The sequence below is a fragment of the Podarcis filfolensis genome (genome assembly GCF_964270895.1).
Source record: "Podarcis filfolensis genome assembly, chromosome: 3".
In the NCBI taxonomy this organism is placed as follows: Eukaryota; Metazoa; Chordata; class Lepidosauria; order Squamata; family Lacertidae; genus Podarcis; species Podarcis filfolensis.
In genome coordinates, this window is record NC_139606.1 from 68285333 (window position 1) to 68357421 (window position 72089).

A 72089-nucleotide genomic window follows, 5' to 3' on the forward strand; every position below is an offset into this window, starting at 1 on the left:
GCAGTTACAGTCCATCAAGCAGATATAATATTCTGCCTTGGCAACCCTGTTGAACTCAAGAAAGTGACACATCAGTAGGGAAGGGAGAGGAAAACTTAGTCATTACGGTTTGAACTATTTATTATTAAGGAGTATCACTGTCTTGTTCTTTAGCCAGGAGGCAGGTTTCTATTGTATCACATGCTTCATAGTTATTGAAATACTTAAAACCAAAGTTAAGATGTGTTGTTTGGTGAAAAAATTGGAGTGGATCAAAATGAATGCAATTCTTTAGGACATAACTGCTGGGTGCAAACATGAAATGTCTCTGTTAGTCTGTTTTTCCGCTTGTTTTCTTTTTTTGTCTACTTCTTGTTCCCAGCAAATGGATCAATACAGCCTATATTTAGCTGACAAAAAATGTGTTTTTCAGTCATTTATTTGGTTCAGAGTAGTTGTAACCATTGAAGTTCTTCTTTTCTTTTCTTGCACTAGCCCTGGGGACCTCTTGGTGTTACCTTTGCCAACAGGCATCTGAAAACCCATAACGTTATGTCAACATCATGTGTCTTGACAATAATGAAGCTATGAGTTTACATCATCATTGTCACAAAGCACATTCACAAACTAGGTGGCTGAAATGTGGGTTTCAGTAGTAAAATGGATATGTGTCTATTATTTCACCATCTTGGACAATCTTGCCTGGAAGACCTTCTCCCTGCTTTTTCCCACCTGACTGTTTCGAGCTACAAATTCTGAGGCTGCTGAGCAGACACTTGGGCTGGGATATTGTTGGGTGTGTGTATGTTGTTGTTATTGATATATGTTATTGATTTTTGCATCTTTCTTTTAAATCTTACTATGATTTATGTGGAGATTGTTTCAGTTTGGTTGTGTACTCTTTGATGTTTTAGTTATTGCTTATGACTACTTTTGTTAGGTTTGTAATTATATAATCTTCTCCGCGTTGTAAGCTGCTTTGAGCATGGTTTTAACCAGCTCTTTTTTCTGGGGGACACAGGGGTGCGCGTACCCCTAAACATTTTGTGAATCTAACGAGAGAAGAAACTAAAATAAAATAAAAAATTAGTTTCTTCTCTAGCACGGTGAATTGTCAGTTCCGTTGCTACCCCCGATGGCGACCTCATTTCCTGTCACGGTGTTTCCTGAGTCTCAGACAGAAGCGAGCATTTAATGTTTGAAGTAGGAGTTGGAATCTAGCATGATGATTGGTCAGTTTCATTGTTACCACCTCTGATGGCGGCTTCATTTCCTTTCCTGGTGTTTTCTGTTAGTGCACACAACCTCATGCCAATGTGGAAGTTACTGTGAGATGTCAGCTGTGTAATATGAGGTAATGCATGTTCTTTGTACTTTTGTCCATTTACTGTATTTATTTTTCCCGATCTGAACTATAAAATGATGATTTTCATGAGTCAAAATGAGACTACCCATAAACATTATTTTTTTTAGAAAAAAAGCACTGGTTTTAACTATGGAAAATTATGTACGGTGTCAGGGAAAGGTTTGGATTGCAATCTAAAAGAATAAGGAGAGGTTACAAGAAAAAAGGGTGGCCACTGCTTCCTGCTTCTATCCTCATCATCACAACTGAACAAATATGCATCCTGATATCATTATGATATTATCATTGTCCCATCCCCACCTCACGTTCATTTTACTTATTTGTTATTTCAGTTTCTATCTTGCCCTTCAATGAATTAATGTTCTATAGGTAGGTTACAATACAGAACATAATAAACAATAAATTCAAATTAACATTTCAAAATCAAAAGTTCAGATAACAATCCCAACGACCTTAAAAAGTATTCAGACCAGACAATGTATCAGTGCACAGCTGGTGATTTTAATGCACTGGCCATAAAGGGCTGGGCAAATAATTTCATCTTCAGCTGAACATTGGTATTTCTCAAACCTCAATAGGAGTAGCACTCCATTAATGAGGTGTTACCACAGGGAAGGCCCACACCATTGACTATCAGTAAGGGAGGCAGTCCAACACGCATTATCATTACACGCTATAATTACACGCTAGAAATTATATAAGAGAAGGAAAGAAGAAGGAAACAGCAACAGTGCCATGTGTTGTGCAGTTTCTAGTTAGAGGAAATATCTCCTTATCAGTACTAAGACTGGTTCAAAATCTATTAATAGGATCCTCAACTGAAAGCATCTGTTCACCCAGGCTCTCATTTGACATGCTTACATTTGCCTATTTTTCTGTCAATTTCTACGTTCAAATCAACTTCTGTCTCCCAGTTTACTTATACATAGGTGGTTTCCAAAATACATTTGGTCTGCATATACACTAATTCATCCATAGTGCAAAAATGTAGTCCCCCCCCCTCAATTTGGAATCATTCCTGCTGGTCCCATACACACTGCTTTCAATCTGGTGCAGAAGTGGGATGCCTGGGTTATAAGGAAGGAGAACTTCTCTCCTGCCAGTAAAGTCTTCAATAATATTTCCCTCAAAACTACAGAGCCTCACACATGGCTGTATGTGAGGTTTCTAGGAGCTCACTTAAAGGTAAAGGGACCCCTGACCATTAGGTCCAGTTGTGGCCGACTCTGGGGTTGCGGCGCTCATCTCGCTTTATTGGTCAAGGGAGCCGGTGTACAGCTTCCGGGTCATGTGGCCAGCATGACTAAGCCACTTCTGGCAAACCAGAGCAGCACACGGAAATGCCGTTTACCTTCCCACCGGAGTGGTACCTATTTATCTACTTGCACTTTGACATGCTTTCAAACTGCTAGGTTGGCAGGAGCAGGGACCGAGCAACGGGAGCTCACCCCATCGCGGGGAACCGCCGACCTTCTGATCAGCAAGTCCTAGGCTCTGTGGTTTAACCCACAGCACCACCTGCGTCCCTTAGGAGCTCACTTACCAAACAAATAAATGGGTCTTGATTGACGAGAGAGTGAGATTAGGTTTGAAGGTGGAGCCAAATTCTTAAGACCTAAGGTGCACCATCGAATAGCATGTGGGTGCCTTTAAAAAAGAAACATGAAGCTAGTGAATTCTGCAGATATTCCAGTGCAGCCATGATTTTGGTCACTTCCAGTACCTTACATCATCTTGAGTTCTGTGTGATCCCTGAATCATCCTTTCCTTTTAGTCAATTACAGGAACACTCTCTTAGCAGAGCTTTTACCTCCTCCTCTCTTTCGCTCCCAAGGGGCGGTTACTTTGCTGTTGGCAAGGCGTCTCTCCAGTGCTAATGAGCAGAGCACTTCCTTCCATGTGAAGCGGTGTACATCCTCTGATCACATTTCTTTCCATCTGTCCGCTCAGTCATATCCTGCACTGAACTTTTGCCCTCTCTTTAACTGTGCTTCGAAACACTCAGACATAACAATGCATAGACTTAAGTTTATCTACCACAGCCAAAGCAGCCCTGGAGATAGTGATTTAATAATTTCTCTTACAGGGAAAAAGGTGTTTATAAATATGGATTTAAGTGGGGGGTTTTTCCAGTGGGAGATAACTTTGCACCGTCCCTAGGGGTTTCTGTATGAGACATTATCTATTTAATTTACAAAAGCATCCACTTTGGGGGCCTCTTGTACACATTCTGCTTCACCTGAAATTACTTTTGAGGATGCACACAACCTTAGCAAGCTTGGATCTCTTCCACTAATATCAACAGAAATATCCAAGACAGTATAGAGCCCTTAGATTTTCATATTTAGAGTTACAGAATTTCCTCTGTATGAAACTGATTAGGCTCATTTAAAGAAGATGATTACCAAGCAGCTTTACTGAATTCAGTATGCTTCTGAATCTCAGTTGCTGGCGTTCACGATTGAGGAGAGGGCTATTGCTCTCATATCTTGCCTATGGGTTATAGGCATCTGGTTAGCCACAGTGAAGAAAGAATGCTGGACTAGATTGATCATTTGTCTGGTCTCTTATTTTCTGAGCATCATATATTTATATGTGTGCATGTGATTATTGGCTTGGAGGACCCTATGGAATAGATTTTGGGGGCATGCTAGGGCTGCAGGGTTATGGAGAGGAAAGAGAAGTCCCATTGCATGAATGGAACTTTGCTTGTGCAGTATTGGATACAACACATTGTCTTTCCTGTGTGATCCTTTGTATGCTTAAGATGCTTCCCAGATACACAGTTCCAAGAAATCATTTCATTGGCGGGATTGCTTCATGTTCATGGAAAGAATATCCATCCAGTTGATACAAACCTGGAAAAAGGATATAGTATGTGTAGAACTGGGTCATAATCCATGAAACTCATAGCCATGATGGTTGGGTCTGATGGAGGATGGAATTCAAAACATCTGGAAGACACCAGGTTGGGGAAGGTTGGTTTAGGAGATTATGTAGGGGTATTATTACAATTGTGTGGATTAAACAAAATAAAACCACACACGCCCTTTCAATTCCAAATATTCATTTAAAAAATGTAAGTTCTCAAACCTACCAATTATTCGAAAATGCCTCTGATTCTATTTTGGACTGCAACACAAAAGGAGTGAATCCAATTAAACCCCAAATAGATCCTCACTTTCTTCTCCTTCCCTTAATCAAATTAGTGTTATTTTTAATTAAACTCCTTCTAAAATAATAAGCCTTCTAGGTTTACATGAGCTTTGAGATACTGTACTTTTCCATGTATAAGACTAAGTTTCCCCCCCTTAGAAATCATGCTAAAAAGTTTGGGTCGTCTTATACATGGGTAGTGCACAGGGTGGACGTTTGATTGGTTGCTGTCGCGTCTGTCTATTGTGTGTCTTATTGGTTGCTGCATCAATGGGTGGTGTTGATTGGCCATCGCTCTGGCAATTGGGCTAGCAATTGGGAGCTTATGCCGGCGAGGGGACAGACGGGGCTCGGATTTTGCGATGCCTGTGGTTGAGTGATTTTCGGCATTTCCCCCTAAGAAAAGCTCAACAACCCTCGGTAATCCCCCCAACAACTCTGTGCAATCCTCCGTAAAAAAAGCTCAACTATTTTGTGCCATCTCCCCCCATTTTCTTAAATTTCAGCCCCCAAAACTGGGGGCTTCTTATACATCGGCGTGTTTTATAGATGGAAAAGTACGGTAGTTTAAACCATTCCAGCAACCAGCAGCAAACTGTTCGCAATTCAGTTCACTGTTATAATTGAGTGGCTTAAGCAAGCAGTGTTCAGGAATGGAGTTTAATTCTATTTATTCTAGGAGAAAATATGTTCATTTTCTGAGCTACCTTTTTAAAAAGAATGCCTTACTGGTACTAGAGTATGCTAAGTGATATTACATTTTGTTGCATGTTTTACAAGAGAAATGCCCATAGTGATGGATGAGACGTAAAGGAAGGTGTTTATATACTGCAGAGACAAAAAGCGCTCTGAGAACAGCCACACATTATACTCCTGGCTGCTCTCACACAGTTCATCTCCTTGGGTTGTATCATAAGAACATATGAAGAGCCCTTGTAGAGCAGACCAAAGGCCCATTTAGTCCAGCACCCAACTGCCTTTGGGAAACCTGCAAGCAGCACCCTCCTGCCCCCTTAATATTGGTTGGAAAGGGAATGGCCCCCCTCAACATTGAGGGGCCCCGTTGCACATCTGTGACATCATTTGCATCACACATCACAGCTTCAGCACCCGGCTCCTCAGCCTCCTCCAGACAACGCAACATTATGCATCCCTGTGACATCACACATAAGCAACATGCCCCCTCAATCTTGGGGACAACCTGGCTCCTCTGCTTATGCCAACCATATGCAACTGGCATTTAAAGGAAGACTGCCTCTGAATACTGGAGATAACCAACCTTCATGTCCATACGTTTGTCCATCTTCCCTTTTAAAGCCAACCCTTTATCTTTCATAACTATGAACTGTGTGAAGAAGCCTGTCCTCAATCTTCCAACACTCAGCTTCATTGAATGGCCCCAGGTTCTAGTATTAGGAGAGAGGGAGGAAAATCTTATCTCTGTCCACTTTTTCCACACCATGCGTAATTTTTACACCAGCACAGTGGTAGAGCATTCACTCTGCATACAGAAAATACCAGGTTCAGTCCCTGGGAGAGACTCCTGAACGAAATCCTGAAGATCCACAGCAAATCAATGTAGACAAGATGGATCTAGATAGACGAGTGATCTGGCTTGGTATAAGACAGCATCCTCTGTTTCCATGCCTTTTTTAAAAAAAACTAGAAAGCCCCCAGATTTTGTGATTTTTCCTCATAGGACCCCTTGATCAATTTGATCTCCCTTTTCAGAATGACTTAAAACTCTACAACAGGGGTGGCCAACTCCCAAGAGACTGCGATCTACTCACAGAGTTAAAGACTGCCAGTGATCTACCCTCTTTTTAGGGGTGCAGGGCAAAAATGTTGAGCTTTTTTTAAGGGAGCCAAACTTGTTGAGCTTCACGGGGGGAGCCAGTGATCTACCACAGACATCCAGTGATCTACTGGTAGATCACGATCTACCTGCTGGATGTGCCTGCTCTACAATATCCTTTTTGAGGTGTGGCGACCAGAACTGCATACAGTATTCCAAGTTCAGTCACAGCAATGGGAGCTTTGCGTTAGTCGAAATCGCTTCCACCTTTGCAAGGCAGGGCACCCAATTCCCACCAATTCCCCATGCCCACTACGTCACCTTATCCCCTTCACCAACAAGCTACTCTTGAGCGGTGCCCCCCCCCGGCCCCCGCAATGGAAGGAGGCAATGCGCAGAGAACTGTCTTTCTTTCAGTCCTGAACAAAGCAAGAGACCAAGCGTCCTGTCTCCTCAGTTCTTTGCACACAATGGTGAACTCAAGAACTGATTGCGTAGCAGAAGACTAAACTTTACTTTTTTAAAAAATTACTTCATTCAGTTGCTCCATGTATAAATGATTACTGTTAAATAATGCAGCCAGGGATTAATTTAGACTGCAGAGTTTGAACTGAGAAGAGTAATTACAAGGCCACAAGACTCACTTAATGAAGCTTAGCGAAGGTGAGAAATCAGGGAATTGAGTGGAGGCGGGGAGCTTAGGCAGGGTTGGGCTTAATAACTTGTTTTTTTAAAAAAAATTGTCTAAGAGGAAGGGGAGGGGTTTGGGCAAATGAGGATGGTTGGGAGTAGAAAGTGGATACACTCCCTTGGCTGCTCTGGGAGGAAGGAAAGAATATAAATTTAATAAATGAAATAGGAAGTTTAGATTGCTAGGAAGGAGGAGAATCCCTTAGATTATAACTACTGAGTAAAAGTGGGTGACGATGATGGACTAGATTAGTTACTCAAATGATTTTTTCTGTTTTTGTCTCCCTATTGCTCCTTTTCTTCAAGTTCAGCGTCCATTCTAGTCTGTGATCCCCTTTGACAGAAACAAAAATAAAATTATGCAAGGATTCTTTAACGAATAATGAACGAATAATCTGTAAAACAATTACAAACTATAAAACACTATTAACAAAATAACTTTTCACAATTACAACAAAGGTAATAGCAAACAAAAATAATCATCGTTTAATTCATACACACACTCTCCCGATGACTGATAATCTTCCATTCTATTCAGTTCATTAAAAGACACATACACATAATGTCTGTGGCATCAACACTACACTGGTACCTCGGGTTACAGACGCTTCAGGTTACAGACTCCGCTAACCCAGAAATAGTACCTCGGGTTAAGAACAGTTTCATGTTAAGAACAGATCTCCAGAACGAATTAAGTTCTTAACCCGAGGTTCCACTGAATTCTGAAGGCTGTTAGGCCTGGAGGGGGGGCAAGGAAGGTGGAAAAAACCATTGCTTGGTGGCCAGCACAAAGTCTTTTTCCCCAGTGGGCGCATTTGAAACACATTTGGAGAAAGTGCCGTGGGTTCCGGTCACAAAATGGCTGCTGGGGAACATGGCAAAATACAAATTAACTGCCACATCTGAAACAGCAGTAAAAGAGTCAGGCAGTAAAATGCTGTGGGCGTGCCCCTCACCAGTTTCCCAACAATGGGAGGAAAAGCACCCACATCAGGAACTGCCACACTCACTCATAGACAAAAGCTCTTTGCATCTCCCCTCTGTTCAGAATGGAAACCCTGACATCCAGTTAACGGAGCAATATAATTTACTAATCTAATTCTTTTTTCTTTAAAACTAAAACTAAAAAAAAAAAACTAGTAAAAGTTAAGGTCACTTGAAATTAATCCTGAAATCATTCTAATTTCTAGGGGCGTGTGTGTCTTCAACACTATTTAATGTAAAGGAGTTACTCCACAACACTCATGCTCACGGATAAATGAAGGTTGTGAGAGCAGAGCAAAACACTCTGAGGCATTTCTCCTCCTAGCCCAGTATAGCGATGTGGGGGGAAAACCCCTTCATTCACCTTGCAATGGTGCCATGCCAGAGTGAGAAGACATGCCTTTCCAAGTATTATTATTTGTATTTATTATTTGTATGAAGAAGGAAGGAGGATTTTATCACACCTCTGATATAAATGTGTGGTAAGTTGACCCTCAGTGATCCGTTCAGCAGAAACAAGTTTTGGAAATGGGTGTTCTCACTTTCTACATTCCCAGGCAATCATCCCAAGTAGAAAGAGATATCTCGCCCAGCTAAACACCATATTCTTCTGTGAGCAGAATTTAACCCACTATCACACCAGGAACAGATAGTGAGTTCAGACCTTGCAGTTTTGCACCAAAGGAAAACATTGAGATTTGAGTGTCATGTAAATACAACAACAATGTTTAAACACAAACACACACTTATTTTATTGCCTCATCTTTAAGGCATTAACTTAAAACTGGAGGCTTTAACAACAGGCCTACCCCCCGCTCCCCATCGCAGCCTTAATATTTTTGGATGAACCCTCAGCTGGAGATGAGACAAAATAAAATTATGAAAGACAGAAAACAGAGCCAGAAAAAAAATGACCTCAGAATCATAATTTTCTCAACCATCACTGTAACGGAATGCAAGTCTGCGGCAGCAGGGGTGAAATTATAGTACAAATTACCATGCTATGCCAGATAAATTATTCTCTTCAGCACGGTTATTATGTGATAGATAAATAAATAGCACTGTTGGACTGATTGACAAAATATAAATGATCTGGAGCTAAGCAGAGCACCATGGAAAAAGCACTGCATAGCAACTTACATTTAATTTGAAATGAGATTTGCTGTAACAAAAGTCACTTAAAACAGTCCATGTTTAAACCAACTAGAATTTAACCTGGTGCAAAGAGGGTTTTGGTCACAAAACACAGTATGTACTCAAGAGAAAAGGGGTGATACACTGAAAGAAAGTGGAGTTAAATTGCAATTGATTCTTGCCTAAATGCCGTGTCAAAAATAAACACTGTGTTACAGAGAAGTTTGGTTCGGCTGGAAATCTACATGTGCCCCAGAACCATGTCTGTAATTTGGCTTTGCTTTGAACAATGAGAATATCACCAGAGGCACCAGAGAAAGCCCATATTGTAGAAGTCAGTGCTGGTGTAAGCTTGAGATACATGCTAACCACAAGCAGAAGGTTTTACCCTGGCCCAGTTAAGCAAAGGTTCCAATTATACTTAATGCAAGTGGTGCTCCAAATTCAGCCAGTAATGCCCCATTGTAACTAAATGGGTCTCAGCTGGAAACCCAAGCAACCAAAGCCTGTTGTCCAAACTCCTGTCACAAATGGAAGGATAGAGGCTCTTGCAAGTGCCTGTAAGAAAGAAAGCTTTATTCAAGGCTTACAACAATTCGGGTCAGACGACTGGTATAGATCACCAGAGGCACAACTAAGCGTTTGAGAATGACACCAGGGGCCCAGGATTGGACAAAAGCTGTGATAGCTTCTCCTGACAGCTTTTAAAGGTGAGATATGGCATGCTCGCTCCCTACAAGACTGAAGGCCCACATCTGCTGCCAATGGTGGAAGTAGCACCAAGTTCTTGGTGAAATGATGGAGGTCAGCGCTTCTGGCTGCTCCTCCTCGAGCTGTCCAGCCATCCTGAACCAGTTAGGATTGCGGGGCTCATGACAGCTGTCCCCTTTCAGTGAAGACCAGAGCACACGGCCATCTTTACCCGGGGGTGCAAGGGGTGTGGGGCACCTGTGTGCCAAATTCTGGGGGGCCGAAGCTCTTAACTAGCTACCTCAGGGGTGTCCAGCCAGTCGACTGTGAATGGGTCATTTCCGTTCTCTTTTGTGGAAGAGCTGCAGAATCAATGTACAGTCATATCTCATGTTACATCCGCTTCATGTTACATTCTTTCAGGTTACGTCCTGCGGCGACCCGGAAGTACCGGAAAGGGTTACTTCCAGGTTTCGCCACTCGCGCATGCACAGAAGCGCAAAATGATGTCATGCACATGCGCAGAAGTGACAAATCGCAACCCACGTGTGCACTGCGCATGCGCAGAAGCATAAAATGACATCACGCACATGCACAGAAGCGACAAATCGCAACCCGCATGTGCACAGACGCGCTGCTGCGGGTTGTGCTCTTTTCATGTTGTGAACGGGCCTCCAGAATGGATCATGTTTGCAACCAGAGGTACCACTGTATCTGGGGACATCCGCTAGTGGTGTATTTCATTTTCGCATGATCGCAAAAATGGAAGACGGAGTTATTGCTGCCACTTTTTATATTCTTATATTTCATGTTAGCGGTTTTCACTGTTCCCCTCCTTAAAAGCTCAACAACTTTGACCTGCCCCCCCCCAAAAAAAATTGGAGCGCTGGGTGGATCTTTGCACCCCGGCAGCGCATATGCTAAAGATGGCCCTGCCAGAGCACATTGCTAATAGACTGCCGCTGTGTACACCTTCCCATTTACTCGGCAGCCAATGTGCTCTCACCGTTGGCTCCCATACATGACGATAGCCACAATCCATACCTATCCTGTTGTTTCTTATGTGTTGATGCATTATCCCCCAAGCCAGCTTCCATTTGATTTGAGAAAAAGAATGAGTTAGGTGAATTTTAAGCTGGTAGTGTGCACACAGCCTGTGTTAATGAGGCCCAAAGTAGTCATTTTTGCATTTCCCGAGAACTTCCAAAGCCACCCCTTTTCAGGAAAGGCAAAAGCACCTTGCGAGAAACAGACTTAATGACTGGAGCCGTGACTGGGCTCCATTGTGTGCCCCATGCCAAGCTCCTGCTGCCTTGTCCCTCTGCTTCTCCTCTTGGTAAGTGGCAGTGCTGAACCTCATTTGGGAGGCAGGAGATTAGTGCAGCCCAATCCATGCAGCCCTGCTGGCTGCTACTGTCTGGGGTACCATTGTATTGTCTGGGGTACCATTGTACTCAATTGGGCTTACTTATTAGTACACATGTATATAATTGCATTGTTACTCACTGATTTATTGAACCCTTGTCTTCCTTAAAAACACACACACCGAGATACAAGTACCAGACGGAATGCTGATTAGCTGACAAAATGCTGCCAAGTCTTTTAATCGAAGATGAACATAAGGAATCCAGAAAGTTCATTTCAACCTGCTATAATCAGTGAGTGACATACAGCACCCAAGATACTTACAAGTATCCAAAATTAGCATCATTTTGACACCCATCATCTCCTTTCCTCTGAACATGTGCTGTATAGGCTACATCACATTCCAACCCATGAAGAACATCAGTATTCATCCAAGAGGTCATTTATTTTCTCTTCAGCAAATTTGACTGGAATCCAAAGTCAGAAATGAAGCTTAGTGTTCGCCATGTCCATCATTATTAGCCAAGCATATTAGATTTATTCTATTTTATTTTCTGGTAAGTGGATCTATAAGATGTTGGCAGCAATGGCTACATTCCTGACTCCTTAACATGGAGGAAAATGCCAACAAGTGACAGCAAATACAAAGAGGGCTGGTGAAGATGCCTCTCTAGAGAAAGGCCCTTGTCAGACTTTAAGAATACAGGAAAGGAAAGCAGAAAGAAAAGCAAGCTTAAAATTGACTTCTGCTCTACAGGGAATAAACTTGCTCTCTTAGGAAACCCTACAGACTTGGACAGGGTGTAAACGAAGGGAATCAGGAAGAAAGAAGCTGGACAGATACTTTTATTTCACATAACGTTATATGCAGGAGATATTGTGACACCTAAATTAAGCATTCAAACTTCCATTCTAGGGGATTCTTTAAGCTCCGACATGCTGAATAAAATATGTAGAAGAAAGTTGCTCCATTTTTGAGAAACTTTATAGAAGTAGTACTTGTTGCCCTCTGTTCTCTGTCCCAGGTGCCCTTTTGCTAGCTGTGATACCTCAAAGTATTCAACTCATAAGAGATGAAAGGCAGAGTCTCTTATTTCAGTACAGTATATGCCTTTATTTCATTTCAGGACATTATTGCTAAATGCAATGTTAAGACCAGGACTGAACATCACAGGCCTGTGCAACATCAGTCCCTACCTCAATGTTTTCATTTAACCCCTTGCCATCTAGATCAGGCATAGGCAAACTCAGCCCTCCAGATGTTTTGTGACTACAGTTCCCATCATCCCTGACCACTGGTCCTGTTAGCTAGGGATCATGGGAGTTGTAGTCCCAAAACTTCTGGAGGGCTGAGTTTGCCTATGCATCTGAAGGCACCAGGAGAGGGTCAGCTGCTATAGAAGACAAGCCCATACCGATGGCCATTTCACCATGTGTACCACCATATTTGTTCCTGGTGTGTGGTAAAATCCTCCTTGCCACTTGGCAGTTTGAAGGTTGCCTCTCCTCTGGTCGGTTCTTGGACACAATAATTCAATGTATCAATAAATTTTCATAACTGGAATACATATTGGTCTGAATCAAGAGGATATCATATTGCCAGTGTAAACAGTATGGAAAACAAGGGGACTGTGGTATTCTTTTACCATTTATGTATGGGTTCAGGATGCTTTCATTCTTCATTCTTCAAGGTAGTTTGTTTTCACTTTCAGGACTGGCTCTCACCATTTTTGGGATTCATGCCCCTGATCATTAATCTCCTTGTTCCTTACAGGAAAGATTATAGCCAACTGTAAAGTGTCTTATGAGCTTCATTCATGAGACCCAAGTATGGGAGCAGACCCTCCAAGAGTCACTATTTTCAAGGGACAGTCCTGGATTTACAAAAGCAGTCCTGGTTTCTGATTGGATCCCAGAGTGTCCCATTTTTTTCTTAGGACATCCCTATTTTCATCACAGAAATGTTGAAGGGTATGGTAGGACTTTCCTATTTTCATTGGAGGGTATGGAGTTATGGAGTGACCCCCGAGCCAAGGGGATAAGTTACTATAAACCGTTAGAGGACAATGGAAGCCAGCACTGTATAGGGAAGTTTTTAAATGTTTTATTATTTTTTATATATATGTTGGAAGCTGCCTAGAGCGGCTGAGGCAACCCAGTCAGATAGGTGAGCTATAATTATTGTTGTTGTTGTTGTTGAATAGGATGTCCCTATTTTCATCATAGAAATGTTGGAAGGTATGTGGGAATGAAGGAGGTTAGGGGACACTTTACCCAGGCCTGGAAGACCTATGGGACCTCAAGAAAACAGTCAGACCATTAGTTATCTATGCGACCATGGAAGCAAGGATCTTAATTGCCAAGAACTGGAAAGGTAACGGTGTCCCCACAAAAATAGTCTGGTTAACAAAAATGATCGAATACTTACATATCGCCAAAATAACAGGGAGAGTTAGAGAAAATATGGTACAAAAAGTTAATAAGGAATGGATTATCTTCAAAGAATATCTTAAAGATTACGTGGAGAAGGCAGATCTCCTGACAGATATTGAATGAATCTAGGAAACAGAGAGAATATAACAAAACTAGAGTAGAAAACAATTGGATGAAGAGATTATTCAAAATGAAATGTGTATAGGTTAATTAAATATAAATTAGCACAATGAGAATAGTTGGAAGTCAAGTCACTGCAGGTGTGTTTATTGGGGTAGGTATATAGGTAAATAGAAATTATTTGATACGTAAAGTATTGTATGTATTATACTGTATAGTTTTGTGTTATAGGGTAGGTATAGCTTTGTATTGTATTGTATTGCGTTATATGGATCCAGTCAGAAGTAATATTAGAACAGAATGTTCATAGATCTCTAGAACCTGTAGTTTGAGAGACAAATAGAATCAGTGTTCCACTCTTTGTGACAGGCTCTCTCAAAACTACAAATCTGATCTAGAGCTGAAGTCGGACTTCAAACTTTCAGGAAGTGGTTTTTGTCTGCCAGTCTTGATTAGAAGTTCTGCATTATCCGCTTGGACCAAACTCCATTTCTCCCTGCGCTGAAGATGGAAAATATTAATAACAGGGAGGTTTGTCACCAGAGACAAATAGCTAACTGTAAAAAGAGCCAATTGGGCCCAGCATGCTCTGCTAATACACACCTGATAAAAATAATTTTCCCCTCACTGTGAGTGGCCAGTTTTATTAACAACTGATGATAATATAGAATGACAGTGGGGGGGTGGAGCTTAAAATAATAAAAAGAAACCCTGCAGGTGAGTAAGATTGATTTTAATAAACGCTGTGAGAGGAATAAATCCCTAGGACCCCTCCTTTCACTCCTCTTTTTTTTCCCCCACAGCACAACACCAGAGGAGTCTGTGAGTGTCAGTCGGAGCAGCAGGAGGCCAGCGACAGGTTGAGCAGTATGCCTGACACAAGTGAAATCAAATCTCAAAGTAATATAATGCAGAACGTCTAATAGTATAGATTATGGAGAGAGGGTGGAGGAAGAAGATGGAGTTGCACGGGGGTAGTACAAATATTATTATACACAGGGGAAAAAGGCTAATCAGAATGACAGTTCTGCTAAAAATCAACACACAGCTCCATCAAGTTCGTGGCTGATCACATTATGGGGGGAAATATCACTGACAATTGTGCATTACACATTGGCGTTCTCTGCTCTAACACAGTTAATGCATGGAGAGCTATGGTTCAAAGAACCCTGTTGCAGGAGTGTCTTCCAAGCAGTTTCCCTTCAAAGCTTTAATATTCCTGGGATAGAAGCTCTCTGCTGTTTTCCAAGAATTCCTTTGAAAAGCCAGAGGTTGGGTGTAGAATGAATGGAAAATCAGACCAAGCTCATTTTTACTCTGCTGTTGTTAGTAGCTACATCGGATGCCCAAGTGTGTGTCCCAATCCAGCAAAGATGATCTATGCATAGAAGCAGGATTCCACACCAGCGTATCAAGGTGCTCATCTCTGCCCTGTTTACCTTGCTGGTTGCATCTCTTGGTGTTAGTAGCAGACCTCATGGCGGGGCAGAGCAGTTTACTTGTCTTCCTATCAGCTGAGTCCTGTCTACTTACTGGGAAGGAAAGAGCGAGACAGCAGGGAGCTTGGTTTGGCACAGTCTGTGGGATGTAATCCTCTGGAGCAGTCAAGTACAACATTTCCTGTTTGCCTAGAGTGAATATGCAGGGGAATGTAGGTCCCGCCAGTTGAACTTCCTGTTACACCTAGTCTGGAGCATCCTTCCTTTTGCATGTGACCAGGTAGGTGGGCGTGACCCTTGCAGACAAAAGGTCCAGTCATCACAGCTACCTCCCTCTCTTGCCTCCTGGACTGCACTTCTGGCTCTCATCCAGCAGTACAGGGATATGCCCATATGGGTTAAATCCACTCCTACTTATTTGTAACTTCAAGCCTAAAGCCTGCCTTCAGGGACCACATAGTGCTCTGATTGTGAGTAAACCTCTTATTGTTACAAGACCAGGGGTCAACAAACTTTTTCAGAAGGAGGTCAGTCTACTGTTCCTCAGACCTTGTGGGGGGCCGGACTATATTTTTTTTGGTGCATTTTACCCAGAGGTGCATTTTAAATAAAAGGACACATTCTAATCATGCTGATTCCTGGACAATCCGCGGGCCAGATTTAGAAGGCGATTGGGCGGGATCCGGCCCCCAGGCCTTAGTTTGCCTACCTATGAACAAGATCGTTGTGTCTTTATTCTTTTAGGAGGTAATCAAGTGGTCTTACCAGGAATAATAGAACTTAAGAAATTATAATGAATCTGAAACTAGCTTCCTCCTATGTAAAAGGGGGAATGTACTCTGCTGTATGAATAAACTCACTAGTGTGAGTTAGGTAGGATAATATTGAATCAATATTTCCTCTCCTGCTACCCACAACATTCTCGCACTGTCACCTCCAACTTGTGAAGAACAACAGAAATGACAACAAAGTTAGGACACTTGTCACTGTGCCCCCCATGCCATTATAATGTATTTTTTTTATTTAAAAAAACCTCCTATTATGATACTCCAAGATATAGAATGAATACATGTTTGTACCTATATGTATTTGTATCTTTCACAACCATATCAATGGATGCTATTTAATTTTTACTCAGAGCAGACCCAATGAAATTAATGGACATGACTTAGTAAGGCTCATTAATTTCAATGGGCCTACTTTGAGTAAAACTTCATTGATTCCCCCTCTATATCTATGAAACATGAGATACAATGGTACCTTGGGTTAAGTACTTAATTCGTTCCGGAGGTCTGTTCTTAACCTGAAACTGTTCTTAACCTGAAGCACCACTTTAGCTAATGGGGCCTCCTGCTGCCGCTGCGCCGCCGGAGCACGATTTCTGTTCTCATCCTGAAGCAAAGCTCTTAACCGGAGGTAATATTTCTGGGCTAGCGGAGTCTGTAACCTGAAGCGTATGTAACCTGAAGCATATGTAACCTGAGGTACCACTGTATACACACACACACACACACACACACACACACAAACAAACACATATGCACACATATATTTGTGAACATATATTTGTACATGTATGCACAGCAGTTGCACCTGTAAGTTCTATATCATAAATAGAGTGATACAGCATGAGAATAACAGAGATAGATAAAGAAAATTCAGATGTGCATGAAAATATCCCTGGCATATCTAGATGAGTTTGGACTTTATGATGACCTTGAGCATAATTTCCATACCCATAAAAAATTGATGGCCCTTTTCATTATCCATTCCTCTTTTGTCAGCCCGCCTGGCTGCCTCTTCTCCATCACAGCAGCCGCCACTGATTCCTGACTCCTGCATATCATCTTCATGGCCACCCTCCAGGGGGTCTCCGGAGGAAACTATCTCTTCTGCAAGAAAGTTGATGTGTTTTGTAACTCACTGGAGCTTCGGGGTGGGGGGATCGCAATTCTTCACTCACACTGAAGAAATCAGCGTGCCACTTATTCCTGGGTAGAAGGAGAACACTTGATCTGAAAGGAAGAACCTCACCATTCCATGTGCCTGTTAACACCAGATTTCTCAGAAGCCTTTTTCCTTTTTGACATTCCAGTCAAACCACCACTTAGTATTTCAAACCAACACTATTATCTTTTTCCATTTTTTGTTTTGCCTTTCTTTCTTTCTTTCTTTCTTTCTTTCTTTCTTTCTTTCTTTCTTTAAAACAGCCCATACATCTCTTTTTAAAAATGCAATGAAGAAAAATAAAGCTAGTATATGGATAAATGTGCAACTAATTATTAATACTCTATAGAAAGAAGGTTTTACACTACAATTGCCTTCTTTGTATTCTAAAGCAGAACAATATAGAAGGGGAACATTTATTAATACCTAATAGCACAGGAATTTAAAATATGCAGGGTTTCCTTAATAAGGCCCTTTATGAAATGTTACCTAATTTGACAAGATTAATTATACAATTAATTTAAGATGGGTCTCATTTAAATATTCTTTTAAAAAATAAATGCTTAAGTCCACTGGAACCTATCCTGAAGTGAGCCAGCTATTGCAACTAATATTAATTAGAGATGAACTAATGCAAAAAGTTGTTAAATGTGCATGGTTTTATTGCTCTAATAAGGTAAAGCGAAAACAATTTTGGAGACTCGTTCAGAACATCAAGTAATAAAGGCCATGTGTAAATCGCCAGCAATTGCAGGTTGAGTTTAGTCCTGCTAAGATAAATAACTGGCACCTGTCATCTTATTTTGTTTCATGTTTTTAGGACAGTTTGTATTTTGGGGTTGATCCTATCTACTTTACTTTAGCAATGTCAGCAAAAAGAATGTCCTTCATAGTTACCAGTAGTCCATGTACTTTAGTCCAGTTCTGATAATTTTGCAGTATGTTTGTCATTTTTATCCAAATTATATGGGGTCTGGGTCAAAAGAGGAACTGTGCATCTGAAGTGACTATAATGGGTGAAAGCAAAATTAACCATTGAATGTGGTTAAATTCTCCCAGCCACATTTGAGACATTCACAAACATGGCTTTTAGCATAAATGAGATACCATGTGTCTTAGCATCTTGGCAGAACTCTCTCTGCAAGTCACATGATGATCAGGCCATAGGTTGATTGGCAAGTAGAGAAAAAGAATCCTATATGCAGTACAGCATGGCACTGAATCAGTAATCCCTTATGAAGATTATTCCAGAGCCTAAACACCACACCACTGTGGAGGGCCCGTCCCCTGTGCAAATCAAGAATCTTGTGATAGTTGCAAAACATGGAGCCTTCCCAAGTATTTATACGCCAGCGTGATCACACAGGAGCAGGCACCTTATCAGATACTTCCAAATGCATTTGGTTCTTCATATGCAGTCAGATATTGTTGGCAACAAATGAGGCAGAAATCTGATTAGAAGACATTTGCTCTGCCGTGGGAATGGTTAATTTCCACGACTGGGTATTAAGCATTTCATGGCAAATATCTTGCAGTTCTTTTTTTAGTTCAGTCACTACCATATCCTTTTTTAAATCTACCAAACTCATTAGCGTAATGTAAATTTTAATAATAGATTTATTTAATGTAATCTGAGCAGTTTTTGTTTTGTTACGCATTTTGATGAACTTTTTTGGAAAACATTTTTGAGTTTAGTTTATAGCTATACTTTTTAGGAAAGTTGATTGATAAATAAAGCCAAATGAGAAAGATTAGTAGGATCGTTGGATCTGGATTTGTGCTGCCTGTCTTAGTATCAAGCATAACTTAAATTGTTGTTGGGAACTAAATAGCTTCCATTTTCCGAGTCCCTCGTATCCATACTTTGTAATTCTGACTGCTTATTTTTATGCTTAAAGGGTACTAAGTAATTTAACATATGCCGAAACTCATGCATGTCAAATAACCAGTATGAACCAAGTCTCCCTAAGTGCATTATGCACATTTCTTTTCTCTCTGAATTAGTTTAGTCCCCAGTTTGAGACAGGCAATATTGCTTGACAAAAATCCATTCCTAAGTGGATTTCAAAAAGTGCTGTGGTACTTTTTTTTTTTAATAAACAAAAATATTGCTTACAGAAGGTAAGTCCATTTAGGAATGGCAATAAAGCATTAACCAATCAGTACAGCAAAGCATTCTTCAAGAATCTTAAAAGTAATATGGTAATATTTCTAAAATAACTACTATGCTTCAGAGAATTAAATTCAAGAAGCCAGCACCCTATTGCAAAAAATAAAAACAACTTAACAAAACCAAAAGAAGTGTGACCAATATTCATGCACACAGTTCACTAGGAATTCCATTATTTAAAAAATCTGCAGTGGTGATCTTTCTTACTGAGGTTATCATGCCAACACCACTGAGCCCTTTTAGCATCTAAGGGCTTGTTCACATTTATAGCTAAACACGTTGACCAACGAACTCAGTGTCGTGGTGACCCCTGAGTTCAGCAGCAATCCAGACACAGAACTGGAAGTTGCAAAGGCACTAGCTAAGGAACTGGAGCAGTTTCAGGGCTCCTAGTGTGCTGTTGGAAACCTGGAGTTCACTGGGCCAACAGCTGACAGGAGATGACAGATCAATATCCCATAGAACCAGGGCCTGTAGAGCAAGAACCAGGACCCTCAAAGGCATTTCCCCCTGAACTGGAGGAACTTTGTGCCTTTACTGGTCCAGTGGCACCAGGAGCACACCAGGTAGAGGACCATGAAACATACAGGGAGTGCCCATTTTCAGGCCACAGAATTGACTCTTAAACAATCTATGGTCTCCACAATGGGTTAGAGCCTGGGAGGTTGAATCTGAGGGTAGAGGCTTATAAAGGATCTGTTTTCAACCCGTTGGAGCAAGTTGCTCACTTGGAGCTTTTCATAGTTCTGCAACTCTTGCCCTGTTCAATCTGGAACAGAACACTCTACAACCAGTTTCATCTGATTTATGCACACAGCCTATTGGGGTCAAAGTGGCTCTTAACTCCTAGTGACTGACTGCTCATTTAAATGGATAATGAACTGCATGCAACAGCTTCTGCAAGAAGAATGGAGAACCTTGTGGTCCTTTAGGTATTGCTGGACTCCAACTCCAATCAGCATGGTCAATGGTCAAAGATGATGGGAGTTGTAATCCATCAACATCTGGAGGGGCAAAGGTTCTCCTGATCTACAACCAATAGTGGTTTTCTCCATGGCTACTCTAATTTTTAAACAATTGCGCTACACAACTCAGGTGGCTTTTCAGGGCTGCTGCATGAAGGTGGAACTGTGTTTTATCAGTCCTCACACTTAATTAATGATGCATGAATTATCTCACACTGCTTACCAAATTAATTTGGAGGAATCATAGACTCACTGAATGAACATTGTGGAACAGTTTGGAATTCAATGTGCTAAGATGGCAAAAGCAGAGTGGCAAGGTCTAATTTCACGATTACAGACCAGTTCCCCCCCCCCCAAAAAATAGTTAATATAATTAGTATATAAGGAAAGAATAACAAGCTCTTTCTCAACCAGAATTTAAAGATTACTCAAGACATCTACTTCAAGGTGAAGTAGATTCAGGGACAAAACTCTTGATAAGACTAGGACAGGGAAAGGCATTTGTCAGATGCTGACATTCCAGGAATAAAATTCCACAAGGCCTCATAGGTCTCCAGTGGCTGTTGTTTATTGGAGGGTTCTAAGCTTGCAATTTGACTAGATAACATCAAGGTAACATCAACTTAGAACCTGCACTTTGAGCAAGAACCCAACTTCCTGTGACTATGTATACGGATGAGTGTAAAGAGATAATCACAAAAAATCAATATTTGTGTGAACATTTTCCCAATATCCCAATATTTTTTCCAGCAATTTCCCCAAATATAGTACATTTGTGTATGTTATTTTCACTAATATATATACGCCTTCTATGCACACTTCCCCCTAATAGATGCATTTTTATACACATTATTTCGTTAGAGAACTGAATCACGCAATACAGAGGATGCACTGTGAATTTCAAAGGATAGCTGTGTTTCAGTTCACAGATAGTACTAGAAAGTGTGAATCTGATACGTTTGCAATAAAGTGCAACCCAGACCGTCCTCTGTCCCCATCACCGCCCACCTATGGCTGCCTGCTTGCAAGGGAAAGCTATAGTTAGCCCAGCAAAAGGTGAGCAGTACAAATATATCATAATCTTAATGGCATGCCATAATTTGTCAGGAACTGCCCCACCTGTAAAATAAACTGCAGCTTCAATAGTATGGGAAACCTACATTAAGTTAGCACACACTAACACTATCATACTTAACTTAATGGTGGTGTGGAGGTTGTTTACACTAGGCCTGAGCAACACAGCCATCCTACCATCACAAAGTGTATATGTAGGGTTGTTGTTTTTCAGATTCCAACTTCAGATGGTTTCTAACATATTTCCTGTACCTCTTGTGGCCAAAGGAGTCCTACCCAGGCCAAGAATTTGCCCCTACTCTTCTCTCTAAATGATTTAAAGCTACAATTATTGAACATAAAGGGAACATTTCGCACCAGATTCCCCCCCCCCTTTGGCTTTCATTTCAATTAAAATTCTGGCACTATGATAAAAACAAGTATCATGTTGAAATCCTTCTGGAGGCCTGATTGTTTTGCAGCCAAATGCCTGTTCGGTTTTGCACAATGCGGGCCCACACAAGCACTTTTAATTAAGTTTAACAGGCAGAGCTGCTGCTCTGCACACACTTGTCCTCTTTTGCAAGAACCATCAGCTGCCGCTACAACAAGGGGCCCTTCCCTATATAACGGCATCGACTGGGAAACATCAACATTGCAAGATATTCCATAACAGCAGCCATGAGAGAAATACCTTCTGTTATTGTGTGAAAGTGGGGCTGTGTTTTGCACAGGGTATGCCTAGTGCCATAGAACTGGAAGAGCATCTTACATTTAGGTATGCATTTGCTGCCTTGGTCTATACCAAATAGCTTGGGTCTTGCTATCCCAAGCTGAACTTGGGACTGTAGTGCTTTAGTAGTAGTGGCACATTTAAATTAGCAGCAGGCCAATCACTGAAGCTTTCAGATCCTGGTTTGCACTTGAAATACAGTATCAAAATGTGGTATCATTGCACAGTGTGTTTCCTTGCTACAGCCTCACATTACAAGACAATGTAATCATCACAGCCTGGTGCAGGAATGGAGGAGAAAATAGATTCAGTGTGCATTTAAGGCCAAATCTAACAAATTTGTGCTTTCCACAACACAGCTACTCTTCTAAATTTGTGCTTATCTGAATTTTACGATGCAAATCTCCAACCAATGATCATAAAAATGCACATATTAAGAGAAAGTGCATATAAAAATGTAGAAATGAAAATAATGCACAAAGTGCATTGTATTGGGGGAAATTGCTTGCAAAAAAAAATGTGCATTGGTCAAAGCTGAATACAAAAATATGTTTGTTAGGAGAAAATTGCCCTAAAATGCTGATGAATTTTCATGAGGATTAAAATAAATTGCAAGTTGCTAGTGGGGAGCTGAATTTAATGTTGGAAAAATGAGAAATGGGGAGAGCTGAAATTGACAGACTCTTCCATCCCTTGCCTGATGACATCACATTGTGTGTTTTATTAGATCTAACACTGCAGGAAGAGAGAAAGAGACACAGAGCGGTGACACTTCTACATTTTTCATAGCATCTAGTTCTGCCTTAAAAGTAGGACCAAGTTTTTCATATCAGGAATGGTACAATAAATTGTTCCTATTGCAAAGTTCTTCACAGCTGTCCTCTTCTTCCATGTAGAAATCCCTCCCTCCAGTCCTCCTCCTCTGGAATTTCTTGAATGATTGTCTGGATAACATGTAGTTTCACAGAACTCTTTCCCTTAGCTTGGTGTGAAACAAATAGAACCACTTGGGAACTAGATCTTGTTGGTAAACAACATGATAGAAACCTCATCAGCAATATGTGACAGTCTTACAGTGATGATTCAGAAAGCTCTTTTTAAAGTAATCTACCAGTTTATGCTCAGTAAAGAAGATTTCAGATTATACCAACGAACAAGTCTGTTCAGGGGTTTGCCTGAAAATATAAACTCTGTGCCCATCCCCTAATTTCCCAGTGCATATTGCCCTGCATGCTCAGTTCCTGGCCATCTCCATGTTGAGCAGTGAAGGTGAGCAGGGAGCCTCTTCTTGCATTAGCTTGAATGTGAGCAGAACCCTCCGTATGACTGGTGACCCTGATAAAACAAAGCCCCCAGTTGTGTGAGGAATTCAACTTGTGTTCAGGTGAATGCAAGTAGAAGCCCACTGCAGATCTTTCTCACCAACCACAGGGATGGTCTGGGACTGAAGGTGGCACGACACATACAGGGACACTGAGGCCAGAGTATATGTGCCCCTGCCTCTATTTACACTAGGAGCATCCTTGTGTTCTGGTGAACTTCTGAACATGCCTAAGAATATGGGAAGCATTGAGCGGAAAGAAAGAAAAGGCATGGCAGTCGCATAAGCAAAGCTGAAGATTAATTCTAGATGATTGGTGTAAAGTAAATAGAAACTAAGCTGTGTAACATTACTGGTTGGCAGGTATGTGCTTTCCCACTTAGAAGATCATCTTCCAGTTCCCTTCTTGGATGGCAGTATTGGGGGCAATGTTAATGCTGCGCAAGTGAGCTCTGCACATAATGGGATCCATTCAGTCCTTTCTCATGGACAATGGGTTGCATGATCAGGGACTGCTTGAGTAGGCTTTGTACATATCAGGGAGTTGGACTAGACAATCCTTCAGTCCCTTCCAATTCTGCAATTCCATGATTCTGTGTAGGTTCACAAAAGATTCTGTCTGTAGTGCAGAAGGGTGTATAAAGTGACCTCTGGTTATCACCTATATGACGGGAATGTGTGTGAGCTTTTGCTTGGAACTGCAGCCTTAACCAAATTAAAACATGTGGGTTTACCCACAAAAGACACAGATTTAGCCTAAACTGTACGTCTAAAAAGATATAATAATTCAAACACCATTAAGCTCTGAATATGTGAAAAAGATTGGCTTTATCGCCTTTGCCTACATCTTTCTCATCTAACAGCCACATCTGTTATTTAGCAGGTGAGAATTCTATTAAAGTGGATGAAAGGAGGTGGCGGGAACAGCCACAGTCAGATGCTGGAGCCTGAGATCATGTACAGTCTTAAATTGTCAGTCACATTTTATAAAAGTGTTTTGGACATTTCTTAGGCACAAAGTCTCCAGACTCTGCCTTTGAATTTCTTCTCACAGGCGGATGATGAGATTAGCATGCTTTTGTTGAGCTCTGGGAGGATTGTAACACAGAATTTGATAGATAGACACAGAAGTTGTAATGAAGTTTTCATTGACTCAGTAGAATAGGCAAGGTACCGGGGAGGTTCTCTTTGTGTTAGAGACCCAGTTGCAAAGGAAACTTCAAATAACTATCAAATACACATTTGCCTAAAATAATCACTTGGTGGTGATAATTACACAGCCTTTTTCTGCAAGTCCCCTTCCTGTCTGAGTTTCACTTTAGCATGTTTCCTATCCAGTCTTCGTGTGTGTGTGTGTGTGTGCATACTGGTAAATCTCATTCACGATGTGTGTGTGTGTGTGGAATGAGATTTACCAGTATGAACAAAAAAATTGTTATACAGTATCTCTTATTTTAAGTAAACTATTTTTGACATTTTACAAAAAAGAAGAAAAACCCAGGAACCATCCTCTCCTATTCCTTCCCACCCTACTGCTCTTTCTATATCAATGTCTACACTCAATTAAGTTCAAATTGCATATTGAAATTAATAAGAATATAGTGCTTTCACAATAGGACACACACATACAGAGAGAGAGAGAGAGAGAGAGAGAAAGAAAGAGAGAAAGAGAGAGAATCTGCTCCAGAAGGTCCGCAAGAGTGTGCACAATAGGGCTTTTCCTTCTCTTGCACCCCACACTCTCAAAATATTAGGGAACCCCCAGAGCAGATTTTGGGGGTATAAGTGGGGGAAGCAGGAGAAGAAAGGAAGGGAAAGTCCAGCACTGGATAACACTTCTGAATGTGTGGTTGCATTTATAACTATATTTTGTATTATCCTAGAAATCCCAAAACCACCAATCTTGTAAGATTTTTTTTTCTTTTTACTGTCCGAATTTGACTCTAGCTTGTCCCACTGTTTGTACATTCATTACTCTATATGAAAAGTTATGTGATCTTTCCAGTGTAAAGTGATCAGCATGTGTGCTGTAATCAAGATGCATTAGATCAATTATTTGTCACTGCACAAAACATGTTCCTCACTGACAAGCTCTAACAGCAGTATGTGGAGTTGAAATTCCAACGGGCAATTTGTTAAGTCCTTTCTTTCTATAAAATCATCCAGTCATTGTGAAGTACAGGCCCGCAACTGTGTATACTTGATCTTACATGAACGTCTGAAGTAGATACAGAGTTATGCTGTCCTCTCAGAGGATGCTACTGTCTTAAAATGGCTTGGAAGACTCAAAAGGTATTTCACAGATAGGCCATTTCAATTATAGTTATATTTAGGTTGTATGAAAATTTTGCCAATTTTGTCAAAGATAACAGCATGGGGACAAGCTGGATCTGTTTATTACTTCCTGTCTGTCCGGGAAACAGCTTTTGAATTGCAAGGTCTTCTGCTACAAATACTGCTAATGAGTGACATCAGCATACAAGACACTTGAGTCTTTTCCATTTGTGAAAACAATATTTGGCTGACGTTTCCAACATCTCTGACTAGGGTTGGTTGCAACTTGTGCTGCTAACTGTGCATAACAACATGGGAGGTGGGTACATATGAGACTGCCTTGCTCTTGTCAGCAAAGCTCAGATGCTGACAGGAAGAGAAGAAGCAGGCATAGGGAGAGAACAGTTAGCAGCAGAAGGCAGAGAGGAGGGGAGAGCAGCTGTAATCTGAGCTCAGAACAAAGAGCTCCAACAGCGAGCCAGACGTTGGAATGCAGGAAACATTCTCTCCCAAATCTCGTAGGATCTCAAAAGTGGCCAACGCGCAAAAGATACCGGAAGGGAAGGTGGGGGCTTCTGTGCTGGGGAAGGGGGAGGAGCTCAGTCCGGCCACTCCATCTTCTGAGGAGGACGATGAGTAGAGGAGCCCCATCCTAGTTTATTGTTTTAGCAATAAATCTGAAATAATTAACAGCCGGAGTCGTCTCGCGTTTGTGGGATAAACCAAGCCATAACAACTCTTCATGTTTCCAATTGGTTGAATTAGCTCTACTGCAGGTACCGCTTAACACCTGTTCCGCATTTCTAATTGTTTAGTGTGGCAGCATGTACACATTGGAACTCCTTGCCCAGTGATATCAAGCAGGCATTTTGAGGTGGAGGTTCACTTCCCCCTCCCCATTGACCCTACTACACCCTAATCCTCTTGACTCTTGCTCTGATGTGCCAAAATCTGCCAACCCCTCTCCTCCTGACCCACAAAGTCATTGTCTATGATTCACCCCAAAACACCAAACATAACAACACAATGCACTTGTTGGTTTACGTGTTGGTTTACACATTCACTGGCAAGTCATCAAGTGCTGCTGTCAAGTTATGAGAAAACAGTGGACACACATGTGAAACTAGGACCTGTGTCTCATGCTGCTCTTGAACCCAGATCTCCTATACCATTAAGTATTCCCTTCCTTTAACAGCTACCTACAATAAAACCATTAAGCAGCATCTGCAACAATCCTGAGAAATAAATGATGGTTCTAAGGCTGATGGTCATAATTTTTATTTTTTCCATTAGAACAATAGGCAAGCGCAGATGTGAGAGAGAAATCCACCTGCAGCTTGAATTTGAAGTAGACTTAATTCCTGCCTTCCTGCCCTATGTTTATTCCAGAATGTGCTTATTTTACTTAATTATATTTTTTTCTGATTATTTGTGATTTGGTGAGTGCTGCTCTAGGCAGTCGATAGCAATTATACTCAGTAAGAGGAACATACAATACAAATTAGAGCAATATAGATTTCCTCCCACCCCATCCTTGGTTGCTTTAATGTTTAGTTACCCTGTTAGAGTTAAACAGAGTACATAATGTCTAATAAATTGCTTTCATTAAAACCTATTAACTGACAGTTAGAAATAGCATTTTAATCTAAAGGAGTGCAACAAAACATTACTGCAATTAAATGGTATATTGTGAAGAGGAGTGAAAACTCCAGTTCCGAACCCAAGTGTTAGTGCATGGCGTTAGCTGGTGTAATGGGGTTGTGATGTGCTGGGGGAGGGGGGTGGTTAAGCAGGAAACTTAGTCCCCTTGTCATCAGTCCCTTGTGTAAACCAGGGCTACACTGGGCTGGGCTTATCCACAAGCCACTTGTGGTGGAAATTTGATTCTCCCTCTCTCTCACCTCCATTTGAAATGGTCTGTCACTTAACCAGGAATTTGTAGTGACCAGGAATGGCCCTTGAGAACATTATTACTGGGGAACCTCCCAAGGGAATAAAAAGCTCATGGTTCTGCAAAATGTGCATAATCACCAGAGAGTTGGGAACATAGCGTTTGCATTCAGAGCAAAAGGTTCTGCTCTGCTCAGGCTACTTTGACGAAATAGAGGCATTTCTTGCTGGGCTGGGACGCCTGCACCTCAGAGGAGCCCAAGCCAAGCCGAACTCTGAATGCAAAGTAGTGTGTCAAAACGCTCCTCTCTGGGGAGCAAGAATGTTGGAGACTTTTGTCAGAAACGGAAACTGCAGAAATAGCAGCTACCTGCATGCGCATCTGAAGTCAGGAATGGAAATCAAGCAAGCACATATGAGTGACATTTGCTGTCAGTGTGTGTGTGTGTGTGTGTGTGTGTGTGTGTGTGTGTGTGTGTTTAGTCTGCAAAGATTATGTAAATATTTTCTGCATTGTTTTTGAGTTTTATCTTCCACTGAAATGCATTGAAATGAATGACTTAATTAAATACATTTGTTTTGACCATAGCAGATAGCGAGACGACCATCATACGTGTTAGCTGAGGCCAAATTGTAGTGGAAACAGTGCTGATTGCAACAAACAAAGTTGGGTGTTAAATTGTGGGTGAACATACCAGACGACACAGCGATTCTTCAGACAGCTCTTGTTTATTCACAGGCCAGAACAGAACTGGGCTGAAGGGTTCAGCCAACCTGCTTATATAGAGCTCAACTACAAAACAACAGTAACAACTTTCTGTAACTATCCAATCACTGAAGGTCACTTTCAATTCCTTATTTGCATATGTGGACCTGAGTGAAAACTATCTACAGTATCCCCCTGCTGACCCAGGGTGAGAACTTTAGTACATAACATTGGGGGTGGAAGTTGCTGCCTCCTTAATATTCCTTCTGAGGAATAATGCCAGAAGTGGACTGTTGATTTCTTGTCTGGGAAACTGGATGCTAGATTAGATAAGATATTTGGTCTGATCCAGTGGGCTCTTATATTCTTGTGTAATTATAGGAGACAGAGAGAGGCCAGCTTCTACTCCTACCTCTCTGTGTTATGTGATGTTCCCTTTAGTTCCTTTCCTAGAAGTCTACAGGGCCTAACTATACATGATACTAACTAGATCATTGGTGATAACATGGGGAACTTTTGTTTATTTAATACTAAGGGTTACAAGGGCTGATTTTCAGAGGGATTGCTGCCTGTGAGCAGGGGGGGAATTTTGCCCTTCCCTCCCAAAGCACTAACCTGATTTTTTTATTTTATTTTTTTAATTCCCAAAGCAATGGGGTACTTAATTTCATAAAAGCTCTCCATAATTTGAGCAGCAATCCAAATTATTGGAATTCTAGTGCTCTCCATGAAAACACTAGAAAGAAAGTTCCCTTTTCCAATATAAGGAGATTTATCTCCTCAAGAACTATTTTATGATAGCTGACAAGCCCCCACACCATGTTTCATTTTCGTATTGCAGCCCAGTGTCCGAAGGCAAGTATAACATGCAAGACCAATGTTATTAGCCTACAAAAAGTTCTTCAATCCTCAGCTTGTAAAGATTGTATCAAATAGGAGTGGTAATTCACGAGCTTCCAAATCAAAGGTAACTGTCACTATTAACTGAGGGCATACAGATAATGGCCAGCCATTTGATTGCTTCTACAAATATCAAAAAGTTTTACCTCATAAAAATAGCCAGCAAAATCGATACGAGGGTAGCTTCCATAGGCTGCAAAGGCAGTAGCTAGAGATTTTCTGGTACAAGACATAGCCTAGCTTGTTCAAACTGACAAGAATGGCAGATATGAATTGATTTTTCTGTATCCCTGTATATATATGGCCATCAAACCCATTTTTAGTTAAGGTATTTTGTTGTTGTTGTTGTTTTTTGTTCCATATCAGCCATACCTGGATGGTTTTCATGAAGTTTCCCCCCACAAAGACTCGTGATGACACTTTTCCACAACACTGGCTCTTATAAACCCAGGAGGCAAGTTGCTGAAGGTTTACTTTCCCCACTAACGAAAGGTCTGATCTCCTGAGCCATGTCACATTTCTTGGTCAGGCATCAAATGTAAAGTGGAGATATTTAGGTCCTATAGTAAGCCCTTCCCCCAGCTCTTTCTTGAGGAAGCAAAAGAATTCGTTACACTTCCGCTTGGGTAATGGGGCTTTCCTCTCGCACCACCCTTGTACCTCTCTGCAAGGTGCACTGTGGGGAGATCAGGAGAACCCCAAAAACAGTGAACAGGGGGAGAAGAGTGGGGAATCATTCTGTCTGGCAAGCTGGAATGCTTGCACAGATGGAATGACTGAGAGAACACTCTGCATTCCCTCCCCGCCAAAAATCATTAATGGGTGGAGACAGTCACCCTTCTTTTCTGATAGTGTCCACTTCCGAAGGAAGGAAATGCCTGTGAGAAGGGGAGTGGGTAACAACTGGCAGGAAGAACATGCTAGAGACAATAATAATATAATAATAATAATTTATTATTTATACCCTGCCCATCTGACTGGGTTTCCCCAGCCACTCTGGGCAGCTTCCAGCCGAATATTAAAAACAATACAATGTCAGACATTAAAAACTTCCCTAAACAGGGCCGCCTTCAGTTGTCTTTTGAAAGTAAAATAGTTGTTTATTGCCTTGACATCTGGTGGGAGGGCGTTCCACAGGGCAGACGCCACTACCGAGAAGGCCCTCTGCCTGGTTCCCTGTAACCTCACTTCTCGCAGCGAGGGAACCGCCAGAAGGCCCTCAGAGCTAGACCTCAGTGTCCGGGCTGGATGATGGGGGTGGAGACCTTGCCAGGCTCTCATTTTCTGGATATGAAGATGCTCTGGGGTGTCCTTTCCTGCTGGGGGACATGTAGTTCATTGTTTCCCAGGTTTATTTGGGAAGTAAGGTAAACTACAATTCCATGTTCCTTGCATGGAAATTACAGCCAAAGGGTATGAATTTGTGGCTTTTACCTGGTGTTGTTTATGCTCACTGGCAAGGAATACCAATCCAGCAAAATATTAAATTGTAATTATTTAAAGCAAAATAATTCAGAACTGACATTGGGCAAATATTTAATCGGCTGAGTTTTAAATCCTCTTATTGCCAATATTTGTGCTAGTAGAGTTCAAATGTTTGGGAAGTGCACACAAAACGCTGTTAAGGGATCCGAATGAAATTTACTTTTAACTTCAAATACATAGACAAAGGCAATTTCCCCCTCTTTTGCTCAGATGAAGCAAGGGAACGAGCAAAAAAAATATTAGTAATCTGAAGCAAGCTGCTCAGAGGATTTCCTTTTATACAGTTATTCTGGCAATATCTGCCACATGTGATTAAGAAACAAGTGCCATTTTTAGAATTCTCTGGAAGCAAGGTAGATGTTCAAAAAATAACATGAAGTGTTCATCTACCACTATTAACATGTACATGTCATTTATTGACTTGATTTGATTTCTTACCCTGCCCTTTACCATACCCTTTACCTGGGCCAGATTTTTCAATTAAATAAACTCAATAACAATAGAATGTACAGCAGTAAAAGAAATAAAACAGGTGCAACCATAAAACAAGAAAAGTGTAAAAGCAAAAACAAGTCTAAATATAAAATGACTAAAAACAATTTCATAGATAAAGATGATGCAAACATTTTAAAAACAATTCCACATACAAAAAATAGTTGCAGTACAGATGTAGACTGGGATAAAGACATGCACATAAAAGGCTTGATGAAAGAGGAAGGTCTTCAGTAGATGCTGGAAAGACGGTGCCTGTCTTAATACACAACAGGAAGGAATTCCCAAGGGTAGTGCCACCATACTAAAGGCCTGATTCCTATCACATACAGAACCGATCTCCTGATAACATGGTACAGTGGTACCTCGGGTTAAGAACTTAATTCATTCTGGAGGTCCATTCTTAACCTGAAACTGTTCTTAATCTGAGGTACCACTTTAGCTAATGGAGCCTCCCGCTGCTACCGCGCCGCTGCCACGTAATTTCTGTTCTCATCCTGAAGCAAAGTTCTTAACCCGAGGTACTATTTTTGGGTTAGCAGAGTCTGTAACCTGAAGCGTCTGTAACCTGAAGCATCTGTAACCTGAGGTACCACTGTATCTGCAGAAGGCCCTCTGTTTGATTGGGAGGTGATATTTGCATAACCATCTTATTAATTAATGGCTCATTCTCTACACATGATCAAGGCCGCTTAGGGGGAAACAAGCACAACTTTTCATGAGCCTGCTGAAGTTTTATTACCTAGAGTAGGAACCCACCTCCTAAGCTGCTCTTGCATGTGTGCATGACCTGCCATTGTCATGATGATATTTTTCATTCATTCATTCATACCCCGCCCATCTGGCTGGGTTCCCCAGCTACTCTGAGCGGCTCCCAACAGAATGTTAATAATAATAACAAAGCGATAAATTGTCAAACATTAAAAACTTCCCTAAACAAGGCTGCCTTCAGATGTCTTCTAAAAGTCAGATAGTTGTTTATTTCCTTGACATCTGATGGGAGGGCATTCCACAGGGCAGGTGCCACTACCGAGAAGACCCTCTGCCTGGTTCCCTGTAGCTTCACTTCTCATGATGAGGGAACCGCCAGAAGGCCCTGGGAGCTGGACCTCAGGCTAAATGATGGAGGTGGAAACCCTTTATGAGGGTTTCCATCTATCTTCATCCTCAACGTATCCAATGAACACACTACAAAGATAAATAGTCAGTGTGCTAATTTTATGGATACCAGGCTACCAGGAACATAGGAAGCTGCTGTACACTGAGTTACACCAACAGTCCATCTAGTACAGTACTGCTGACACTGAGGGGCAACAACTCTGAAGCGTTTCAGACCTGGAATATTTCCCAGCCGTATCTGGAGAGGCTGGGTTTCTAATCTGATGCCTTTGCATACAAAGGTTGTGGTTTAGAACTTGGCTGTGGCCTTTCTCCATTATGATCTTCCCAAACTCAGCTCTGTCCCTCCCAGTGGCATAGTGTGGGCAGGGCCACAGGGGCTGTTGCCCTGGGCACAAAGTTCTCAGGGGCGCAAAATTACAAAAGAAAAAAGAAAGAATGCAGTAAATAAAAAATAGTGTGCCCTCCCCATCACATAGAAAATCTCCCAGTGTTCATGTGGGTGGACTGAGGAGTGGATTTGGGTACATCTGGTTGCTAGGGCACCCTCTGCATGGGCTTTAGAAAGATACCTGCTCCTGACCAATCTGCCATCTTGCTCTTCATTCTGCTCAACACTCATGGGGTGCCACGGCTGCCACTTGGGTAGATCGCTGAGCTATTGCTCCTTCATTCCCACACTTGCTTTAACCATAGGTATTCTCCTCAAAAGACTTAATTCAAAGTGGCCTCGGCAGGCATTCCATGTGCGTGTTCCTTTATTTTCATCTTTAAACCTTGGCTGTCCCATCATTCTAGAAGGAGATCCTAGGATTCAAATGAAGCTTAGCCCAACAAGCTGCCATTCTTTAATTACTGACTTGGGCAGGCATATGGGTGTAGAATTTGTTGAATGGAGCAGGACTTAAGTAAACATGTTTACGATCAGGCTGTCAATGGGCCTAAGCCCAATCAGATGGTGACCAGTCAGATACTGGCAAAAGGCAAGGATGGAGGGTTGCACTGCTTTTGTCACCAACTGTTCTTGCTGGTGCTTCTTGTGTAGCTCTCTCTTGCTACCTCTTTGCTTCTTGTTCACATCTGAATGCTAATTTGGCTTCTCACCACTGTGCCTGTGACGCTCCATAAAAGTAGTCTAGATCCATATAAAAGCTTGGAGCTTTGAGGATGGGTGAATTTGCTTTTCCCTTCCTCCTTCTGCACCTTTTTTATTCTGTGTCACGTCTTTTTAGATTGTATGCCTAGGGCGTTTTTATTTATTTGTATGCCGCTCTGGGATCTTTTTCAGCTGAAGAGTGAGGTAAATGTGCTGTAAAGAAAGAAAGAAAGAAATGGCAATGTCCACACACAAGAGGTAAGCCTCAGCAAAATTGGAGAAACTCCCTGGTTACAGATGTCCAAATCAAATTTTTGTGTGGACCCTGAGGGGGGGAAACCCAAACAGCTTGATGAGGACTGAGCATGCTCAGTGGCTGGCTGGTCCCACTCCTGTTCTGCAAAACAGCAAGTGTAGATGAAAGAATAATGAATCCCTACACTCTAATCACTGTTAATGCTAGTTTATAATAAGTGTGATTTACCTAATTAAAAATGCATTGTGGTCTCTGTGTTATTTATTGTGCTGTAATAATTTACTAGGTACATACCATACATGAATCACATCATTTCCAGAATGGATTTTTTTCCCTCTGACAGGTAATTCTCCATCATGTATCATCTTCCAAGAAGCTATGTTATTGACTCCAGAATAAACTCCTCATTTGCATATAGTTAAATTCCACAGGAAGAAGGATAACTGAATATTGTAGAGCTAAAATCATGTTTCAAAGCAAAGCAATTTAGCAATTTTCATAGAGCAAGGCGTTACCTGAATAGATATTCTTGCACCCTGCCCAGTTTGGCTTTCTTTAAAAAAAGAACAACCTCATGTGGTGACTGATACAATTTTAACTACAATCTCTCATGTTATGTGAACGTGTGACAATATTATAGAACAGCTCGTGATATTTAACACTTCAGTTTAAAAACACATAAAAACAAAGCTTCTTCCTTTTCCTCTGCTTTTTTTTCATGATGAAAATTCATCCAATGCTCATTTCAGGTTTTTAAAAAATAAAAGTTGATTTAAATACTGAAGTGAACAATGCCCATGCAATTTGCTTTCCATGCAGCTGGGTGCTAGAAACTGCCTCTAAACTAAAATATAGAAGGCTGCATTTCACATTTTATTCCCTGGTCCTCATGGCTGACATGCAGCATATATCCAGCCCTACCTTGCGATGTGAATTTTGTGGTATACCACAACAGAGGCAAGAAGAGATTAGTGCCTTTTGGCTAGTGCGATTGTATTGTCAAGAACGTATGCCCATTTCTGTTAGGGCTTTGAAAGGATGTTAGGTGGGAAGCAAGAGTAACCTTTCTGCAAAGATGTCTTTCACATTCTTTCATTTGGTTCCACAATGGACACTGCTAACAAAAGGAACTCAAGTACACATTGGATTTTGAAGAATCTTCATTCCTGTGATGCATATTTGAGTAGTAGTGACCTGTTTCCCCCTCTTAAGACAAAAGAACATAAGAGGAGCTTTTCAATCTCGAACAGCATCCTTTTCCCCCAGTGGCTGAACAGAAGTCCCCAGGCAAGAGCCCTCCTGCACTGTTTTCTCCATCACCTGGGATTTAAAGATATGTTGCCTTTGAACATATTGCCTGTGATAGAGATGCTGATGGACCCATTCTGCATGAGTTTGCCTCACCTTTAAAAATAATGAATGAATGAATGATCCAAGCACACTCAGAATCAGAAGAATCTTAATTTGCATCAGTCACTATCCATAACAATAAAATAAAATGTACTAAAGATATAGGTAAAACCTTAACTATACAAAATACATCTTGGAGATTTTCCTCAATAATCAAATAACAGATCTTATTCTAATTGCCCCTGCTAAAAAAAAAATGCAGTTTTTGCTGTCACCTGATCATCTTGATCTGCCAGAAGAAAGGGCACAGTAGCAATGGTTGAGTGACCTGGTATGGATAGTTGTAGAGGGATAATAACCTCACTCCTCAAATCTTTACAAAGAGTGCAAGCCAGAAGCACAGGAGCCACTGTCTCAATACTGCCATCTCCACATGGACATAACCGTTTTGCTCAAAATAGTTCATCAGCTGTTTATTATTCTGCTGATAAGCACACTATTAAAACACACACACACAACTGGGCCCAACAAAAAACAAGAGGGAGGGAAATGGGTGATCAGATCAAGGGAGAGGTGTCAGGGAGAGGCTCAGCCCTTTCCCCTTGTGCTGCCCGCAAAACCCCAAAGCTACATTTGTCCTTGAAAGTGGTAATCACAGCAAATAGCAGCTCCTGCAGAGAAGGTTTTCAGTGAGAGGAGAGTATATGCAGAAAGGTTCAATGTGCCATAGGTCCAGATTGGAGTAGCCATCCCCTGCTGCACCCCATGACTGCTTTTTGTTAAGAATGAGGAGTGGCATCCTGGTCCCAACTGCATTTTTCAAATCACTTACTTAGCGTAACTTGCAGTTTGGCTCCAATCTAGTATCCGTCAAGTGTCACCGCATTTTGTGACACCAGATTCTGTAAGTGAATTGTGCAGTTGCATAGGAAGCATTTCAAGAACAAGATATGCCATCAGAAATTGGCATTAAAGCATGCCCATAAGAGACGGGTGAGGAGAGCCATGGTCAGCCTGAGAGAATCTCTTCCCTCCCCTCCCCAAAGTTATACTACAATACAAGTGTCATAATTATGAGTCTACAGTGTATGTGTGTGTGTTTAAAAGTAAACCGGCATTAACTAAGCATTGCACATCTGCTCCTCAATGTAGTCTTTGTTAATTGCCTGATAGACATTATTGAATACATGGGCCATTTGGCTATATTTGAAGGTGAAGAGGCCAGAACACTTCAGAGAGGGTTTTCAATTTCATGGCACTGTACCAAGCCTATATGCCTTCAGCTTCCATGTGGGTTTTTAATAATGTGCCACAGCTGATGTCAATATGACATGAAATGATAATTGGTTCCAAATCAGTTCATTTTGATTTATTTCTCATTTTCACAGCATTTTTGCTTGACCTGAAAGAGCAGCTACTGCAGATCATCTTGACTGGCTCGCATTTATTTGAAAAGCTGACCCCTTTTGCCTTCCCAAAATGAGGTGTTTTAAAGACAGGGAACATATAATACTCACTCTAAATGGAATGAAAAGGCTCCGATTTTGTAATGTGGCCTCTATTTCTGACTTGATTCACTCCTCCCGGCTTACAGGATTTCATCTGCCTCTTGCATGTGTATATTTAAAAGTGCATTAGAAACAGGGTGTCAAAATTGTAGAGGATTTCACATCCCCAAATAGCATTATTCTGTCTTGGTGAGAGCAAATACTACAGTAGAATCTAAGTAACCTTTTAAGCAAGACCTTTATCCTGATTTCTCATCGTGGTTATGCATTTCTGGGGAGTTTTTAAGCTAACTAGGTTTTATTCAGAATCAACCCTTTGAAAGCAATGGACCTAAGTTAGTCCTGTCCATTAACTCCACTCCAAGTTTGGCTAATATTGAATACAACCCAGTACCTGGCATTCCTTCACATTAGCCAAACTTGAGGTAGAAGTAACCTTTCAAGCACAACCTTTATCCTGGAAGAGCCCCCCCCCCCCCAATCCACTGAAAGAAGCAAACCTCGTCCCCATTCAGAAATATTTCTGCCTCAGCTAGACACACAACACTGTCCCATCCCCAACCAAAGCCATGCCCTCAATCAAAACAGTGCATTGGCAGGTTTTTAACTATGCCCTCTCAAGGTTTTGTTTTAGATGGAGGCTACAAAATAAAGAAATAGCCTTCTTGCTAAGGAATTCTTTTCCACTCATGACATTAATTCCTATAATGACATTCCTAAAGGAGACATGACTTCAAGTAATTGTCTTTCCTAATCTTCCTCTAGATTCCCCTCATCTGGTTACCTGTTTGATCCTTTACTTCCAGATCCTTCTGGGTAGCTTTATCCCCTAACTTTTTACAATATCAGATGCTCTGCTATTCCTCTGAGCATGATTTTACTAAAGACCTTGACTTAATCAGCTCATGGTGTCAGTCTTTAAAATATTCAAGGGGTTCATTCCAAAAGGCAATTTCTTCTGCAAAACTGGCTGCAAATTGTTTCACAGATAGAATGGATTTCTCCATACCTAGCCAAGGGGCAAAAATAGAGTGTTTTATGTAGTTGCTTGTAAGGTTTACTTGCTTCCCCCCCCCAAACTGAAAAACAGCCTGAGGAAGCTGTGACTTTGAAGGGAAATGTTGTGGGGAGATGGGAGGTGCTTAACCTTTTTTGGTCAATAGCAGTTTTATTCCGCTCAAAATTACCCTTCTCAAATTGAAACTGTGCTCGTCTCACCAAATTACATGGGTGCTTAAAATATTTGACATGGAAATGGTGCTCAGCACCCGAGCATGGTAGAAAGGAACAGGAACCCCCAGGGAAGTTTGAAAGTTGGGCTATGGAAGATGGCAATCTTAGATATTTCCCATCAAGCCAAGGTATCTGAGACTCAGTTGTCTGACTAGGTGTCTTTACATCTCATATCATGGTGGAAGCAAGAGATATTCCAAAATCATTCAAGATGTAAAATATCACATTTCATAGAAAAGATAAGCACACGCCATTGTTCCTAATGGCATTTTCGGCTCACCTCCTCGGGCTAAATTCCTTTTGCTTTTATTCCGTGCAGTGTAGCTCAAGACAGGTCAGGAATATTATATTTAAATGAGTGGAAAAGCATTACAGTTTCTTTTCCTGAAAGTCATTTCTTTTCTTTGGCCAAACAACTCTATGCAGCCTCAGCTGGGACAAAAGCAGAGAAATTCTGTGTCAAGTAACCATTTTCTTTGAATGGGGCCATCATTGACATATCTGGGACGTTAGCTGTTTCAAGGCTATATTTTGATACTATAATGATGTGACCTATGATTCTCCCCAGTAGTAGCCAGGAGAGGCCCTTGAAATGTGACGTTTCTCAGGGCCTCAGCACAGCTGTCTATGGACCTCCTGAATCATCAGCTAGTTCATTCCCACATAAGGATCTGATGATAGCAAAATGACAGAGAAACCCTTCCCCACCTTCTGCTCTGTTCAATGTGGTCCAAGAGGGCTTTGGATGCTGTGGTTGATCCACTAATAATAATTATTATAATAATTATTATTATTATTATTTATACCCCACACATCTGGCTGGGTTTCCCAAGCCCAAGCCACTCTGGGTGGCTTATTCTCCTCACCCCATCCCTGTGTTGTTCCTGTCTGGGTGATCAGATTATACCCTTTGTCTGTTTCTCTTTGCTTTTAATCTTTTGTTGATATCATTTATAGATGTTTTTAGTTCCTTTTCATCTTGTTTCTGCTGTGTGACTCTTGAATATGAGGGGCAAGCATTTACGGTTGTGGTAGGAAAAGAAGATAGTGGCACCCGGAAGGGAAAACTGCAAGAAAGACCATGAAGACTTTAGACATGTATTTGTGCTCTTTTATTTAAAATTTCCCTTCAAATGTGTGAGGCCACAATCCATCTCTATCCAGCCCACCAAGTTTAAAGCGAGTGAAATCTGTCCTGAATGTATAGTTCCAGAGCAATTGACAACCCATTTTATGTCTATGACTCACCAAGGGTCAATTTATACATCAGTAAATGAACTCGGGGTTTCTTCAAAAAACTGTTAAGCATTGAAAGGTTGGTTTGGGAGCCCAAGAAAGGTACTGAAGATGGGGAAGAGGGCAAGGGATCATACTCAACTGAGCCAAAGTGTGCTGAGGGAAGAGATGGTGATTCAAAATGTAACTTTGGAGGCCAATAATTTATTGCAGCTTGTCTTTAAAATTGACTTTTCGAGGTCTGGGTCAAGACTTGAAATAAAGACAAACGGTTAAATCTTGGTGAGCAGGATAGTCACTTCCCCCCTCTCAGTTTGCACCATTGTCACACCCTCTGGTAGGGGTCAAATATTTTATTGTTGTTATTTCTTAGAGATTGAACTCAGTGAAGACGTGGGACAGATGAACATTTTCTAGACTCAGCATTTTGAGAGCATGTCGGTTTCTTCACAAACTTACAACTCTGTAAACAAGGAAGATTGTTTTTCTTTCTGTTTTCAGAAACCCTTAAGCTGTTTAATTTGTTTACAGGCACCCAAAAAGACAAAAAAAAGGTTGTGTGTGAAAAACATAAGCATGAACAACTAGGGTTTTTGTGGCTCTTGCATATTGTTTTTGTTTTGAACAAAGGGTTTTATCATTGTTAATTAAATTTCTATATTGCCCTTTATCTGAGTGATGGGAGTTAGAGTTCTGCAACATCTGAACGGTATCACTTAGGCTGCCCCTGGCTTTCCACATCTGTGTTTTAAAAAGCAATGACTGGATCACTTAGTTAGCAGTTTTGTTTTTATAATATTAAAATGAATGTATGTGGGAGTCTAGTTTTCTTACACAATGAGTGTAAGAAATAAATTGTATTGTGGCTCAGAGGAAACACAACCGTATTTTTAAATTCCATGTTGAATGTTTATATCAGATAGATATAGATGATAGATAGATAGATGATAGATAGATAGATATAGATAGATGATAGATAGATAGATATAGATAGATAGATAGATAGATAGATAGATGATAGATATAGATAGATGATGATGATAGATATAGATGATAGATGATAGACAGATAGATAGAGATAGATAGATAGATAGATAGATAGATAGATAGATAGATGATAGATAGATAGATATAGATAGATAGATAGATAGAGATAGATAGATAGATGATAGATAGATAGATAGATGATAGATGATAGATGATAGACAGATAGATAGATATAGATGATATAGTCAAACATCTATACTCACACATTGAGCCACCTTCTATAGGTATGAATGGTATCCTTTAAGAGAAATTTGCCATTAGGGATCTGGAACTGCAGATCTTTTGTTTTAGGAAAATCAGTCAGACAAATCTATCTGTATGTTTATTTGCCTGTCTATCAAATTCAGTCTTTTATCTAAGTCAGGTCTGGACAGTTTACCTGGGTCAGGCGATTTTTATTTTTGCAACACCTCTGTGAGGTAGGTGAGTAAGCCAAGCTTACCAAGTTTCTCATGCTATCTGTTCTTTTGTATTTTTGCTCTAAGCACACTCATCCAAATTATATCATTCCTTGGAGGAACAGGAGCCCTGGGTTATGCGTATAGGTCTCCACTTGCAAGAATGTCTTCATTCCTTGGAATGGGAGCTAAAGTTGTTCAGTTTGAAGCCTACCCAATTCACAATTCCCTAGCCAATAGACAAACCCAAATGCAGCTATCCTCTGAAATTTGTACTTCTCAGGCAGGTTCATGTGAGAGAAGGCTGTACTCCTGGCACCCTGATCCCAAGCCATTTAAGGCTTTAAAGGCAAGAATCAACCCTTTTAATTGCACTTGAAGACAGACAGGTAGCTAAGTAGAGTTTCATGACTGACAAGAAGTGTTCCAACAAACAATCTCCATCAGTAAGCTAACTGCTGTATTTCGCACCAAATGAAGTTTCTGAGTAGTCTTCAAAGGCAGTCTGACATACAATCCACACACAATCAGGATTATCAGGATAACCTTGGCCAGATTATCTCTATCACTTAAGTTCATATAAGAGTTCTCTAATAATCAGGCAGCACATGGAATTATGGACAACAGCTGTCAGTTATTTTGTTTGCTTAAAATATTCCTTAACTACCCTTCGTCAAAATATTCCAGGGGGTGCACAAATGTGTGAATAAGATTAATTCACCCAACATAGAAATAAAAGCAGCAAATAAGCATAACAAAATACAGGACAAAATATAAGTGTAAAAATACCAAAGCAAAAACAGAATTATAAATATCATTTACATAAAGTGTAAATTGCCATAGGGAAAAAGGAAGATCTTCAGCTGGTGCCCAAAATCTCATAATGCTGGTGCCAAGTGGACCTCCAGAGAAAGTGCATTCCAATTTGGGGGGGGGGGCACCACAGAAAAGTCCCTCTTCTTTGTAGACACGTAGCATGCCTCTGCTAAAGAGGATGTCTGGAACAGGGTCCATCCATTTACTCCATTCTTTGGGAAATAATTATACTCTCAAATTAAAATTGCTCAGTGTGGTGATGTATGCATTGGTTGCATGATCTTTGATTTCACTGCATATTGGCTGTAGTCTATAAAAGTGCCCAGGTTTTTTTTAGTGCAATAGTAAATCTAACTCCCTAGGAAAAGAAGAGAAAAATGCACGCATAATGGGATAAGGCTTTAGACTTGTTTTGTTCTGAACCATCTCTGCAACAACCGGCGCTGTGTGATGCATAAAGATCATAATTCCAGCCAAACAAACATATTTTGAGGTTGTTTTATTTCTTTAATTCTTTCTTTTTACGCAGGTCCTTCTGTGTAGTGTATGTATATGTGCATGCTATTGAAGCTGAACTGTCAAGATATCCTTGGAGATTTCTGATTGTTGTTTCTCCATGCCCTTTTCCTCTGGTCTAACTTTAGACACAGAAACAAATGAAAAGGGGCTTGCCCGTGATTGTGCTTCACCTCCTCTTTCCTTTCTTGGCACAATCCTGATTTGTCATTATTTCCAGGTCCTCTTGTTTTCACAGCAAGCAGCGGCCGGCAAGACTCCCTAACGATAACAAAGACCCACTGCCCTGGTAGCGATACCTGTTGTAATCACCGGAATGCGGGCTTTTCAATTTTCGCTGTTTGCCTTGGATCAGGTAGCTGTGAGCTAATGCAACAGAAGGTCACCAGATGAAGGCCTGATAAGAGAGAGTGACTATTCTACTTAACATGCATGGAGGGTTATGCTTTTCAGCCGTCCTAGAGCTAATCTTTCAAGTTGTCCTTTTTTGACTTTCTCAGTTTAATCAGTTTAATCTCATCTTCCCTCTCTTTCTGATTACAAGGATTTTCTGTAGAAATCTTGCCTTCACAATAAAGACCGTGCGGCAATTTATTCTTCTATTGATCCTAACACCGCTTTCCTTTCCAGTGCATTGAGAGGGAGGAGGAGAAGGGTGAGAAGCAAATGACCCCCCTCCAACGCCACTTTTCTGAAACTGTGTGTAAGGGAAACTGCACTGGTGAGCCGGGAGGTGCAGGGGCTCATTGTGGTGGCCCCTGTAGCCATGACCCCAAGGAGAGTTCAAAAATACAGGTAGCAATGTTAATCCATTGTATATACCAGCAGTAGTTAACCTGGTAACCGCCAGATGTTTTGGACCACATGTGCTGTCTGGTGCTGATGGAACTTGTAGGCTGATATAGATATACTTACAAAGAACAGCAGTACAAGCGCAATAACCACAAAGCTATAATTCACAGCACCCTAAACTACAGTTCCTTTGGTTCACTCGGATTTATGTTGTTCATGACACCATGATGGAGTTAATCCAGGAGAACAGTCGATTCAATTTCTTCCTCCTGCTCAACTGATAACTACTGTTGGGGGCTTGGATGTCAAACACAGACTGTAAATGCACTTGGGGACAAGCTACATGTTACAGTCAATCACATACGAGAAGAAGACCCCTGGTTCTACTGAAAAACAATGACAGAAAGGGGCAATTGGAAGCCGAAAAAAGAGGGGAAGGGTGCACAATGCTCCCCCCACTGCAACTCCCCTGCCCCACAGCTAGTCCTCTTCACCCACCCACTGCCAGATTCCAGTATAATAGTTTGAGACAGTAGATTGCTGCCTCTCCTATACAATTTATTTAATGGAGCTGGTATACGTCTTCATTAAAATATCTACGCACATCCTCTGCATGCATACATGTGTGGGCGATTTGTGAAAACTGGTGTTTTAGCACTTACTGTATTAGCAAATTTATCAAAGCTTGCAGTTTAAAATTCTATACTAAATCCGTACTCTTTTTCCCCCCACCTATATGCAGTTCCTGTAAAATAAAATCTAATTTTCATCTGAGTACTGTGCTTCTATAAGCCAGACTGATCAGATTTTAGCAGCATGATAAAGGGCTGCAGGGATTCAGGGTGGGTGGGGAACTGTACCACTTGAAGTTCCTGCTTCCACACAACTATGAAAGGCACAGGAGCTTTGTACTTCTATGTATCCAAAGAAGCTTTGTACTTCTTTGTATTTCTCGCATTTCCAAGAAATATTACTTCAAGTCTCAGGTTCAAAAACAGACGAATTTGGATTTACAGTACAATCCTAAGCATATATACTTAGAAGTACCAGTGCGTTCAGCGAGACTTACTGCCTAGTGTTTGCAACAGACTTATAATGCAATCATGATGGAGGGCACAAGGAGAAGGGGACGACAGAGGACGAGATGGTTGGATAGTGTTCTTGAAGCTACCAGCATGAGTTTGACCAAACTGCGAGAGGCAGTGGAAGGCAGAAGTGCCTGGCGTGCTCTGGTCCATGGGGTCACAAAGAGTCGGACATGACTAAACAACTAAACAACAACAACCTACGCAACCACCTCCCCTGGTATGCCCCGCGGAGGACCTTAAGGTCCATAAATAACAACACTTTGGAAGTCCCAAGCCCCAAGGAGGTTAGACTGGCCTCAACCAGGCCAGAGCCTTTTCAGCTGTGACCCTGGCCTGGTGGAACGCTTTGTTACAAGAGACCAGGGCCCTGCGGGATTTGACATCTTTCCACAAGGCCTGCAAGGTGGAGCTATTCTGCCTGGCCTTTGGGCTGGACTCAGTCTACCCCCCCCCATTTATTTCTCATTTATTTATTTTTTGATGCAACCCCTTATATAGGATTTTGTATATAAATTTTCCCTCGGCTCTTTTTGCTGGCCTGTAGACCAGCATGGCTAGTTGGCCCTGGTGAATATTTGACGTTTTCTCCCCTTATGTCTTTGATTTATAGGCTACCACTAAAACGAGGCTGCATTTTAAGCTGCATTTTAAACTGTATTCTAACTTATATTTTAATCAACTCTTTGTTTTTTACTGTATTTATATTCGATGTTAGCCACCCTGAGCCTGGTCTTGGCTGGGGAGGGCAGGGTATAAATAAAAATTTGTTGTTGTTGTTGAATCCAAGGGGGTTTACTTCCAGGTAAGTTGATATAGGACTGTGCCTTTGATTACTTGTTTATAATAATACTTGTTTATAGTTGGCTTCAGGTACATTGCCAATGTATATTGAAAGTGATTAAAGATTATAGGTTTTTTTGTTTGTTTGGAGCTTGGTTCAGTTTTCAAGTATGCAGGAGCTGATTCAGTTTTGCGTTATGTAGTTTTCTAAAAGAGGCTCATTTGCAAATCTTAATGCCATTGTGTTGTTAATCAAAGTACGTACTCACTTAATGGGTTTCTTTGTGGCGAAAAGCAAGCTGACTTTATTGTGAAATTTATTGTGATGAATGGGTTTTGTGAATGCTTCCGACACTTGTTGTGATCATGACTCCCCCATATGCCATTTTCCAAAGGGCAAGATGAAACACAGTCTGATACATAGTGCTAATATAATTTTATATTCCCATTTAAGAGAGGTGGGGCTGAGGATAAGTGAGAGAATGGCCTGATGTTATGCAGTCTAAGCTGTGATTTGTGCCAGGGACTTCTACACTTTGGTCTCTTAACCACCATGTCATATGCTCCTCTCATGTAATCATGTTACAATTCCCAGGAAATGTCACCATCATAAGGACTTTCTGCAGGCGAAAAAATGTTTTGTGAAGTTTCCTTCGGACAGCAAAGGAAGCATTCTTACACATAAGGATCCACCTTATGAGCTCACAAACTTGCTGACAAATACTTGTGCAGGTTTAACCATTCGGAATGATAAGGGTTCATCACCCTCATTGTTTCCTTACCCTCTTAGCATAAGAGGAAAAAAACCCAATGCTGTGGAAATTTTCCAACAACACAATATCAACCCGAAAACTGATATTTATGAGAAGATAGATTAAGCATATGCTCCTCCAAATATTACTGAACTACAGCTCCCAACATCCCTGACAATTGACTGATGGGAAAGTTTCCCACAACATCTTGAAGTGGCATCTAGAATGTGACAGCTAGACTGGTGACTGGAAGTGGCCACAGACACCATATATCACCGGTCCTGAAGACCTACATTGGCTCCCAGTATGTTTCCGAGCATAATTCAAAGTGTAGGTCTGACCTTTAAAGCCCTAAATGGCCTCCACCCAGTATACCTGAAGGAGCATCCTCACCCCCATCATTCACGGTGTTCTAGCCCCGAGGGTCTTCTGGTGGTTCCCTCACTGTGAGAAGTGAGGTTACAGGGAACCAGGCAGAGGGCCTTCTCGGTACTGGCACCTGCCCTGTGGAACACCCTCCCATCAGATGTCAAGGAAATAAACAACTATCTGACTTTTAGAAGATATCTGAAAGCAGTCCTGTTTAGGGAAGTTTAATGTTTGATGTTTTATTATGGTTTTAATATTCTGTTGGGAGCTGCCCAGAGTGACAGGGGAAACCCAGCCAATTGGGCGGGGTATAAATTATTATTATTATTATTATTATTATTATTATTATTATTATTATTATTGGTCACCAATGAGGTTTAAGCTTTTCTTAAACAGAAAGCTTGGCCAATGGCTAATCTAGTTCAAAATCCTGTTCTTACAGTGGTCAACCAGATGTCTGTGGGAAGTCTGCAAGCAGAGAGAACGTGCTTTCTTGTATCTGTCCTGATCTACCAACATTCAGGTTCATCGGAAGTCCACAAGTTCTAGTGAAAGAAGTTTTTCTCTCCACTTTCTCTATGCCATGTGCAATTTCATAAACTCCCATCATATCACTTCTTACTCACCTTTCCCCTAAACTAAAAAGTCCCAAACTCTGCAATGTTTCCTCATAAGGGAGCTACTCCATCCCCTTGAAGCTTTCTCAGTTCTACAATATCCTTTTTGAGGTCAGGTGACCAGAACTGATCCCTGATCTAACTCCGATGGCTCTTATTGTCCTCTCCCGGTGTTCAAATGAAGTTTACATTATAGTGTCATTTTCTCTTCCTAAGCTGCTGTCTGGGCAACAGAGCACCTTCCTGAGAACGGCGATTTCTCTACACCAAGATTTTGGAGGTGGCAGATAAGTTCACATCTCTTGCTACTCTGCTATCTGAAGGCCAACCAGACCTCAGGTAATATAGCATATCATTTTTAAAGGAATTAGGTCTGATGATTTGTAAATTATTACCTAAAATTGGTCCTTTTTCCAGAAAACTGGATTACAAATAGCCCAGACTGTAAAATTGCTTGAAAATGAGACTGGCTGGACTTGATTCATTTTTCTCATTAACGAGAAAATGACTCAGAATATCCTTTGCATGACATGCAGTTGAGAGTCTTGATTTCATGTTCTCATGTTTATCCAGCCTGAAAATCTGTGTATAAAAGGCCCCTTCAATAATATCTGATGTTTACTCAATTACAGCTAAGCAAGGCACAAATTATATGTGCAATGTTACCAGAATACCCCTAGCTGTTCTAATTATATGCTCAGGGATGGATTCGGTACATTAAGTATGCAATAAAGTAGGGCACTAGCCAAAGTAAGAACCCTGCTGCAGCAGACAGTGCAAATGTAATTATTCCTTCTTCACAACTCAGGAAGGCAGTGGCCAGGTTTTCATTAGGGGGAGGTGGGGTTTAAAATACCAGTAGCATCTCAGCTGTTCGTGAGAAGCTAGTGGAACCGACTGTGTGAGAGAGGTGGGGGCAGAGAAATTGCTTTTGTTTGGTACTTTTGAAAATGGAAGGCATGTGGAGAGGGAAATTATCATTGTAAAGCTAGACTTAGCAGTGGCACATGCTTATGGTCATCTGGTTATCTGAACGCTTTGCACAACTTCAAAGTCAGTGAGTCTGAAAATAATCAAGGTGGAACAGTGAACAAAACAGGAAAACAAAGGGAACATGCAGCTTTAACTTAATCTGAGGCTACTCTTTCACCAGTGAAGGGAAAGGGAAAGGCAGAACATCAACAACAACAACATCAAACTGTAAAAATTTGAGGAAATTCAAGGAAAGAGATTGGAGTTAATTCATGAAATGTCCCTTTTTTGATACAAAATGGGCTTGTGGTATTACAAGTAGATTTATGTTTTAGTTTGGATGCACAAGGAAATGGCATTTATTTATCTTTCCTTTTGGTGCTTGATCTGCAACCATTCCTTACAATGATCCACACGAATTCTCCAGAGAAGCTGAAATTTTGATGGCACCAGTTACCTAAGTCATCCAAACCGATTTTGAGGCACAAAAACAGACAACAGCTTCCTGAATAGTAGTTGTGGCTTTAAAAGGCCCTGTGTGATTGCTCAACTATGCAGTGAGCTGTGAGCCAAATATTTCTAATCTGCCTGCTACCATGCCGAAATCCAGAAAAGTACTGTCGGCCTTAAGACTCAACTGATCATATTGCTGGAACCATTCCATAAGCCTGAACGCCTACGCAGGATCCTTTCAAGTGGCTATTGTGGTTAAGTGACAACTTAGCAGTGGCACATGCTTATGGTCATCTGGTTATCTGAACGCTTTGCACAACTTCAAAGTCAGTGAGTCTGAAAATAATCAAGGTGGAACAGTGAACAAAACAGGAAAACAAAGGGAACATGCAGCTTTAACTTAATCTGAGGCTACTCTTTCACCAGTGAAGGGAAAGGGAAAGGCAGAACATCAACAACAACAACATCAAACTGTAAAAATTTGAGGAAATTCAAGGAAAGAGATTGGAGTTAATTCATGAAATGTCCCTTTTTTGATACAAAATGGGCTTGTGGTATTACAAGTAGATTTATGTTTTAGTTTGGATGCACAAGGAAATGGCATTTATTTATCTTTCCTTTTGGTGCTTGATCTGCAACCATTCCTTACAATGATCCACACGAATTCTCCAGAGAAGCTGAAATTTTGATGGCACCAGTTACCTAAGTCATCCAAACCGATTTTGAGGCACAAAAACAGACAACAGCTTCCTGAATAGTAGTTGTGGCTTTAAAAGGCCCTGTGTGATTGCTCAACTATGCAGTGAGCTGTGAGCCAAATATTTCTAATCTGCCTGCTACCATGCCGAAATCCAGAAAAGTACTGTCGGCCTTAAGACTCAACTGATCATATTGCTGGAACCATTCCATAAGCCTGAACGCCTACGCAGGATCCTTTCAAGTGGCTATTGTGGTTAAGTGACAACTTTCAACTGACTATGGTCAATGGGAAAACAATAGTAAATGATCAGTGAATGTCATCCCCTAGAATTCTGATTTTCATGTTCAACATTTTATTTCCCTTTTTATTTTTTTGAGTGACAGTTCTAACTAGGTGCTTGCTAATCTCTTATACCCCTAACAAGACTGTAGAGATGATATTATTAGAACCTGTCAGTCACTCAGCCGTCCACCTTTAAGTCTTTTCTTAAATTAAAAAAATACTCATTAAATAACTTCATGTGGTGCAGAAACTGAGTGCAACCTTGTTCTGATTTGACCTTTTATTGCTATAGCAAATGTTTTTATTAAGTTCAGTGTCTTGAATATCACTGCATTTTTGCCATTGGATAATAATTCTGAGCAAGTACACACTATATTATTTCTACTTTTCTCCTCTTCTCTATATTATGGCATATGATGGTGCTCACATGGACGAGATAACCTGAATACAACCCACAGAAATGTCCATGATCATGGTAGTACATTTTTTCTGCACTTGCTATTTTGCCCACTAGAAACTGCAGTGATATATCAGATTGCTTGTGATAAGGAAAACTGTACTGTGTGAAGCAGCCCTTAGAGGACTCTGCCAAATGTTTGCCCATTTTCAGTTGGGGGTGGGGGTGTGCGTGCGCGCATGCGCACGCAAAAACAGAACCTAGGGGATCTGCAGTATTTCCAAGTTTCCATTAATGCTGAGAATATTCACCCTTTTCATGCTGCTCATGGCTTTAGTGCCATTTTTTCCTTCTTGGTTACAGCATCTTTTCTTGTCTCCGAAATTTTTTCCACATCACTTGGGAAGACAGGCAAACTAATACCAGTGTACTGGAAGAAGCAAAGATTACCAGTGTGATTCTTCAACATCAACTTCGTTGGACTGGTCATGTTGTGTGGATGCTTGATTATCGTCTTCCAAAGCAGCTACTCTATTCCAAACTTAAAAATGGAAAGCGTAATGCTGGTGGTCAACAAAAGAGGTTTATAGACTGCCTCAAGGCAAATTTTTAAAAATGTAGAATAAATACCGACAATTGGGAAACACTGGCCTGCGAGCGCTCCAGTTGGAGAACAGCCTTTACCAAAGGTGTCATGGGCTTTGAAGACACTTGAACTCAGGATGCAAGGGAGAAGTGTGCTAAGATGAAGGCAAGTTTGGCAAATCCACACCATGATCAACTCCTTCCCGGAAACTAATGTCCCCACTGTGGAAGGATGTGTGGATCCAGTCACTTATAGACTCATGGTTAAATCCGTGTTTATGGAAGACAATCTTACTTGGCTACGAGTGATTGCCGAAGAAGTAGTGATTATGTCATGATGACATGTAGCCCCTTAGATGTCACTGAGGGCTATGTAAGAGCGCATCAATGACCCTAGCCATTCAGGAATATGAGAGCCAACCCCCCATTAAGTATAATGCTTCCTTAATCGGTGAAAGGGAGGTGCTGTTGTAAATTGTGAAAATTCCCCACTTGGCATTTATAATGACGCACCAAATTGCAACTTCACACCACCATAAGACCTCCTTTCTTGATACGTGTCTCATAATCCCACCTGAGGTTGCTACTGCAGGATATTACAGGTGTTGTTGTTTTTTTAAAAAAAAAGTTATAATAACTTATTATTATTATTATTATGGAGGCTTGGGACAGAGACAATTAGCCAACTAGATGCACAACACAACTTATAAAATGATGGGTTCCTCCCTCCTCCACTAACTTCTGGCCTGCTGTCAAGCATGAATGATTCCTTCAAGCACACAAGAGCAGAAAGCAGGAAAGGCGCATAAATCTTTGAAATGCTCACTAATACTTTTAGCTCCTTTATCCACACTGAGAAGGAGAGTTTTATGCAAGACACTTGGTTGCTCTGGAAACATTTCACAACCCTTCTGGCGAATTCACACAGCAAAGTGTGGACATAATATGCCTCAGTGGCTTTTACCATCTTCCGAAGCAGCAGCGAGGGCTAGGGGAATATTACCTCAAGTCATTCTCACTTGTTCTCGTGCAAACTGTCTCAGAGGATAAGCAGCCCAAAGACAGGCATTATATATTTTTTCTTTATTAGAGCAATTGAATGTCGTCGCAAGGCTTTTGTTTTGTTTTGTTTTTCCTAAGGAAAGCCTGTGCTTTTATCTCCACAGCGCAGAGATAGGAAAGGCTTTAAATAATGCATTCTTATACCAATTTAATGTGCAGGAGGAAAGTGTCAGGAATGGCTGGCCAGGGAGAAGAATGAAAAGTGGAACTCAAATGTCACACCTGAAATTGGTTGTGAAATGGTCCAGGGCTGCAAAAGCAGGAAATGCAGCTGGGGAAGTAAACATTCCCCAGTCATGTTTACCCAACCAGCAGCTGGAGGCAGACAGTCACTTTACCCCTGAGACTTGAAGGCAGTTTGAGAGAAGGATTGTAGGGAAGTTCAGACTATGTGCTCATTTTGCTGATACCTCAGATAAGCAGGTTTTTCAGGTTTCTTTATTATCTGAAAAACCTGTTTGACCAGAGGCAACAGATGGATAAATGAAACGTGTATACACAGCAGGGGGAGCCAGTGTGGTGCCTTCTAGAAGTTGTTCGGTTCCAACTTGCAGGCAGGGTTAATGATCAGGAAAGGTAAGAGTTGTAGGCAGTGATGGAGAAATTCAGTTCACATTTGAAGGTGAGCCTACCTGAAACAATAGGCAACCCAAAACAGAGCCAGCCTTTGAAGTTTGCACTTCTCCAAATCTTGCAGTTCTGCAGCCCAGTAGTGGCGACAAAAATGCATATAATTGGGTATATTGCATATATTAGTGAAAATAGCATACAGCAATTCATCATATTAGGGAAAATTGCTTCACAAAAATATATACAAAATGCTGATGAATTTTAATATTTTTGAAAAAAATTAAAAATTGCAAACTGATGTGGAAAGGTAGAATACTAAACTTAAGACTGGAAATTGAGGGAAATCAAAATGGACACTTTTGTCCATCCCTAATTAGAGGTCACCACATTGTCTACTCTGGTGTACACCATGGAAAGTGATAACCTCTCTCAAGTCACTTCCAGCTCTCTCTTTGATCTCTACCAAATAGAGATAAGAAACCTTTTAAATAAGCTTGGTCTAGGGAGCAGAGAAGCCAATCAGCCCAAAGAACCAGACCTCTGCACCTATTTGAATTTTCCCAAGAAACTAACCTTCCTAGATATTTGGCATTTCTTCTCCAAGAATGCTTAGGTTCTTCACTTTAAACAACTCCAAAGTCAAAGCAATGTAAATGAAATGTTCAACATTGTTGCAGAACATCCTCCTGTTTGCCACTTTGTATTTACTCTTCTTGTATTTTGTGTTTTTAAAATGTCTCAGTAAGCTGCTTTAAATCTATTTTGTAAAGAAAAGCAGGATGGATACTTTAAGTACTGTAACTACAAATTGGCTGATCCTAAAATGTGAAGATATCTACTGCCCTCCTCCCGCACAAACTGCCTGCGCTTGTCATCTGTCACAAATGAGGCTTCCAGAGGCTGACTCACTTGCCCACTCACTGCTTGTAAACAGCCCACCCATACCTTTACCACGGCATGCTGGGGGGGACATGTGACTACTGTGGGTAATACTGTGGGTATTGTGTTCACAATACATCAGATTTGAGCCTGCCCCTTGAACCACCCAGGATGTCCAATTTGGCCCTAGGAGGCATGTCGCAGGATGTCCGCCTAATTCCAATATTTCAAGCACTCAGAGGCACAGCTTTCTAAGGCTTCAGGGTTTAAGGAGCCGAAAGTTTCTTTAGAAATAACTCTGAAAGAGTTTTCCATTTCCCTCACTTCGGTTGCCCCAACACCTTTATGTTAATACATGCAATTCCCCATTCACATTCCCTTTCCTGACTCCAGTTCAGTTGAGAAAGCAATACCCCGATGGAGTATGAATTTGCTGCTGCACTCAAAGTAGGCCTTGAACTCTGTTTCTTAGTTCAAAGAGCAGAATCCTACCATCACCAAGCGGTGGCACTTTTAAATGGCCAGATATAATTGGGTTCAGTGGAGTTCAAAGCTGTTCTCCAGCTTTCCACATATCAAAGCCCATTGATTCTACAGCGGCAGAAGTACATTGAAATGCAGGCAGGGTGTGATAAGAAACTTATGAGCAGAGAAACTTTGGATCAGACGTGTTTCGGTTCCTGTATATTGTACGCATCTTGGTTTGGGTGTGGTTCCCTGGAGGGAAACTGATCCTCTCTTTTAATTGCTGCAAAAACATAAATAAAATAAAATAAAATAAAAATACACTATCACATCCCACCTCCCCCATGTTCTTTCATAGCAGATACTTTTGGAACACATTTACATTTTTTTCTCTCTCCTTAAATGTCAAGGCTTTCTCCAGAGATTGCTCATTCATTCTATTTATTTTCTTGGACATGGTTTTATAAACCTTCCCCGAAGAGCTCGCGGCTATTAACTTTGCCGAACAGTCGCTCAAGTGAGAGTTAAAGGCAAATGGTCTAACAGAAAGTAATGGGCTGAAGCACGTTCAGGGTATTCATCTGCTCCCAGTCTCATTTCAATAATTCTTTCCCAAGCATTGAATTGGGGGTGGGGGGACAGATAAAGAAATACCGGTTGATGTTCTGACTGTGAGACATGGATTCTGTCATTAATACATGTGCTGAGCCTTTAGAGTAGATCCACCTCTGCCTGTAACAGTGCCTTGGAGAGAGCGTCTCATGACGTGAGGCAGCCATTTATGCAGCATAGTATAACCTTGCTGTGACCCTCCTTCGGAGCACTTATGTCCCATGATGTAAGATAGGGGTGGGTAACCTCAGGCTCAGGGGCTCCAGGGATTCCTGAAGCCACACGCCCTCACTGCCCCTGCTCCACTCCTTTCTCAAGTGCTTTCAACCGGCTTGAATTTGTCTCCGACAGTGCACCTCGCATATGTGATGAAGAGATGGCACGGCTGGGCGGCTGTAGACACCTCAAAGGCATAAGGCAGGGGTAGGGCCTGGAGACCAAATGCCGCTTTCAAGGTCTCTCTGTCTAGCCCCCCAGATTGCCTCGAGGCTACACCCCCCCTCCCCAAGCCCCCCTGCCTAGCCATCTCTATCCTGTACCTCCCCTGAGAGATTTTGTCCATGTAGAACATGTCCTCCTTTGCCTGAATGGAGGTGTGTGAGAGAGTAGAAATTTCTTGTTGGCAGTGTTGAGATGTAACTCAGCTTGCTGTGTAAGTGTGACATACCTGCATGGGAAGGGTTGATAGAAAGGAAACTCTAGCCTTCCCTTCTTGTGTTGACCAATAGAGTTGCTGACCTCATTTCGTACTTCCTTCTTCCTCATTCTTACCTAAGGAGAGGCAATGTCTTTGTGTGTGTCTACTGCTGGGATTAAAGAGCATCTCCTTCTTAGATTAAAGAGCATCTTTGCCTCTCCTCCTTAGTTAATTAGAACAAGGATCTTTTCTGTCAAACACCTACTTCCTGCAAAATGATGGCTTTCTTATTTTCCTAAACTCAGAGTCTCCATGTGATTATATCCAGGGAAAAGTGTGTTCCTCCAAAATGGGATTCGTCTTCTGTGAGAATGCTAACTCTAAACACCAACGTACCTGACATTTGCATAGCTGGAATGCAGGCAGCTGTAAGAGCTTTAGCCATTGTTCTGCCCACTTCTGTCTCTGGCTATGCCCACATTTGCCTCTAGCCATGCCCAACGTCAGCATGCAGGCCCCAAAAGGTTGTTTATGAGAGGATGTGGCCCTGGGGCTGAAAATGTATCTGACCCCTCATATTATTCTTCTCTGTTCTTTTATATAAGTGTCTGTAAAAGTCCATGTCAGGGAACTGCCATCGGAACTAGCGGAGGAGGCGAGGCTCCACAGCGATGCTGGAGAGGGGCCAAGCAGGGAGAGAGGCAGGTCTCCGGCTGGGGAAGAAAATCAGCGCAACACCAGGGATAGAGGGGGGCCGATGGGGAGAGCAGAGAGGGGGCTCCAGGACTCTACGCAGGAGACCAGCGAGGAGAGCACAGGTCCTCCGCTGCCCACACCCACCCTGCGCAGAAGACTTCCGCGCAGGGAAAGTAGGCGGTGACTTGGCGTCAAAGAACTTCTATGCTGGAAGAGGTTTAAGAAACGCCCACTGATGGATTCTGCCAGCGACTGAACAGCCACGGAGTGGATGGCTGTCCAGCGAGAAATGGTTTAACCAGCCAACCTAGCCTAGAGCGGCGGCAACTTACGCACAAGCAACCCCTAAAGCCATTACAGTCCAAGAATCCTTTTCTGATACCTTTTGGGCTATCTATTTCTTCTCCCTCCACAATGATTTTGTTAATTGTATTCTGTTCTTTTCTTTTTTTGATTTGCCATGCCAGCCATTTTCCTGATTTGTTCGCCGATTCAAAATTCCTTTGTCTCATTCTTTTTATATTCCATTCAACCTCTTTATTATCATCGCAAATTGTGTTTGCAGCGCCTTTATATTCTGTTTTACTTTCTCATTGTTCGGTTTTTTAACCAGTTTTTGTGCGTTGTCCATTATTTGTCTTAAAATTTCCTTCTTTCCTTTTTCTCTATTTTTTATTTTTGATTGAATTCTGCTGAATAAAGAATCCTCTCATAACTGCCTTGCTGGCATCCCAAACAGTGTTGATTTTCGTGCCTTCGTTATAATTATTTGTAAAATAGTCCATCAGAGATTTTTGGGCTTTCTCCACAATTTTTTGATCATCTAGGAGGTAATCGTTCATTCTGCATCTGAATGTTCTCTCTTCATATCCTTGTAATTCAAATTTTATTGGACTATGATCTGAAATTACTCTTGGTTGGATTTCTATTTGTTTGATTCTTGGAGTTAGCTCATTTGAGACCCAAATTTGATCAATTCTCTACATTGACTGGTTCGGATCAGAATAAAATGTGAATTGTTTTTCCAGTGGATGTCTCAATCTCCAGATATCTATTAAGTTGCAGCTTTTTATCATTGAGAAAAATGTTTTTGGAAGTTTCCCTTCTTTACTAGTTCCTGCTGCTCTTAATCTGTCCATTTCCAATGACACCACACCATTCATGTCCCCCAGTATTATTATCTTTTGGTCTACATATTCGAACAGCTTTTCTTCCAGATTTCTAAAGAAGTCAGCCTTATTTCCGTTTGGTGCATAGATCCCGACAATTATTATTTTTTCGCCTTGCCATTTGATCTGGACTGCGATGATTCTTCCTTCTTCACCTTTGAAAATTTGTTGGGCATCAATTTTGTTCCTCACATATATTACCACTCCTCTCTTCTTGCTTTTATCAGAGGATATGAACTCGTTCCCTAATCTTCTGTTAATCAAAACTTTTCTATGTTTCTTTGCCACATGAGTTTCTTGTAGGCAGATTATGTCCAAATTTTTCTTTTTTAAACATTGTTCAATTTTATTCCTTTTTTTCCTATCATTCATTCCATTGATGTTCCAATTCCAAATTTTTAATGCCATTATTGCCTCTTAAATTAAATATGAACTTTTTATAATTTATTGTCCCTTTGCTTTTCCTTCCTCTTCTTCTTCTTCTTCTTCTTCTTCTTCTTCTTCTTCCTCTTCCTCTTCTTCTTCTGATACCTTTCCTCTCTCATACTTAAAAGAAAAAATGGATACTTAAAAGAAAAATGGATACTTAAAAGAAAAAATGGATACTTAAAAGAAAAAATGGTGCAGAAGATCCCGACAGAAAAAAGAGATAGGCTGAACACCCCAATTGAAATAGATGAAATAAAAGAGGCTATAAAAGAACTTAAAAAAGGGAAAGCTCCAGGACCTGATGGATTTACAGCAAGATATTATAAAGAGATGAAACACATCCTGTCGTTGCCTCTGAAAGAAGTTATGGACAATATTCTTAAAGAAAGAGAAATTCCGGAAACATGGAAGGAAGCATTTATCACATTTATTCCGAAACAAGATTCTGACTTAACATAAGTAAAAAACTATAGGCCTATTTCACTACTTAATACAGATTATAAAATCTTTGCAAGTATTTTGGCGAAAAGGATAAAAAAAATACTGCAAGATATTATACATAAGGATCAAGCGGGTTTCCTACCTGGCAGACAGATGAGAGATAATGTAAGGAATATAATTAATATTTTGGAATATCTGACTGCCAGAAATGAGAAACAAGCTATGTTAATATTTGTTGATGCAGAAAAGGCCTTCGACAACATATCTTGGGACTTTATGTTAAAAAGTTTAGAACATATGGAGGTAGGAAAGGAATTTCTCAATGGAATAAAAGCAATTTATACTGAGCAGAAAGCTAAATTAATTGTAAACAATGTGATCACGGAGGAAATAGGGATATCTAAAGGTACGCAACAAGGATGTCCACTTTCACCATTGTTATTCATCATGGTACTGGAGGTCTTTCTAAAATCACTAAGAGAAAATGAGGCAATAAAAGGGGTTGCAGTAGGCCAGAACGAATATAAGGTGAAAGCCTTTGCCGATGATCTGGTCATAACGGTGGAAGATCCTTTGGAAAGTATGAAAAATATACTTATGGAGGTAGAGAGATTTGGCCAAGTAGCAGGATTTATACTGAATAAGAAAAAGACTAAAATAATTGTTAAGAATATGGATCTAGATAAGATCGAAAATATACAGCAACAGGCTGGTATAGAGGTGGTGAAAAAGGTGAAATATTTAGGTATTTGGATAACCCCCAAGAATATAGATTTATATCAGAATAATTACACACCAGTGTGGAATGGGATAAAGAAAGATCTGGATGTGTGGGGACGAATGAAATTGTCATTTTGGGGAAGGATTTCAACGATAAAGATGAGCGTGTTACCAAAACTATTGTTTTTGTATCAAACGATTCCAATAATCAAGGGGACTGGGGTTTTTAAAGAATGGCAAAGAGTGATTTCGAGGTATATCTGGCAGGGAAAGAAGCCAAGAATTCAATTTAAGTTATTAACTGATGCAAAAGAAAGAGGAGGCTTCGCCTTGCCAGACTTGAAATTGTATTATGAAGCCTCATGTCTCTGTTGGTTAAAGGAATGGATAAAATTAGAAAATACAGAGTTGCTGGATTTGGAAGGATTTGATAATAGATTTGGATGGCACACGTATTTATGGGCTGGAAAGAAGAAAATCCATAGAGGTTTTGGAAACCACATTTTCCGAGGACCGTTAATAGAAATATGGGAGAGGTATAAAAACCTACTGGAAGCAAAAATTCCACACTGGTTGTCTCCCTTAGAGGTTATGACTGTTAAAAAAATTAATATGAGAAAGAATTGGATTACATATGGAAATTTGATTACTAAAGAAGGGGGGAAATGGAAAATGAAACCCTATGAAGAAGTGAAAGAGTTTGTGTATGATTGGCTACATTTATCTCCAAATAAATGAAATGTTTAAGAAAGATCTTAAAGAATATGGATATGCAGAGAAGGATTCTAAATTTCAAATAGAAATAATAAATAATGAATATAAAATCCTATCCAAAATGTATAAGATATTGTTGGAATGGCATACAAAGGATGAAGAAGTTAAATCAGTTATGATAAAATGGGCCAGAGATATTGGACATAATATACAATTTAATGATTGGATAAAACTATGGAATGAAAGTATTAAATTTACTGCATGTACTGCATTAAAGGAAAATGTTATGAAAATGATATATATATGGTATATTACACCAGTAAAACTTGCAAAAATGTACAAAACATGTAAGAAGTGTTGGAAATGTAAAGAAAAAGATGGTACATTTTTTCATATGTGGTGGGAATGCAAGAAAGTGAAAAGCTTCTGGGAGTTGATATATAATGAGCTGAAAAAAATGTTGAAATATACATTTGTTAAGAAACCAGAGGCTTTTCTCTTAGGAATTGTTGGTAATGAAATAAATAGAAAGGACTACAAAATTTTCCAATATGCAGTGACAGCGGCAAGAATACTACTGGCCCAGAAATGGAAACAAGAACAAATACCAACATTGGAGGAATGGAGAACGAAGCTGATGGACTATGCAGAACTTGATAAACTGACTGGGAAGATTAGATATCAACGAGATCAAAAATTCATCGAGGACTGGAGAAAATTAGCAGAATACTGGGAATGTATAAGTGATAACGGAATAACGTTAGTGGCATTTAAAGAAGCTCTGTAACAGAATAAGAAATATTGTAAAAAAGTAAAATATAAGAGGGGGGTAGGTATAATGGCAATACTAAAATTTGGAAATGTGTATTTAAAAAAATTAGAATTTGGATGATTGGCAGAGAAGCCGAAGGAAGTCAAAAAACCGAAAAGTTTAATGCAAATTGTTAATGTGGTATAAATGTATGGAAAACTAATAAAATATAATTTAAAAAAAGAAAAAAAGAAAATGTATCTGACCCCTGCTGCAAGGACTGGGAACAACCAGTGCCGGATTTACGTATAAGCTAAACAAGCTATAGCTTAGGGACCCACTCTCTTGGGGGGCCCAAAAAAAATTAAAGGGAAAAAACCGATGTACATTTCCAAAATATAAGATAAAAAACAAATAAAGCCTACATACAGCAACAGTGTTTTGTGTTGTGTAGGCTCCTATGATGTAAGTAATGGGCCCAGCCTGCCAGCCTGCTCCTGAAAATATCATTGGATTGCTCCTTATCATTGGATTGTATCAATTACTTTGATAAAATACATAATTTGTTATGTGCAAATCGCTTTAGATACCTATTAGGTCCATACATTACCATATAGTATATATTCAACACAAAAAACAGTGACAATTTGTTGTTGACAAAGGACAGGTGGACATATAAAGGGCCCCATTACCTTCAGTAGCTTGGGGCCTCATCAAACCTAAATCCGTTCCTGGGAACAACTTTGGTGGTTTAGCATGGCAGAACAGATCAAAGGTGTGTGGTTAAAAATAAGATTGCTAGGGGCTTGGGCTGGAAGCAATGCAGACAAATTCATTTTAGAAATTGATTTGGAAGCATAGGATCCCTGAAGCTAAATTATATAGAAGGGGTGTAGCAGAGTGGACAAGAATCTGCTTTGCATTCAGAAGGTCCCAAATCCAATCCACAGCATCTCCAGGTAGAGACTAGGAGAGACCCTGTCAGAAACCCTTTATATCTGCTGCCAGCCAGTGTATGAACTGCAAGCCGGGTGGTCTCATGTGGTCTCATGTCAGGCAGATTCTTATCCTGTTCTTATCCTGCTATGTATAAGAAGTTTCATTCTTCTTTGTAAGTCACCTTGGGAGGGTTTTGCCCTGAAATGTGGGCTATTAAATAGATAGATAGATGATAGATGATAGATAGATAGATGATAGATTGATAGATGATAGATAGATGATAGATAGATGATAGATAGATATAGATAGATAGATAGATAGATATAGATAGATAGATAGATGATAGACAGATAGATAGATGATAGATAGATATAGATAATGCCAATGTTCCTGACAGTATCCACCACCCTCACTATAATAAAACTGAATGCCTACTTCAGATTCTTCTTCTTCTTTGGAGATCACTCATAGCATTGTCTTCCATGAACACAATCTTAACAGTGAGGCCGTAAGTGACTGTGGAGACCAATTCTGGATCCACACGTCCTTCCACAGTGGGGACATCGGTTTCCAGGCGGGAGTTGATCAAGGTGAGGGTTGGCCAAATGTGCCTTCCTCTTAGCACATTTCTCCCTTTCATCCTGAGTTTGAGTGTCTTCAAAGCCCATGACACCCTTTGGTAAAGGCTGTTCTCCAATTGGAGCACTCGCAGGCCAGTGTTTCCCAGTTGCCTGTGTTTATACTACATTTTTTAAAGATTTGCCTTGAGAGAGTCTTTACCCCTCTTTTGTTGACCACCAGCATTACATTTTCCATTTTTAAGTTTGGGATAGAGTAGTTGCTTTGGAAGATAATAAAACGGAATGCCTACTTCAAAATCACTGTAGTATAACGAACAGAATGTGCGGGAGAAAGACTGAAATGCCCGTTCATTTGATAAACACACTTGACTCCTATTAAGAAGCCATTTAAGTGAATACACATTGTATGTGGGTGGGTGCTCTTTTATATATAAACTTGCTGAAATAGCTTAGATTTCTATTTTGAACAGTAGTTTCTAAAAAGCATATTGTTCCTACCCCTTTGAAAAGAACTTTTTTAAAAGCTAAGAAAATTAACTGGCACTCTTGTAATGAATAACATCAAGCTGTACATTTAGGATTTAAAATAATAATAATACTGTATTGGATGTATCATTCAGAGAGACCAACGGGTCCTTTGTAGTCCATTGTGAAAACAGTGATATTCCACTGAAAGGAAATTAATGTAGCTAAGTAATTTTTAAAGCCTAGCCATTTACTCTCTATTAAATTCTTTTTTTGTGTGCCCCAATGAAGCCTATTAGATTACTAGCTATACCTATTTTGATCATTTCAGCCCATGCATATTTCTCTCTTTCCAGCCCCTAACCATTTTGACAGTCCATTTGAATGGATGGACTAGTCTAGTTTGGTCCATATCACTTTTGCATATGTTCATTTATATAGCCATTCCTCCTGTGTCTGGTTTAATCTGAGATTATTATTATTTTTTAAAAAGTATTCAAACAATTTGTATTTAAACACAATTAAATACTATTTTGAATGAACTTTTAAACAAAACATACCTTTCTAAATCAATTCTTTCTCAGAATCAGCCATTCTAAATACCTTATTGTAAAACTTGTATTTTTAAAATGCATTATGAAAATATGGAGTAATGCAAAATCCAAAGGATGATTACACTCAGACCCACACATTAGTTTGGATGGTGCAGATCTGGTCAGTTCACAAACAGGGAATTCCCCCAGCATCCTTACTCATTATGCAGCCTGACTTCCAGTCTCAGCTTCCCACTTTGCAACTAAAAAAAGCCCTATATAATCAGACATATTCTTTAGCCTGTTGCAAATTGCTCCTCTTGCCAATGCGTGAGTGATTACAGTAACATAGGTATGTCAACTCCCATCAAGACTTTCTATGCCCACTGATTGATAGCGACAAACATGTGATATGCCTGGGTATATTCTTGTATCATAGAAAAGAAGTCCTGATGCACGCAGGATTCAGAGGGATAAAGAACTAAACCATTTGCTTCAGCCATTTTTCTTCAGAACCTTCAGAGGGAAAGCAGGTATTTATTACAGCCAGGACTGAGCTGACACTAATTCACACACAAACACACACACACACACACACACACACACACACACACACACAGAGTTTAAATCATTTTCCTTTAGGTGATTTGACACACTCCTTGCAAAAGTGTTCAGATATTTATTTAACTTGCCCTCCATGAGATAGCAACGTCTGATTGGCTGTGATTTCTAGCGTCTGATGAGTCATGGTATGACAGATGTAGTGTCATGGTGACATCATCTTGATCTCTATAGAGTAATTTGAGAGAGAGGAATTGCCCATGTGACTGACTGAAACAGGAGAAAGAAAAAGGAGCTGGGTGGTTCTGAAATAGTGCTAAAGAACCATTCCAGCAGATGGAATATCAATGAAGAAGCAGTAAACTATATCAACTAACAGGATGGTAGATATTTGCACAAGTTAAGCATTTTCCAGGTGTAAGATCCCCCCCCCATTATTATTATTTTTATTTATACCCCACCCAACTGGCTGGGTTTCCCCAGCCACTCTGGGCGGCTCCCAACAGAATATTAAAAACACGATAAAACATCAAAGATTGAAAACTTCCCTAATCGCTAGTTAATCAATAAAAATTTGTAGCCCCTAGATTAGTGGTTTCCAAACTCCCACCCCCATGGACTACTTGGAAAATCCTGAGGGGTGGGTCTTGGCAGACCACTTAATGATTTTTCTGCCTATTGTAGCAATTGCACTGTGCTATGCTAGATACTGTCTGGTTTTATAAAAGTTTAATTTATGATTTTCCAATATACAAACATTTGTTGCACACACTGGTTTCCAAAGTACTTATACATTACATTTTTTACAACAAAAAGAGTCCATTAACTCTTCTCTCCCCTCCCCCTAGAAAGTGTCGGGTAAACAAAGCTAAGCAGTTTATTTGTTTGTATTTTGTTTTTATATTTTCTGTGTTACATTGGGTTTTGTTTTTTTTTAATCATAAGTTATCTCAGAAGGTCAATCCATAACAGTCGTGGCTGGTGGAGTCCTTGGATGATCCCAGTTACTTACATATTGAGTAAATTTGTCAGAGTCTGCTTGTATTTTTTATGCGATTTTAGTCTCAGAGTGAATTTTTCCATTAAAGCCATATACCAAATCATTTGCATGCATTGTTCCATAGTAAGGTTATTTGCCGAAGTCGTACTGTTTGGCATTCTGCCACAACCCAAAAAGTGATCAGGTCGCTGTGTGATCTTTAATTGTATTTCTATTGATTTTTTTTTAAATTTCTTATATATTTTATGCTATTGTAACACAAAAAGCAACAGAAGAAATAAAAGAAATAATAAAATACAATTAACGATCAATGTAAATATTTCATGAATGAATGTGCTATCTCCCATCTTCAATTACGTACCCACAGACAAACCATGGATCACCTGAATGAACCTTGTGGACCATAGTGTGGGAATCTATGCCTAAGATAATAACTAGATCAAATCACTGGTTCACCAATGATTACTTATCCCTATGTCCATGGACCTTCCCCTTCTTATCAGAAGGAAGGATCTGTGGATCTATGCTTTTGCACAGATCAGAGGATTCTCGTTGGGTGATTGCTGAGGAGCACACTTGCATATAAGAATGTAAGGTGAGCCCTATTGGGTCAAACTAAAGGCTCATGTAGTTCAGCATTTTGTTCTCACAGTCGTCAACCAGGTTCCTATGGTAAGCCCACAAGCAACAGCACTTTCCCCACTTATCAGACCAGGCACCTGGTATTGCCATACTGCCTCTGAAATTGGAGGGATAACAACAACAACAACAACAACAACAACAACAACAACAACAACAACAACAACAACAACAACAACAACAACAACAAATTATTTATACCCCGCCCATCTGGCTGGGTTTCTCCAGCCACTCTAGGTGACTCCCAACAGAATATTAAAACCATGATAAAACATCAAACATTAAAAACTTCCCGAAACAGGGCTGCCCTCAGATGTCTTCTAAAAGTCAGATAGTTGTTCATTTCCTTGACATCTGATGGGAGGGCGTTCCAGGGCGGGCGCCACTACTGAGAAGGCCCTCTGCCTGGTTCCCTGTAGCTTCACTTTTCGCAGTGAGGGAACTGCCATGGAAGGCCCTTTTGCCTATCCATATGTTTGCACCCACACCAGTATAACAACCCTTTGTGGAGGATTGATCTGTGGGATTATCCGTGCGCAACCAATTAACAGAAATATGTGAATGACCAAAATGTGATCACATTCTAAATCAAAGCTGTAGCACTGGAAACCTATGAGTCAAATAATGCTAGTGGGACAAACAGTGTAATTGCTTATGCGTGCAGGTTATTTCATGTAACCAAATTGTTTTCTAAGGCTGAAGTCACATGGGGTTTAATTACAACTGGTGTGAATTTTGCAGCAGGCTGCTGGTTTGGTGTCCTGCCAAGTGAACAGCAAGAGTTTCCAAATGGTAATTTTCATTAGGAATAATGATGGTTCAGGAAGTCTGAATTTATGCCGTTTTCCTGTCTGTTGGTATCCTGAAGCTGCAAGATGCCACACAACCTATCTATGGTTTACCAAATGGATCCACTCCAGTCACTAACATCTGCGGCACACAAACTTCTTGCACGTATTATATCAACAACAACCCAGACGCACTCTGAAATATTTTGCAAGTTCACCACCAAGCCGTCACTGCTATCGAAAACAAGCCATCTTTTATTTTCTTAAGTGTCTATTTCAGAACTTCAAAGGTGTTTCTGTTGACTATGGTTGGTCTGTGTGCTGTTTCTAGCCATTAATGCAATATTCTCCAATTCCCTCTATTGATGCTTGTTATACGAATAATGCTCTCTAAACTGATTATGTGATGTAGCACTCTTGCCGCCAAGGTGAAGGTTACATCAGCGCTCCCATTGTTAATGATGCTCTTCAAGAGGAGAGAATTTGATGTGGATATGAACATTTTCTTCAAGGACTTATCTCCAACCCCACCTGTCCCTACTTTCATTGTTTGTTTGTTTGTTTGTTTGTTTGTTTGTTTGTTTGTTTGTTGCCCACTTCTCAAAGAATTTTTAAAAATCCCTTTCCACTCCACAGTGCTTCTTTGGATCAGTTCACACACAAACACAACTGTGCAGCCTGGAGTCAGCTGCTTTTGTTTCTCTTCAGGCTACACTATGGCTGTGGCAAACAAGATATCTGAAGAGGTTGTCAAAATCACAAAATTTGCTATTTGGCATTTAACTCGTGTTTGCGTTATTTGTAATGCCATGTGAAATCAAGGTTTATGCGTGCACTGAATAATTCAGAAGTGGTTGTGCAGAGAAAAGATGTTTATGAATTGTCCAGAAACTTAACACACATACAAAAAAACCCTAAATAAAATGTTTAGTGGTGTATGGATGGCTCTGTTATACGTAAAGGTAAAGGGACCCCTGACCATTAGGTCCAGTCGTGGCCGACTTTGGGGTTGCGGCGCTCATCTCGCTTTATTGGCCGAGGGAGCCGGCATACAGTTTCCAGGTCATGTGTCCAGCATGAGTAAGCCGCTTCTGGCGAACCAGAGCAGCACACGGAAACGCCATTTACCTTCCCGCCAGAGCGGTACCCATTTATCTATTTGCACTTTGACGTGCTTTTGAACTCCTAGGTTGGCAGGAGCTGGGACCGAGCAATGGGAGCTCACCCTGTCACAGGGAATCGAACCACCAACCTTCTGATCAGCAAGTCCTAGACTCTGTGGTTTAACCCACAGCGCCACCCGCGTCCCCCAGCTCTGTTATAGGATTAGGCAAATTCATGGAGGCTACCCATGCCTACTAGCCACAATGGCAATGTTCTCCCTCCACTGTCAGAGGCTTCATTCCTCTGAATCCCGGTTGCTGGGAACTGCAGGTGGACAGAGTGCTGTTGTACTGATGTCCAGCTTGCAGGCTTTCCAAAGGTATTTTTCATTTCTATTTATGGATTTATAGGCTTTATAAACCACCCTTCTGCCAAGGCACCTAAGGCAGTTTACAACTTAAACACCAAAACAAATCCATTCTATAAAACAAAGGCCGACAGAGGCCTCCCATACCAACTGGGAGATGATGGTATGTGTGCTCCCCGTACAGCCCCAGGGAAGGAAGAGCTGGCGACTGGACTAGATGAGCCATTGGCCCAATCCAGCAGGCTCTACTTACATTCTAAAAAAAGATGAGTAAATATGTGGTTCTGCACTAGCTTAGCCAAAATGGAGGGGAGCAGAAAAATATGCCCTCCTTTCTGATAATGAGAGGGCTGTTTCAATCATGTAGTGAGACAGCTCACAAACACAGAGAGTAATTGAGCCCACCCAGCCTATATATCTGGCACTGAGGCAGCAGTGGCAGTTCTCAGATGTAAGCCCGTTCACCAGTGTCAGACTTTGGTCTCTCAAATTTCAGCGGCATCCTGTGCAACGCTAACATTTGGCACACACACTGCCTCTCGTGCTACCCTAAAACCGCCTCTGCTTTCACAGCCCTGATCAGCTGCCCCCGTTGGGCTGCATCCCAACCCCGCTCTCCCACTGCTCCAAATTGGCCTTCATAACATTGATCAGATCTGCCAACCTGAGGATGTCGCAGAGAACACACAAATCAACTTCAGTGCTTCCCCTTCATGACATCATGAATCCAATTGGCTGTGTAAAAAATCACTGTTATTTGGATGCATTCCAAATTTCACAATTTGGCACTGTCTTTACTAGTACCGTGCATTTCCATGCGCTGCTCTTGTTCTCCAGAAGCGGCTTAGTCATGCTAGCCACATGACCCGGAAGCTGTACACCGGCTCCCTCAGCCAATAAAGCGAGATGAGCACTGCAACCCCAGAGTCAGTCACGCCTGGACCTAATGGTCAGGGGTCCCTTTACCTTTACCTTTACCTTACTAGTACCAACTTAAAATGTTGCAAAGTAGAATGCAGCCTTTCAAGGTCTCCAGAACTCTTCCTCAAGCTGGTTGTTAAGCAAGCAACAGTGGTTGTAACAGTCAACCTGACACAGAGTTCTGGACAACATGAATGATTTTTCACTATTTTGTGGCGTTTAAATTGGTCCTAATAAAGTTATTGCCTAACTGTGGATTTGGGATTATTTGCACATGGTTTTGGGGGGTTCCACGTGGTTTTGATTTGCACATGCTGTTGGACTACAAACATCAGTCCCAAGCAGCACAGTTGTGCCATCTGGGGCTGATGGAATTGTCGTCCAAAACATCTGGAGGGTACCAAGTTGGCAAAGGCCGCTATAGGTGATGTGTACGGCAAGGGACCCGTGGAGCCAGGGTGGTGAACGTTAATGCAGCCAGAGTCTCATTGTTGGGTAGATCCCATGCACCAGTCTTTGCCATGCAGAAGACACTCTGCCAATAAAGTGGGTAGCACGGCAAGCCCCTTATTTGCATGCAGCACAGGAAAGCAAGAAGCGTTCATCTCGTGTTTAAAGGCAGAGAATGCTACTGTGCTGGGAGCTTTGGCCTTTTCAGTGGGGAGACCCAGGAGACATGCTGTCAAAACACGAGCTTGTTGCTCAAGCTACGAAGCCTGGAAAAGTGCAGGCAGTAAAATAAGCAAATAAATAAAGTAAAATACTTTTTTTTTTAAAAAAAGGAACCTTAGCTTACTCTTAATCAAAGGCAGCCACTTTTTTCTTTTCCCTCTTTCTTGAAATCTAGTTGTTTCCACATGACTGTGTGCAGAGAAACAAGGAACTATGGAGTTCAGGCAAGGCCTTGAAGATGCCGTCATTAATTCAATTCTGCAAACAGACACAAAAGCTGATTTACGCTGTGGTTGTTTTTATATTACAGGGTAGTATTTTTTTATCCTTTTTTTCTTTAGGTTTCTACCTGGAACTCTCTAAAGTAATTTCCACTGACGGCTGCGATACTCACAGCGCACAGCAGAAATGATCAACTGCCTACTCTCCTTGTATTTTCCTTTGCCTCTTTTTAATCATGTCAAATTCCTTTCCCTTCGTAATTCCCCATCATTCCCTCAGGAGATGAGTTAAGATTTAATTGTCAAATTTGCATAGTAACTCAGCAAATAAACTCTACAGTTTCTAACAGACCTTTAAGGCTCTATTTTGGATATAAATCACTTATTTCTGTATCACAGCTATGTTAGCATCTCAGGAGGAGAGGGGTGTGTTTGTGTTGGGAAGAAGGGGAGGAATCAAGTGATCTCTCTCCCCCAGTCTCTGGCACCTGAGGGTCTTCCAATGCCCAGTAACCTATTACTGGACAATGTTAGTAGAAATGTGCGGCGTTCCATTTATCTGTATAGTAGTATCATCCATATAAAATTAAACAATGGTGCCATTACAGAACATAAATAAATGAATAGTATCGTTGCTGAGGTAGATGAACGGCATATTATACAAGAATGATTTGCAATTGCAACTTGTGTTGTTTTCTTGTAATAGCAATAACCCAGCTCTGCTAATCCAGGAAGAAGTAGGGCATCTGTGTGAGGAGTTTGAAGCCATTCCTTTCTCTGTAGTTCTTTAAAGCTGCTAAACAGAGTTTTGCGATCTAACCATATAAGGTCAGAGACTAGTCACTAACGTGGGCTGAAGGATGCCGGACCCCATTTTGGTCTTGGCGTCTAGTAACGTGCATCAATTTTCAGACAAAATGGCAACTTGATAAAACACAGAGCTGTGGGGCTGGAGAAGCTCTGTGGGAGGAGGAGTTAACTTTATTCCCAAAGGACACTTCACTTGTTTAGCTTGCTGTCACAGTCTAAGCCAGCTGAAGTTCCTTCAGAAAAAATGCAGAGGGCAATGCAGCTCCACACAAAAAATCCTACTGATAACAGTGACGAAATGTCACCATTTTGCCACTACAGCACATCAAGACCACAGAACAGAAGATAAGAGATATTGAAGGGCACATAATGCATATGGATGTGCTTTATGGAAAGTTGCTTTGTGCTAACATGATTAGAAAGAGTGATATCAAGCAAACAAATGGGTAAAATTGCAATAGTTAATATATGGTTTTTTAGATGGTACAGAGATTGTTGCATCCTCTGGGGGGTGTTTTTGTGTCCATCTTTGGCCACACTCATGCCACACATTTAAAGCACTAGAGTGCCATTTTAAACAGTTATGGCTTCCCTCAAAGAATTCTGGAAGCTTTTTCCCTCAGAGAACTATGATTCCTACAGTTCCCTGGAAAGAGGCACTGGTTGTTAAACCACTTTGGGATCTGTAGCTCTGGCACAGGAATGGTGTGTGGGTGGGTGTGTCCTAATAACTACCAGCACCCTTAACAAATGACAGTTCCCATAATTCTTTGGGGGAAAGTCATGGTATCATCATGCTTTAAATGTATGCTGTGAATGTGGAAGTCACTGGAGGTTCAGGTGGCCTTGGTGGACCAACTGAAAACTGATGAGGGTTTTGGCAGGTTCGTTAATCATTTTTCTGTCTTTTCTGGCGGTTGCAATGTGCTGTGCTAGATGCTGTATGATTTTTAATTTTGTTTTGTTTTGTTGCATTTTATTGCATTCTATAGGATACAAATTGTAATAAAATAAAATACAATGTATGAAATAAATGAAATAAGAAAAAGACAATCAAACATCAATATGAATATTTAATGCTCCTGGACCACCAGTAGTCTATAGACTACAGTGACGCGGAGGGTGCTGTGGTCTAAACCACCGAGCCTCTTGGGCTTGCCAATCAGAAGGTCAGTGGTTCGAATCCCTGCAACGGAGTGAGCTCCCATTGCTCTGTCCCTGCTCCTGCCAACCTAGCAGTTCAAAAGCATGCCAGTGCAAGTAGATAAATAGGTACCGCTGCAGCGGGAAGGTAAATGCCATTTCTGTGTGCTCTGGTTTCCGCCATGGTGTTCTGTTGTGCCAGACGCAGTTTAGTCATGCTGGTCATATGACCTGGAAAGCTGTCTGTGAACAAACACCGGTTCCCTCAGCCTGAAAGTGAGATGAGCACCAAACCCCCGAGTTGCCTTTGACTGGATTTAACTGTCCAGGGGTCCTTTACCTTTTTACCTTTTTAGTTTATAGACCACAGTTTGGGAGCCCCTGAAATTGAGTGTTACTTAATACACTGGTTCATTCTTACTACCAGCCTTTGTATCTGTTTGAGAATAAACGTGTGGGGTGGCAGGGAAGGGCAATCCCAGCCTGGAAGGGCACATTGAGCCAAATGAGTAGGGACTGCTGCTGACCTATTTGTTTAGAAATAAGTTTGCCCGGGTTGCATAAAAAGCAGAGGGGATGGTGTCCTGATTTTGAAAGGAAAGGGGGTGTACATATGGCAGATACAAAGCAAGACCTTTACCCAATTGTACCTTGCAGTCTATATCTCCTGGAGCCCCCAGATCAGAAGTGAGCTCAACTAAATGAAAAGCACGGAAGGGGGAGGCTGTAGGGAGCTAAGCGAAATACAACCCTTCTCTTGCTTTATATGTGATTGGGACTGGACAATTATTTAAGAAACAGGACTTCCCCCATCATGTCTAGCTCCATAATCCTATTTCAGGCTGACAAGCAATTGATTTGTGCCATCGCCCCTCCCTTCAAAGTGTTTCATGTGTACACCATTGCATGCTTGAGATAACAGCCCCAGTGAAAGTTAGAACTTTTTCAAGGGGTCAGAAAGACTCATTGAACAAAATACTGCGCTAGCTCAGGAAACTCGGAAGAAGCCTGTCACATACAGCACACACAAAAATCCTGCAGATTCTGATGTCTGGCTGCTGGATCATCCAATAGAGGGAGTCATGATCACATGCACGAAGCCTGCACTACTTCTCATAGATAAGCATACAAATAAGCATCCAGCAAGTACTGCATTAAGCAATTTTCCCGTGATTTCAATTGCCCTTAAAGCAACAATAAAGCCTGAGTTGTAATCTTTTTTAAAATAAATAAATAAACAGTTATCGTAAAATAGAACATAAAGAAGTAAGACGTTAAAATAAGAAGTAGACCAAAACATGGGATTAATGAAAGGGTGACTGCTTTCAATTATCTTGTAGATATTGTCATTGTCTTTGGTCACTTGGCTGATAGCCCTGGTGTGCTATATGTGTTGGTATGTAGCTCTGTGTGGAAAACGTGTGTGGTGTAGTGGTTAGAGCGTTGGACTGGGACATGGGAGACCAGCAGTGGAGGAAGCCGCTCAGGCACCTGGAGCAGCGCGGAGCCTGCATGTGCCCAAGCCACCACGTCTCTCCCAGGAGAAAGGCGTGGCTCAGACATGCTGCAGGCCTCACGGTGAGTGCCGCCTGACATTTTGTCACCCCCCTTTGTGGTGATACCCAGGGTGACCCGCACCCCCCTTCATCTGCCCCTGTGAGAGACCACTCCTAAATCAAAGAAGCGCTAACGTTTTCTGTCTGCTGTTTTGTTTTTTCCTGGGGCCACACTTGGAATCTGGGTTTTACTTGACTAAATCATGCTCAGAATAAACCCACTGAAATTAATGAACTTGTTAGTTGTAACTAACTTAAGTCCTTTGAGTTTAGTAGTTCCACTGTGAGTATGATTCAGCTGGATATAAGGTTCAGTGATTGGTTCTTGGTGGTAGGTGCTGTGTACAAGTTGACACAGGATGCCTGCTAAGATGCTACATGAGAGATGTGGTCTCCCCCCACTTTCTGATCCATTATTGTTCCATGAGTTGGCTCTTCCTCCTCAATGCACCTCCCCATCCTGCTCTGCCTTTCTTGCAATTCAACACAAACCTTTTCTAAATTTATTCCCGCGCCGGCACCTGCACACTTTGCCACAGTGCCCAGTTCTTTCTGTTCATTTGTGTGGTGTTGTTTTCTGCCCAGATTATCGATGTACAGAAGCACACAGTGTGAAAGAGAGTCTTTGAGGAAGTATGCATCACTGAGCAAAGGAGCCTGGGGCTATCTGTAAAATGATCATTAAAAAGAAAAGAAAAAGCCATGGAAAAACAAAAGCAGTGATCTGCAAGAAGTCTGAATGCCGAAATGGAAGGATAGCATTTTGTCAACACATGGTAGGTGCTGCCACTCCAATAATTCAGAACTTCTAAAATCTGCTGAGAAATTCTATGGCGGTAAAAGCAACCCTGTATGGCTGCAATTTTTTAAAAAAACACACACATCAAGACGTAGGTATGAAAGGTGCTATCATTAGTGCCCACCAAATATCTATGTATGTGAGAGGACAAATGCACAGAGATGATCAGGTGCTGAGGCAGAAGCACACCATGCGGAATTCATATCCAAAGAACGGAGTGGTGGTGGTCACCAAAGCAATTTGGAACTGGATTTCCCTCGATTTATTGGATTATCTCCATATCAGGGAAACCCGGATTTACTGTGGGAAAAGTATCAAGCCTGGTGTTGTTTGGAGTGGTAACGTTATAGGGGCTATGCAGATTAAATGGGGATGCCAACATCTGCCAAAACATAG